Source organism: Pogoniulus pusillus, chromosome Z (genome assembly GCF_015220805.1).
Source record: "Pogoniulus pusillus isolate bPogPus1 chromosome Z, bPogPus1.pri, whole genome shotgun sequence".
Taxonomy (NCBI): domain Eukaryota; kingdom Metazoa; phylum Chordata; class Aves; order Piciformes; family Lybiidae; genus Pogoniulus; species Pogoniulus pusillus.
In genome coordinates, this window is record NC_087309.1 from 97076225 (window position 1) to 97148313 (window position 72089).

At 41.0% G+C, this 72089-nt stretch overlaps 1 protein-coding gene across 1 annotated transcript; it reads right to left on the reverse strand.

Annotated features, from left to right (window-relative positions):
- Nucleotides 1–11960: 11960 nt before the first annotated feature.
- ZNF475 (zinc finger protein 475) lies at nucleotides 11961–37575 on the reverse strand. The gene is made up of 5 exons (XM_064176710.1): nucleotides 37511–37575; nucleotides 37310–37391; nucleotides 26780–27688; nucleotides 15623–15803; nucleotides 11961–12351 (listed from the first exon to the last, which is right to left on the reverse strand). The coding sequence occupies exons 3-5, from the start codon at nucleotides 27473–27475 to the stop codon at nucleotides 12200–12202; spliced, it is 1029 nt and encodes a 342-aa protein (XP_064032780.1). The 5' UTR covers nucleotides 27476–27688; nucleotides 37310–37391; nucleotides 37511–37575; the 3' UTR covers nucleotides 11961–12199.
- Nucleotides 37576–72089: the final 34514 nt, after the last annotated feature.

The window sequence follows — 72089 nt, forward strand, 5'->3', positions numbered from 1 at the left end:
TTGTTAGGGCTTGCTGAGCATTTTTTGATGCTGCCCTTAAAGATGTGGGATGTTTTGAACTATATAACTATGATTCTTAATTTGCTGAACTATACCACTTTACATATAATATTTATCTGCAGTTATGGGATCATTCATTAATGTTGAGGTATTGAAGTTTGCAGTTGGTTTAATTATGGTCTTCAGGATTGCTTTTCTGAATGTCTGATTTTTTTTTTAACTGGAACTGGTAGCTTCAACTGGCTGGAATAAAACGTCAGTCAGGGACTTTATTTGTTTACCTCTGAAAGTAGATACTCATTTGTTTAATGTGATTCAGCTTTGCTTGTCAATTCATGGTCCAGCTTTCTGTATATTTTGTCCAAGAACAGGTTTAACAACTGCTACCAGTACATTTGTGGCAAACTGATTCTGGAGTACAGGAAAACATTTTTCAGGACTTTAAATGCATTGTGCCAGTGGATGCGATAAGATCAAGTTACAAATCACTAAAGCATGGAAACAAAGGAAGAAAAGTAGTTCTATTTCTCATTTCCTTTTCCTCTTCCACAAAATGTCAGAATTATAAATCTCAAGAAATATAAAAAATTAATGTAAGATCTCATTTTAACCCCGTTGAGCACAAACCATGAAGGCACTATCAGTATTTGTACCAGTGAACAAATCTTGCCATGAAACTCACCATTGGCACAAAGTAACACCAGGGCTGGTGAACTAAGTACAAAAGCTTGTGACACTAATCATAGGATCATAGGATGTTCGAGGCTGGAAGGGACTCAAAGAGATCATCAAGTCCAACCCCCCTGCCAGAGCAGGACAATACTATCTAAGACAGATCACAGAGGAGCACATCCAGACAGGCCTTGAAAGTCTCCAGAGAAAGAGACTCCACGACCTCTCTGAGGAGCCTGTTCCAGTGTTTTGTGACCCTTACATTAAAGAAGTTCCCCCTTGTGTTGAGGCAGAGCCTCTTGCTGCAACTTAAACACGTTGCTCCTTGTCCTATCACAGGAAGCAAGTGAGAAGTGCCTGTCTCCCCCATCCTGGCCAGCCATCTGTATAGGGTTAACACTCCTGGGGGAGTGACCCTGAACCTGACCCTAGGGGTCTTGGCCCCTCCTCAGGGGTGGGCCACACTCCAGGTGATGGTTAGCCCACTCCCCCCACTTCCTGCGGTATAAAAGAGGAGCACTTCCTGCTCCTCACTCTCTTTCTCCCTTTTTCTCCTTTACCTGCGTTCACTCATGACCACACACTGATACTGCATACCAGCACAACACGTGGCAGCCACGAGGCAGAGACACCATCACACTACTCGGGTTGTATCCATCCCTGTTTGTATTTTGCTGTTTTCCCTTCCTTATCCTTTGTAAACTCCCCTACCTCCAATCCCTTTTTCTAAGTTATTGTTAAACTTTTCCTTTTTAACTTCCAAATCGAGTGAGATTGATTTATTTGGGTGTCCCTACCTTTATCTCTCTCCCTGTCTTTTGGGGAAAGGAGGGGGAAGAGGGGAGGGCACTCTATAAATTCTATAAATTGTCATTGGGTCTACTAAATTTATAAGAGTCTCTGGGAACTTGCATTTGAACCCAAGACAATTTATTTGGCGTCTCAACGTGGGGCTAGGTAGAAAGAATTCTTTCAGAGAAGATTTGGAAGTTAAAAAATGGATATTCTGAGAGTCTTAATCATTAACGCTTTTGCATGGCTGTTGTGGGGCTGGCTGTTAAAGTTTATAAGTTACCATGTCTTCTGGATTGTCATTGATATGCTCTGGGAATATTCTAAGCATTTGCCTGCCCGAGTCTATGCCTATTTCCTGAATTCTGTTAGTAATATCACTGTGTTTAGAAATGTTTCTGGAACATGGAATCAATCTGAGTATATGCATTGGAGCACAGAAGCTCCAGATATTTTGGGGGAGAAATGGTACTGGATAGCTGTTATTTCACTGTGTGTAAATGTGGGTTTGGGAATTAATAAGGTAGCTGTGAACTGGGACACGTGGAAATATCGGGTGGGCGCCGCCATTAGGATGCTTAGGGGGAGGGGTGGCCCTCACTGCCCGAGCTGCAGCTGCGGGGGTTGGGCGACAGGTCAGGCCGTTCCGGCCGCCCCGAGCGCAGGCACCGCCCCTAGCGCGGCTCCGCCCCAAACTCCGCCTCCGGTCCCGCCCAGGGCAGCCCCCCGGACCCTGCCCCCTCAGCCCAGCCCACTCCATCTGGCCCCGATTACCACGCGGCCAGCAAGATCAAACCCAAATCCTCCCGCAGATACCGATTCAGGGCAAGGGACCTCTTCGGGAACCAGCACCCCCCAGCAACAGCAACCAGCTGGAAATGGACCTGATAATGGAGTTATCCTTATCAGCTCCACGCCCAGAAAGGAAATCAGGCACATAAGGCAGGAGTATGCAAGGGCAAACGGACAGTCCCTTTTAGCCTGGCTTTTGAAATGCTGGGATGCAGGAGCAGAAACCGTGGACCTAGATCAGAGGGAGGCAAAGCAGCTGGGATCCTTGTCGAGGGATGGAGGTGTGGATAAGGAGCTGGGAAGGCTCGATGGTACCCACTCACTTTGGGCCAGGCTTCTGATAGCTGTGAGGCACAGGTACCCGACTAAGGATGACATGATTTTCCATCCCCTTAGATGGACAGATATGGAACAGGGGATCTCATACCTGAGGCAAATGGCGGTTCAAGAGATAATTTATGGAGCCGACCAGAGGCCCTCGGACCCTGATGATGTCCGCATGAAGCCAGCCCTCTTAAAGAAACTGACTCAGTGTGCCCCTTCTACATATGCCCCCACATTGGGAGCACTGCTGCTGGGCAGAGACCCCAACAACCTTCCCACAATCAGGGAGTTTGTGAATGACCTAAGACAGTTTGAAGACAGTTTGTCGAGGAAAACCTTAATTGCCACTGTAGAGACCCTCACCCAAGAAATGAACGAGCTAAAAGCCTCTTTCTCTGAAATGCAGAAGGCAGAGGATGACTGCTCTTCACCTTCAAAATGGGTGCAAGTCTCAGCTGTAAGGAACACACGCTGCCGTGCTCCTCCTCCTCCCCGCAGGAGACCAGCCCAGAGCAGACAGGGTACACACAGGGGGTCACTCTGGAGAACACTGTGTGACCATGGGGAAAACATGGACAGATGGCATGGCCAGCCCACCTCAGCTCTATCGGCCAGGGTAAGGGAACTGCAGGGGACAAACACAGGGAATAACTCCTCCAGAAGAGGGGTTGCCCCAGTGTCCCGCAGGCAGCGCTCTCGCTCAAGGGGTGGTGAAGCCAGTAACTCAGGTCCATGTGCCTCATGCGGTCACACTGCTCAGCATTAGAGGTGCCCTGTCTCCAGCCAGGCGGAGGCCAGGGATAACAGAGTATATTGGGACGTGTTTGTGAAATGGCCTGGCACTTCTGAAGCCGAGAAGTACAGAGCATTGGTAGACACCGGTGCCCAATGCACTCTGATCTCCTCCAGCCACAGGGGGACAGAAACTGTTACAATTGCAGGAGTCACAGGGGGGTCTCAGGAGTTGACTGTGCTGCAGGCTGAGATAAGCCTCACCGGGAATGTGTGGGAGAAGCACTCCATAGTAACTGGCCCTGATGCACCTTGCATCCTGGGGATCGACTTTCTCCGGGAAGGGTACTTTAAAGATCCGAAGGGGAACAAGTGGGCTTTTGGCATAGCAGCTGTAGAGACTGCAGACAAAGAGCAGCTGTCCATCATGCCTGGCTTGTCAGATGACCCTTCCGTGGTTGGTACCCACAAGGTGGAAGATGTCAAGTTACCTCTTGCTTCTCGTGTAGTTCATCGCAGGCAATACCGCACCAACAGAGACTCCCTGCTACCCATACAGCAGCTGATTCGCCGCCTGGAGCAGCAGCTTGTCATCAGCAAGAGCCACTCGCCCTTCAACAGCCCGATATGGCCAGTGCGAAAGGAGACGGGGGAGTGGAGACTCACGGTGGATTTCCGAGGCCTGAACGAAGTGACTCCTCCAATCAGCGCAGCCGTGCCTGATATGTTGGAGCTGCAGTATGAACTGGAAACAAAGGAGGCCAAATGGTATGCCACAATTGACATTGCTAATGCCTTCTTCTCCATCCCCATTGCAGAAGAATGTAGGCCACAGTTTGCCTTCACCTGGAGAGGAGTCCAGTACCACTGGAACAGACTGCCTCAAGGGTGGAAGCACAGCCCTACAATCTGCCATGGCATCATCCAGACTGCACTGGAGAAGGGTGGAGCTCCGGAACATCTGCAGTACATCGATGACATCATTGTATGGGGTGAGACAGCAGAGGAGGTCTTCGAGAAGGGTGAGAAGATCATTAATATCCTGTTGGATGCTGGTTTTGCCATTAAGAGGAGCAAAGTGAAAGGGCCTGCCAGAGAGATCCAGTTCCTGGGAGTTCGATGGCAGGATGGCCGACGCCACATCCCTATGGATGTGGTGAATAAAGTGGCCACTATGGTGGAACCCACTAACCGGAAGGAGACACAATCCTTCCTGGGGTTTGTGGGCTTTTGGAAGATGCACATTCCCGGGTACAGTCAAATTGTGAAACCCCTCTTTGACGTAACAAGAAAGAGAAATAACTTCGGGTGGGGACCTGAGCAGCAGGTGGCATTTGACCAGATCAAACGAGAGGTGGTCCATGCCATGGCCTTGGGACCAGTTTGAACCGGCCCAGAGATTAAGAACATTCTCTATACAGCAGCCGGTGAGAATGGTCCTAGCTGGAGCCTATGGCAGAAAGCTCCTGATGAGACAAGAGGCCGCCCACTCGGGTTCTGGAGCAAGGCGTACAAAGGCTCAGAGAGCAACTATACCCCCACAGAGAAAGAAATCCTAGCTGCCTATGAGGGAGTCAGAGCTGCCTCTGAGGTGATTGGGACGGAGTCACCACTCCTTTTAGCTCCAAGGCTTCCAGTCCTGACTTGGATGTTTAAAGGGAAGGGTTCGACTCCGCACCATGCCACAGATGCCACTTGGAGTAAGTGGATGGCTCTGATAACTCAGAGGGCTAGGATGGGGACTCTCGAGCGTCCAGGCATTGTGGAGGTCATCACCAACTGGCCAGAGGGCACTGACTTTGGAAAACCAGCAGAAGAGAAGGCAGTGACCCGTGCCGAGGAAGCCCCCCCATACAGTGACCTCCCTGAGGAGGAAAAGGCATATGCTCTCTTCACAGATTGATCCTGCCGCCTGGTAGGCAGCAAGCGGAGATGGAAGGCTGCCGTCTGGAACCCACACGCAGGGTTGCAGAGGCAAGAGATGGAGAAGGTGAATCCAGCCAGTATGCTGAGGTGAAAGCCATCCAGCTGGCCCTGGACATTGCCGAACGAGAGCAGTGGCCAATGCTATACATCTACACCGACTCATGGATGGTAGCAAATGCCTTATGGGGGTGGCTGAAGGAGTGGAAGAGAAATGATTGGCAGAGAAAAGGGAAGCCTATTTGGGCTGCTGATCTCTGGCAAGACATTTCTGCACGCCTGGACAAACTACCAGTTAAGATCCAACACATCAGTGCTCACATCCCAAAGAGCAGAGCCACTGAAGAACAGCAGCATAACCACCAAGCTGACCAGGCTGCCCACATCTGCCAGATTGACCTGGACTGGAAGCACAAAGGTGAACTGTTCTTAGCTCGGTGGGCACATGACACTTCTGGTCACCAAGGAAGAGATGCCACATACCAATGGGCCCGAGACAGATCCGTGGACATATCCATGGAGGCCATAACTCAGGTTATCCATGAATGTGACATCTGTGCCACCATAAAGCAAGCTAAGCGCATGAAGCCTTTGTGGTACGGGGGACAGTGGTCAAAGTACAGGTATGGGGAGGCCTGGCAGATTGATTACATCACTCTGCCTCGGTCTCGTAGTGGCAAGCAGTATGTGTTAACCATGGTGGAGGGAAGCACGGGGTGGCTGGAAACCTACCCAGTACCTCATGCTACTGCCCGTAACACCATTCTGGGTCTGCAGAGCCACATCCTGTGGAGACACAGTACCCCAGAGAGAGTTGAGTCAGACAATGGGACCCATTTCAAGAACCACCTTGTAAGCAACTGGGCAAAAGAGCATGGGATAGAATGGGTTTACCACATCCCATACTACCCACAAGCTGCAGGAAAGATTGAGCGACACAATGGTCTGCTGAAAACCACCCTGAAGGCTATGGGAGGTGGAACTCTCAGAAACTGGGAGAAGCACCTTGCAGAAGCCACTTGGCTGGTGAACAGCAGGGGATCAGTTAACAGAGCTGGTCCTGCTCAGTCTGCCCTACTGCCCATAGTTGAGGGAGATGGAGTTCCTGTAGTCTGTGAAAGGAATCTACTGGGAAAGACTGTGTGGGTTGCTCCTGCCTCTGGTGGGGGAAAACCTATCAAAGGGGTGGTATCCGCAGAGGGTCCTGGTCACACATACTGGGTGATGATGGAAACTGGTGTTATCGAGTGTGTCCCTCAGAGAAACCTCTCTTTAGCTGAAAAGGTTTTGAAATCTCAGAGTTGATTCCATGTGTTCCAGATACTTTCAGGTTATCTTGTATTATAGTTGTATAATAGTTGTATCATAGTTGTGCAATACTTGTATCATAGTTGTGCAATACTTGTATTATAGTTCATAAGGGGTTACAAGTTGTTTTTTGTAGTTATACCCTCACCACTACACGGCGTCCAACAGAACCTACATCACAGCAGCAGCTATCCAGAGTCCCACAGCATCGCATCACATCACACCACGGCGTCCAACCAGAACCCTGCATCTGATTCGTCACTGATGCCCTGCAGTGAGAGACTGTTCCTGATTTCCCTCCAGAGGATGTCTACAGCCATCTCATCCACACCTGTTCCCCTGATGCCAGACACCAAGAGAGACTGTTCCTGATGTTTTTTCTTCACAGAGGGAAAAGACTTTCCTGAGTTCCAACAAGAACTGTTCCTGCTTCACTGACTTTTTCTTCCGTTCCTGCCCTGCTCACATCTCAGCAACCTGCACCGGACCAGAGGAGCACATCGCCTTGGGATACAGCCGGGGACCAAGAAGGACTTTAAGAACTCTTAACCCATGGACACCTTTTTTTTCCCATCTTTGGAGAAGAAGACTGTTCTTAGGAAGGTGGAAGTGGTCTAACCAAGGGGTGGAATGTATAGGGTTAACACTCCTGGGGGAGTGACCCTGAACCTGACCCTAGGGGTCTTGGCCCCTCCTCAGGGGTGGGCCACACTCCAGGTGATGGTTAGCCCACTCCCCCCACTTCCTGCGGTATAAAAGAGGAGCACTTCCTGCTCCTCACTCTCTTTCTCCCTTTTTCTCCTTTACCTGCGTTCACTCATGACCACACACTGATACTGCATACCAGCACAACACGTGGCAGCCACGAGGCAGAGACACCATCACACTACTCGGGTTGTATCCATCCCTGTTTGTATTTTGCTGTTTTCCCTTCCTTATCCTTTGTAAACTCCCCTACCTCCAATCCCTTTTTCTAAGTTATTGTTAAACTTTTCCTTTTTAACTTCCAAATCGAGTGAGATTGATTTATTTGGGTGTCCCTACCTTTATCTCTCTCCCTGTCTTTTGGGGAAAGGAGGGGGAAGAGGGGAGGGCGCTCTATAAATTCTATAAATTGTCATTGGGTCTACTAAATTTATAAGAGTCTCTGGGAACTTGCATTTGAACCCAAGACACCATCAGATACTTATAAATACTTATCAAAGCTCCTCTAAGTCTTCTTTTCTCTAGACTAAAAAGCCTCAGGTCCCTCAGCCTCTCCTCATAAGGCATGCTGTCTTGTCCTCTAATCATCCTAATATGTGGGTACAACACTGATACCTTGTCAGTGTTTGGAATGGCATGATATGCACTCCCTTATCAATGACCTTCGTATTTCTACATATTTCAAAAATCATTGTCTCCTCTGTGTTGTGGAGATGTTATAACCTCTGAGATCATTCTGAAGGCTGTTACCTTCTGCAGAGTTCCTGCAGGCTCTGGTCTCACCATCTGCCCTTTTACTCCAGTATTGTCTTACTGCTAAGTGATAACTCTCACCATTTCATATGTCCCAGGTTAAATTCAGAACTCAGCATCTTTCACCTAGAAATAGAGGCAGCTCTTAATTTGCCAAGCTCTCATTTGACTCCCTCAGAGGCTGATGTGGAAACCACACTTCAAGCTTATGGCTTGATGAGCTCTCATATGGTGGCATTTCTGGGCAAGACATGACAGCACATGAAATAGGGTTAAAATCAGTCCTCTGTGATTGTTTAAAAACACTCTGCTCAGCTCATCAGGCAGATTTTACTGGGTGATTTGTTTTGTTTTGTGGTGTTTTTGGATAATAATGCAGGATTTTACTTTTTTTTTTTTTTTTTTTTTTTTTTTTAATAAATAAACCAGACAAACAGAATTGACAATGAAACACAGAAAAACTTCTGGGTGAAACTTCTGACAGATCTAAAATTATCAGGACTCTGAGTCATCTGAATCCCAACAGAGGGCAGGGCTAGATTTTTAACAGCAAAGGCTCCAAAGGCTCCAGTGACTCTGCAATGGCTGATTAGTTTCTACTCTTGAATTACTCAGTAATCAGTCTTGACAATCCAGTGAGGCAGATGTAGCCAAGAAAATGCTTAGTGTCTGACATAAGGAAGAGTGGTCCAAAAAGAAGATGAGGACACACAAATGTGACATTGCAGGACATTCATAATCTTTCAGTTACCAAACTATTCATCAGAGGGCTGGCACTCTGCAATAGTCTCTAGAGTCTTGCAGTGTATGTTGCCTGCCAACAGCTTCTAGAGAAGCCAGTCTATCAATCACAAGGCAGTGCCCTGTTCTTCTTTCCTCAGACCACATGCCTTCTCCCAGCTAAGAGGAGCAGGAGTGGCACCTGTCCACTGCTGTCACTGACGCTTCTTACAGTGGAGGCACTAACAGGGACAGATCTGCAGACTTTAGGTAGCTTTGCACTGTAGAAACTGAACACTTGACTGCTGAAGGTGTCTTCAGACAATACAATTTTCCTTCTGAAGATGAAAGAGCTGCTGTGGTGTCATAGATTCATAGAACAGTTTAGCTTGGAAGGAACCTTAAAGGTCACCCAGTTCCAACCCCTGTGCCATAGGTAGGGACACCTTCCACTGGACCAGACTGCTCAAGGCCCCATCCAGCCTGGCCTTGAACACCTTGAGGGAGGGGCCATCCACAACCTTGATTGTTCTGGAAATCATTTTCACCAAAAAATGCTCGTACATCAACAAGTCTTGGTTAACTATCCACAAGGACTGGAGCCAGGAGCATTCCCCTGGTAAGAGAATACTGGTATTACTTCTTTCACTTTCACCACAAATCATAGAGATTGATAGCTTGGAAAAGCTACTAGCACCTATAGTTCATTGTAGAACACATGAGGACATCCCCTTCATCTGATTTGTGTGAATACAGTAAGAAAAGTCACAAAGGTCATGCAGTTCATAGCAGCCAACTCTAGACCTTAAGCCTGAAGTTGAAAATTCACATGAGATACAGTTTCTTTTGTGGTATCAAGGAGCCCATAATGCTGGTGTACAACTTGTATGGGATTCTGTCATGTGTTTTGAATAACCCCACTGAAATCTTAATAAAACATTTCAGAGTAAAGAAAATAATAGTGAAAAGTGGTCTCTCTGCTGTACCTTGTTAAAGTGAGTATTACTTTCTTCATGTGTTTAACCTATATTAAGGGAGATGAACATCTTCCTTACAAGGAGACATTGAGGGAGCTGGAGTTCTTTAGCTTGGAGAGGAGGAGACAGAGGGGTGACCTCACTAATGTTTATAAATATGTAAAGGATGAGTGCCAAGAGCATGAAGCCAAGTTCTGATCAGTGATGCCCAATGACAGGAGAAAGCGCAATGGGTGAAAGTTGAGGCACAGAAGTTCCATGTGAACATGAGGGAAAATGCCCCTAACATTCTGTGATTCTGTGATTCACTAATGTGCTTTGGGACTGATTCTCCAATGTGATATAATTTTTCAAACCATCACATTGAAACATCCTCCCCACTGATTTCTTGTGTAATGTCTACCTTTCTTGCCCATACTGATACTCTGTTATGGTTTCATTTGGCACAGAGGGCAGAGTGATATGTTATTACAACCATTTGACACAACATTCTTGTTTTGGCTTGACATAAAAATACATTTTCTTTCACCAAGTTCATGACAAAGATGTGCTTCTCTGACTTACAACATTTTTGACATGATCGGTTTATTGAGCCGAGGATAAATCACATGGTCAGTATCATTCTTAAGCAAGAAATGCACCAAGAAAAAGGCACTTTTTGGGGTGATTTCTAAAATCTCCACTTTCACCCCTGTCCAGATCCCTTTACTATTTCACTTGCAGCAGTCAAATGCTTCATGAGCTGCAATCAATTAACAATGTTGGAAGAGACCTCCAAGATCATCCAGTTCAACCTATCACCCAGCCCTATCCAATCAACTAGACCATGGCACTAAGTGCCTCATCCAGTCTTTTCTTGAACACCTCCAGGGACGGCAACTCCACCACCTCCCTGGGCAGCCCATTCCAATGGCAAATCACTATCTCTGGGAAGAACTTCCTCCTAACATCCAACCTATACCTCCCCTGGCACAACTTCAGACTGTGTCCCCTTGTTCTGTTGCTGGTTGCCTGGCAGAAGAGACTGACCCTGACCTGACTACATCCTCCCTTCAGGTAGTTGTAGACAGCAATGAGGTCACCCTTGAGCCTCCTCTTCTCCAGGCTAAACAACCCCAGCTCCCTCAGCCTCTCCTCATAAGGCTTGTGTTCAAGGCCCCACGTAAATATATTTTGTATATATGCTTGTAAGTTTAGCTTCCTGTAAAATAATAGCCTTATCTTCCTTTGAAGCTGTCTGAGCTGGTCTGGTAAATTTAACTTGTAGAGTGATTTCTCAAGTCCACCACAGCAACACATCAATGAGCTTTGTCTTCCTCACCCTCCCCAGAAGGAATACCCTTTCAGTAAACCATGACTTTGGGACTACAGAGTGTATTTCATCCTGGGTAGTTATAATTTCAATTGCATCTTAAAGTTGTATAGTGACTTCTGCAGCTAAGCTCCTACTGCCAGCAATTATAAAGAATATGTTGCAAAAGTAAATAAACCATGTGCACCTGACTGCTGAAATTCAAAGTGGGCTGCATCTGGTGTCAGGCCCATAGCAAGCCACCCAAACTGGCATCCCCATTAAGAGAGAAGCCCAGCTTCCCCTGGACTCACTTCTGAGAACTTTGCCTAGAATGCAAAAGGCTTTGTCTCTTAGTAGATTTACTCCCACTTCATGCAACACCGTGTGAAATGGAAAATGTATGCAGAAGGCCAAAATTCTTGCAAAGGTCCATGTAGTTAAATCTGAAAGGCTCTCAAGTGGGGCTGAAGAACATCCCACATCTGACCAACAGAAATGAAATCCATACAGTGATTCAGAAATTAACCTGGGAGGATTCTTCACCTGGGGTCTTGTGCACCCAGCAAAGCACAGAATCATGAGAAGGAGGATGACTGTTGATATTACTTTCAAATATTCTTATTAACATTTCTCTCTGATTATGGTTCCAAAGTGACACTATCTCAACAAAAGAAATGAGGAGGAATTTTTGCTACTTCTGGGCTAAAAGATCACCATATTTGACCTTACACTACAGTAACAACTACTGATTTTGCTCTAGTGGCTTTTCATAGTATCACAGTATCACAGTATCAACAAGGTTGGAAGAGACATCACAGATCATCAAGTCCAACCCTTTACCATAATTCTCAAGGCTAGACCATGGCACCAAGTGCCACGTCCAATCTTGCCTTGATCAGCCCCAGGGATGGCGACTCCACCACCTCCCTGGGCAGCCCATTCCAGTAGCCAATGACTCTCTCAGTGAAGAACTTTCTCCTCACCTCGAGCCTAAATTTCCCCTGACATAGCTTTTGTATCACATGATCTGACAACACACTGCAGATTGATGGCCATGGCTCTCCAGCTGGATTTTAATCCTCTTGTTGTTTGGCTGAAAGATATGGGAAAATGATTGTGCATATTCATGCACGCATAGACACATCGTGTGTGAGAGACAGAGAGAAAGAGAGAGCATGCATGTGTGCATATGTATGCTATATCCACTTCACTTTGCAGGTTTCGGTTTACACGACCGCTGGTGGACAATCAGTCTGTCTGGAAGAAAAGTACGCCCACAAACATTGCATGGAACTAGCTGGTTCTGGGCACTGGTCCAGGCAGCCTCATTTAAAGTATCGAGATCATAGAAACCTTTGGCTGGAAAATTAAAAAAAGAAAGTATCAGCTTTCATTCTGGAGACCCACATTCAACTCTTTATGGAAAATATTTTCAGGAAATACCTGTTGACTGAGCCTTTCAGTTTAACCAAACCATATTGCTTTTGCAAATGAAAAAGAAAGACAAGAAAGAAGAAAAAAAATATAAAAAAGACTGCTTTTTGTCCCAAGGGTTGAATTAAATTAACTTCTAGCTGAATCACTTTGTATTGTATGAAAGTGCAGAGAAAACATCATGCTGTGTGTTATGATATGCATTCTCAGCTAATTATTAACATCTTTGCATACATACTATTATCAGCAAATTTCACTTTTTGGCTTTATCTCAAGTTTTGTTTAATGAGCATGTGTTATCTGGCCATGGCAATGGGTGGGAGCTTACCACATTTGAGAATATGCTCTCTGTAATGCTTTGGACAAGGGGCCCAATTTTCTTCCTTTTGAGCACTATGCAAGCTTTGCCAATAAGTGAAGTAAAGCTTTAGGTAAATCAAAAACCTTACAGATGAGACCTGTGGTTCTTTTAAGCCACAGCTTCCAGTGAGGTCATTGCACTGATGCATCTATTGTCATCTAAACCCTAATTCCGTCTTACCCTTGGTTATTTTCCACTGTGGGAAGAATAACTGCTCTGAAAGCTTAGGAGCATTCTTCAAATACTCACATCAGATGTATTTTCAAGATTTTGAGTATAAAAGAAAAAATTCTTGTTTACTTTCATCTTGAAATGAACTTTCACATAGTAGTGTTTCAAACTGATTTCCAGAAAGGCCTGGTAGGTTGCCTAATACCCAGATTTAGATCTTGAGATTTGAAGTGCATGGCTCTCTTTGAAGACGTTTGTGCTTCACCCTTCTCAAAAGGCATGATGGTACAGAAAAAGACTTAAAAGCTGCGTTTATTTTTTAACTGTTAGCAGCAATTTCTAAGAGAAAAGGGTTTGTGAACTCAAAAATATTCTATGGTTTCTGTCATTGGCACACGATAGAGCTCTTCATTAAAGGCCCATACAGTTTTAATATGATTCATATCCAATGGTTCACATAACCGCAATAAGCCTTAGATCTTTTAATATGCCTGTTCCTAATGTTCTTTTTGTTAGAAGAGCAACCAAGTAGTGTTTCTTTTCTTGGCTGAGACAAATATCCCCTTTGCTTGCAGGAAATGAATGTGTATTTTCTGTACTTTGGAAAGTTTATGAAATAGAAAAAAGAGAGAGGGAAATTACTTTCTCCTTGCAGGCATGTGTTAGGCATTCCACAAACAAAGCACCGTGTAATCAGGGCAGTGGTTGTCTTCCTGTGACACTAAAGTTTTCAGAAAAAACAGATTTATGAAAGTTATAAAAAGTTTTATGTAAGCAGTTAATATTTCTGAGGGCTTTTTGAACACTGCCTGTTCCATTCAACAACAGGGGTAATCCTTCTTCCCTAAGCCGAAAGACTGAGACATGCAGTATGCGTATGTGGTCTTAAGGTCACTTACAGCATTTACCAGATGATTGAGAGTAAGTCTTACGGAAAAAAAGAACAACACAGATATTATTTTCTTCAGGCCAGGACCATGAGGTAACTTCAGAGGGAACAACAATTGTAACACAAGCTACAGAACTGGTTAGAATTGCATCAGCAGGCATTTAGGGACAGATGCTGGAAGCAGGTCAGTGTCCCCTGGGGAACCGTGGCCACAGAACACCTCGTAGGAGATGCATGGTGCCCGATATGACTCACAGCATAAATGAGACAATTTTCTGATTCATTATCTGGGAGCCTTCTTTCAGTGCTTCCACTCCTTAAAAACAAGAACAGTTTATTTCAAAATAACCTGATTTGTCCTTTTGCATCTTCCTCTTTCAGATGGAATTCTCATTTTCTCCATCTTTTTACCAAACAACATGTGATAATTAAGGAGCTTAAAAAACAGAAGAGAAAATAACCTGAAAATGTCTTTTGAACCTGCTTTTTACTTCAGATTCAACTCTTGCTGCTTGGCATCTGTCGACCAAGCCCTGATATGATGTTATTTGGGCTGTAATTATTATTTCGAACAGATGGTTAGTGTTCTCATTGATCCCACTCTCTTCTGTGTGTGTCTTCTGGGGACATATTTCAATGTACTGCTGTAAAGTGATCCAGTGTATGAGTTTTTCACAGTGAGTTGTACGAGAATTTGTCTACTTTTGCAGACATTAGGGGAAGCTGCAGGAAATTATGGGGAATAATAAAAATAGTGGGTGAATTAACTGCCTGTGAGCAAGTGGTCCAAGGCTGCTTCAAACTAGCTCAAAGTAGACCATCTGATGGGGCCAGGGAAAGCATCCAGATGAAATGGTGAGATTATTTTTGGTGGGAATTGGGAAGTCCTGGCAGCAACTTCCAGGCAAAGCACAGGTAAGATTTCATTTTGGTGTTACAGTGAGTGCATACCCTTTGGATACATTTGGGAGCCCAGCTCTCTTGGGTGCATCTATTTTCATTGATTTGAAGAGGTCTGATCTAGGAATCTTAAAATACAGATCCCACAGCAGAAACATACACAACTGGCAAAACCAAAGTGTTTATTTTATACTGCATATATTTTTTTCTCCGTTGTGTTTATGTTGTCACACCTCACAAAGAAAGACTCTAAGGATTGTAAATAAAAAGGGACCACTAACAATGTTAATTGTAAAAAATTACTGCATTTTTACCTATATATTTTAATAAAAACCTGGAAGAGCAGGATATGTTACAGGTAGGTTTAAAAAATACTGTATTTTCTATCAGTCATCACACATCTAGTATTTCACTTCTTTTTTTTACCACAGAACTCCTATTTTTGAGGCCACTCAGTACCTACCACTGTTAAGAGCTACAGTCATGCATTTCTGTAAGAAAACATCATAGGCATAGAACCTGTCTGAAGTAACTATCCTTATGTTATCAGAATAATATTTTATTTTAATGATTATATGTGTCAGGTCTGAACATTATTCTTGGCTGGTTTTGTCCATTTTAAAATATGCCTGTTGAAAGTGGTCAAAAGGTAGGGATGTCACTGTGAAGCAGGCTGCTAACCTTTTTTCTGGTTTGGTTCAGAACATACTGACATATGAAGAAGACTGTCTCTGGAGATATGTCCCACAGAGCAATGACTCTTCTTACTTCTCATGGATGCAGCATAAAAAAAACAGGAAGAGATACTAAACAGCTAAACCCAAACCATGCTCTTTTTTTCCCCTTTCCATTTTCTTATCTGGTCTGTAGCTCACCTTGTATGGAACTGACTTCAGGCTTTTTGGGCTCTGGCCTTCTCAAGTGTTTGGGTAGCATGTCATTCTCCTGGTGCCATTTCTTCAGGCATTGTGGCTCATGGATACTAATAGATTTTGTTCCATACTCACGACCACAAATGTAACAAATCACTGTTGGTGGCCGTCTTACCACTTTTGCCTGCAAGTAAAAATTGTGAAGAAGAATAAATGTAGTTTTCAGCATTAATTCTGAATCAGAACAACTCTGGATGAAAACAACAATGTAGATTAAGAAACCAATTCACATCTGTGAAATGAGTGTAAATGTTTCTAGTAGTTTACCTTTGTCTGCATTCAGTCTTGAACTTGTAAGAGATACTGCTTCATTAACTGGCCACATGCAGGCTTCCTCTGCAGATACTGGGCTGAAAATCCATATGTGTCATTAATTACTAGTGTAGTTACCCATGTAGATTTTAGTTCTGTTATTTTCACACCAGCAAGTCTGTGGAAACAACTCTTCTGCCTGATCAGATTACTGCTGGACCGGGTCCCTCTTAAATGTGGAAGCCCATTTTTAGCCACCAAGCAGAAAAACCACAGAAAGCAGCAACAAAAGCTTCCTCAGCTGAATGGCTGGAATCTAGCGCAATAGCAGAAAGACACCCATCTCCAGGAAAAACACAGTTAAAGCACTGTGTCCAGCCATAGCATCTCTAAGTTGGACAGTTGAGGGTAGCTGTCTCAAGCGTGTGATTGTGATCCCTAATCCTGTGTTACTTCTGCCACACATCAGTTAGCTGCTGGAATTCACAACCTTGAAGGATTAAAATTGATCCAGGATATTTCCAGACAGGGGGGTAAAATAGGAACTGTTTCTTGTTTACCCTGAAGGCCTCAGAACTTTCCCAGTGACTGCAGTGAGGAGAGAGCTGGACTCTAAGCAAGTCATTGTTTCTGCACTGCAGATGTGCTTTTGTTCACAGAGAAAAACAGCTCAATGGAAGAAAAAGATCCTTCACCCAAAACTTCACAAATACATATTCTAAACTCGAAAAATACATAATGACTGTGGTATTGCAAATTATGGACTTGAGTGTGTCCTTAAGCATGTCCTAGGCTAGGTGTGATGTTGGTACTAGCTCTGCTCCATGAGTAGCATAAGAACCTACTGCAGAAACAGCACTTTGAGGCATGCTGATGGGTCTCACAACTGCCAGCACTTCTTGCACTTCTGACTGTGGAATACCAGTAAGAGACGAGCTATTCCCTGCCCTCCTAAAGGCAGAAGGAAAACTGTGCCAGACCAAACATGGGAAGCCATTCTCGCTCAAACAAGGGAGGTGAGGGTTTCATTTCTTTCCTTGCTGCTGTATACAACAAAGCATAACCTGTTCCAGTATTTATGACTCTGTCAGCCCATCGGTGTATTCAAGAAATTCTGGGCAGCTCCTGTCACACTTATGCTGCAGTCTGAAAATGTCATTAGTGAGCAATCTGCATAAGCTTTCTTTCCTGTATCACACATGTAAACTCAATTACATGAAGAAACACTACACTACAAAGTGTATTTTTGCTGGGAAAAGTTGGATTTCGTCTGGAAAGTTCTCACAGTGAATTGAAATATAACTTACCCAAAGACAGTCTTTCCAAGGACATTTCAATCCTCTTAATTTTCAAATGGAATTTCCTTAGCCATCTTTGATAACAAGGTATTTTATATACTTCCTCTTCACAGATGAATATAGCAACCGCTGTTTTGAGAATGCCCTCTGATTTTTCATTATCAGTTTTAGTCTACTTCCTTACTTCAGCTTTTGAAGGCAGTGTATGTTTATTTACGGGCTCTGAAAAGCTTTAAATAGGCATGTGTAGCCCACACTCTTTAGGTCAGGGAACTTGTTCCAGCATGAATGCTTGCTATGAGTATGCTTATAGCATTTTAGAATGTGTCTCTAAACAAATGCTAGGTGTGAAAACACTTGAGAATACATTTTCCTCCCTAGTTTTCATTAAGCTAAGTTCCTGGCATGCGGTAAAATAGATAATTTGTTGGCTGAAATGTAGGAAAGAGTAGCTTGATACATAATGAGTTTGTAGGGACTCTTTATATAATACTAGAGGGGGGAAAAGCAATCCTAGAGCACATTCTGCACCATATGGGGATAGTATAACAAAATCCAATATAGAGCTTCAAGGACACGTTGTCGTGGAGGGCCTGTAGGCCCAAACAGAGGCTTCTTTATGCCCCTACATGCCTGGACATGTTTTTCTGCCAGGACCCCTGGCTGTAAACAGGTTGTGTTACAAACACACACCCAACTCGTGCATCCCTGGGGTCTGCCCATGTGATCCCCATATTTGAGAAAGTCCAGGCAAACAGCTCCTGCCTATTATGGTACGGTTTGGCTGACTGCCAACCTGATTGGCCACTCTGATGGCCACAGGGGCACATTAATCTTGGCCCACAGTCTATAAAGAGGGGTGCACAAGAGCACCACGTGTTCAAACTCAGCTCAGTTCAGATCTGTTCAGCTCAGCTCTCTGACCCACATTGCAGTGTCCTGCTGCCCTGACTCACCTGCAAGGCCCAGACACAAAGTCTGGCCCTCACTTGCAGCTCACTGAGGCACAGACCTCGTGCATTAATTTCAATACGCAGCTAACCTGACTGCGTACTTTATATGCAGAAGCTCATCCAAGCCTGCACCCGATAGCCTCCTAGGAGGCTTGCATATCTGCAAGCTATATTACTATCAGGACCTGATCCTGATCTTGATTTATCTACGGAGCTCAGTCTCCCAGCAGCCTGGCACACAGTATGCCTGCTGCTTTAGCCTGGTAAGAGAACCAGGAAGGCAGACTTCTAGACTGTCTGCCAACACACACATACACACACACATGGCCTAAACCCATGTGAAGGGACCGTGCCGGAGCCAGCATGGACAATTTCCTCCTGTTCCTGGAATCCTGCCAGCTGATGATCCCTGGACATAGTATGCAGAAGAAGAAACAGCAGCATCGAGGCAGAGACCATCCCACGCCAGGGAACAAAGGTTAGAGAAAGAAACCTGTTTACCCCAGAGACTGGGAAGATTTATCATTTCCCCCTCAAGCTGGGAAGATTCCAGCCCCACAGAGTCCACAGGCAGAGCCCCTGGAAATCCAGACACTGGGCACAGGCTGTGACACAGCCCCGGGAGGGTGATCAATAATTAATAGCCACACTTAGAAGAAAAGCTTTGATTCTTCTGTAATATAAGTTACCTCTACCTTAGAGCAGAAAGAGTTTCAGCCCCTGCTGGGCAAATAGTATAAGTTCCCAAGCGGCACTAAGCCAAAGGGAAATCTCTCTCTGTTTATAGTTAAATGTTTTACTAGTTATTAACCAGATCCCTGTATATATTCCATCCTAAATTGTTTTCATAACCTTGCACAGAACTAAATATTATTACACAGTGGTTGGGGGTGGCAAGAGTTCATAAATATTAGTTTTAATAAATTATATTTTTATATTAAATTTATATAGCCTCAAATTAATTTCTCACCTCCACCAAATAGGCGTAGGTATAGAGAACCCCTTCCGCAACACACGTACAGTCCTGATATAAGACAGGTGAAAAATATCTTTAAAAAATTAAACACTACCAATAAATTCAATAGAAACACAGAAATATCACTGATAAAATAAATTCTTATCTTAGAAATATTTCCTTAGTGAATGGAGATAGCCTTTAATCTGACTGCCTTGTTCTAATCCATTACACTTGTCCTAAAGTAATGGTGATGTCCTACTATTGAACAGCTGTCAGGGACTTGCAAGACAAAGTTTTGGATCTCCATCCAGTGTTATCTGGATACATTTCCACATTTCCACATTTCTGAGGTGGTCTCCATGGTAGTCTCATCTGAAAACCTAAAGACTGAATGAGCAGTACTGTCACCCCTCCAAATCCTGACAGAGCATTTATAGGTGAGTTTTGTGCTGTGACTGAGCAAACCCAAGCCTGCAGCTAAATAAAGAATTCTGTTTTCCAAAGTTGTCAGATGGAATTGATTCATAACTTGATCTTATTTGTTGGAGGAAAAAAAAAAAGTTTCAAAAATCTGTTCAAGGAGAAATATCTGCTGTGTAACTTCCTTAATTAAAAACTGGACAGAAACAATAGCAGAGACCAGAATTAATGAAAAGGAATCAGATCACTGTAAGAATGCAGTTATTTTTTCCAGAAATGTATTAAGTTTGAACCATCACCACAAATAAAACTATATACACAAATCTCTCTCTGCAAATACACACATGTTAAAAAGCTGAAAAAGAAAACCTGAAGGAGAATAGTCTTACAACTGGCAGTAACAGCTCTTCTGTTGCTCAGCTGTGGAATCTGAAGTATGATAAGCTTTATTTGGAATTTCTACAGATGATGATATTTGTCCTTAATTTCTTCTTCTCTTCAGAGAGTGCCTATCCCAAGCGTCCCATCTGGAGCCCTGCAGTTTGAAACTAAACTATTTTTGGAGTCACCACAATTTTCCAACCCAAACTACTCACAGGCCAGTGGCTAGGCTGTCTGCTCACTGCTTTGTTTTTCAGTTTTAAAAAGGGTTGTAGCGAAGGTCTGTTCCCAAGGATATGTGTTATTATAAAAATACCTACAAATACCTAACAGTTCAGTTAGGCTTTCCTTTGGTGTCTCACTATTTTCTTTTTTCTCCAAGACTGCTAAGTATGTCTGCATGACCATGAATGAAGTTATTTAGCTCAGAGGGACATGCAACTGCGTATTTTCAATAGACCTGACATTACTTGAGGTTAGCCCCAGGCTGCTGTTACGGTGTTATATGAGGTCAAACTCTCCCATACTGCACAAAACTTTTAACTTCTTAAATACAGCCAATAAGAATGACTTCCAAACTCCCCTCCAAAACTGTTTGTCATTCTGGACTACATGTACCCCACTTTTCTTATTCATTTAAATATCCATCTATTTTAATGGGAGAAGAGGAGAACTGCTCTAGGCCACAGCTCTTGTCATAGGCTTGAATCACTGCAGGAACTCCACAAATTCAGGAAAAGATTGGTACAAACACTTAGCAACAGCATTATGTTGTACAAAAGCAGCCCTTTTCACACATTCCTCTCTGGAATATGGGAGGCATTTTGCATGAGGGACAGTAACAAGCTGTGGTGTGGTTCTCAGGACCACCCAAAGGTGCATTTTGCAGCCTTCTGGGGTGCTTAGAGCCATTGCCCTGATGCAACAGCAGATTCACACCAGGACTGATTGAATGCCTGTGTATGAAATTTCCCTGAATAGGAAGGCAATTCTGCCAGGTGATGCAAGTAATTAAAGATCTGACTGCACTGGAAGCACTAGAATATCCTGGTTACTCCTGGCATTCTCTTTTCAAAGGAATGCACCAATATAAAGAACATGACATTTGTGTAAAAGCACAAAGGCAGAAAGTTCAGTCATTCCAAATAATACTCAGTAAGTTCCATTCCAATCATCCTTTCACTGTTCACCCTCATTTACTTTCTATATTTGCAAGTGTAATTGTCAGTGTTCTCCCAAGAAGATGTTCAAAGCTACTGCAACAGAGGCAAAGTTTACTATTGACTTCCCACTACCATTAGAATTACATATGATCTGAAGAAGTTTTCATTTTTGCAAGTTACTTGATGACTTTATGCTAGAACAAAATACAACATCAACATTTTGTTGTTACACAAGTTCTTAAAACTTATGCTGTGTTAAATTAAATGCATTTTAATACAGTAAGGGCAGATAATTGAAAATTTGCTTTTAGGTGGTTAGCTTTATAAGGAAACAGCAGATGGCAGCACCAGATGCTAGTGATATATATTTTTTTCATTTGAAAGGATTTTAGGATCACTTGTTATCTATTGTCCAAAAAACTGTAACACATATATCCACAGCAAGGCAGTAACAACTGACTTACATACAGCAGACATTTTGGACTATGAATGAATAAAAATCACATGCTTCCCTAGTTGAAGTCTGAGTTTCAGCAGCTCCAGACATCACTTCTATTGTTTAGAGCATCATGGCAGAATCCAAAACAAAATTTCTGAACTGATGTGACCCTTGAGAATCTCTTAAGCATAGGCTGTTGTTTGCTTTACACAGACAGACATGATTAACTCAGATGCATTCCTGCATTCTGAGAGTGAGAATGGTTAGTGGAAAAGATGGTTTATGGAGACTGTAGAGTCTCCACCCCCTGTAGGGCTGGAGAGACAGAATCACTATGGTTGGAAGAGACCTTTAAGATCATCATGCCCAACCATTATCTAAATTTACCAATATCACTACTACACCATATCCTTGAGCACTATATGTACATGACTTTTAAATACATGCAGGGTTGGTGACTTCACCGATTCCCTGGGCAGCCTGTTCCAGTGTTTGATAAGCCTTTCAGTATGGAAGTTTATTCTAATGTCTCTCCTGCCATAACTAGATGCCATTTCCACTTGTCCATTCAGTTGTGGTGTATGAGACCAACACCCCACCCAGCTATCCACAACCACTTTTTGGGTTGTTGTAGAGAGCAGAAAGGCCTCTCCTCAGCCTCTTTTTCTTCAGACTAAACAATTCCAGCTCCTTCAGCTGCTCCTCAGAAGGCTTATTCTCAAAACACTTCACCAGCTTCACCGCCATGTCTCTTATACCGTGGCACACAAAACTGAACACCATACTCAAGGTGTGGCCTCATCAGTGTCAAGTGCAGTGGGGCAATCACTAGTCCTGCTGGCCACACTATTCCTGATGCAGACCAGAGAGCTGTTGCCCTTCGTGGTCATCTGAAGACACTACTGGCTCATGTTCAGCTGGCTGTCATTCAATACCCCAGGTCCCTTTTTCCCATGCACCTTTCCAGCCACTTAGCCCCAGGACTGTAGCATTGCATGGTGTTGTTGTGGCCCAAGTGCAGGGCTCAGCACTTGGCCTTGTTGAAGTTCCTATGATTGGTCTCAGCACAACCTGTCCAGATCCCTCTGATAAGCCTTCCTACACTCCCACATAACTTGCTGTCATCTGCAAAATTACTGGGGGTGATCATTAGGTTTTTTCCCACTGGACTCTCCAGCCTATTCAGGTCATGCTGAGTGACAGCACAGCTTTGTTTTTAGAGCTGTCCTTTTGTACAGAGGTATGCATTAAAGGCAGAGATGGGAATGGAAGGAGTGAAAGAAATATCTGGTGATCCCAGGGGCTATTTGTGACTGGCAAACTGCTTCTAACAAGAGGAAAAAGGAAGCCTGTTTTCCATAGGTTTAAATTCTCTGTGTGAGGATCTCCATCTCTAGTTGGAAGTTTTGAAAACACACACACTGAAGGATGTTGAAAAGCACTAAGCTAACAGAAAGACTGCAGATTTGCTATGAACAGGGGCAAGGTCTGGGTCTCCTCTATAGTCTTCATTTTGTTCACCTCAACAGCTACTCAGCTGATTATTAATTCTGTTAAAAAATACCAGTAGTGGAATGAAATGGCAACCTGCTTTGGTCTTGCAGGAAAGCTTTGGAGCAGTCCATGTCTCACCTAACAGATGAACTCACTGTGACAGTGAGTTAAGTACCTCTTTCAAGTCCTAATTCAACAGAATCTCAGAGGAAAGATACAACTCAACACCCTCCACACAAAAAAAAAAATTAAAAAAAAAAAAAAATCCCGAAACCTAAGCCCAAACAACAAAGTCCCCTGATCCTTATATAAATGCAATACTCCTGTCAAATTAATCAATGCCATGAAAGATGTCCTGAATTAAACCCCTGGATTTTCCTCATTTTAAAAATAAAGATCTGACTAACTGTGTGGTACACCAAATAAGGGGTACCATAACTTTACAACTGAAGAAATCCTGCTGTGTACCTCTGTCCTGGAGCTGTCTCTCCCTTCACAGCTGCAGGATCAACTAAATCAAGATCATCATTGACATACGCTTACTCTGTTCAAGGGGAGGAGTGCCATTCACCATTCACAAGACAATCATGCAAACCAGTAAGGCAGCATGGGTTTGTGAAGGTCAAGTCCTGCTTAATAAGCCTCATGCCTTTCTATGACAAGTTGACCTGCTCGATGGATGAGGGACAGACTGTGAGCTTTGTTTATCTGGGCTTCAGTAAAAACTTGGACAGTGTTTCCCACAGCATCCTGATGAAAAAAGTTGGTTGCCCTAAGCCTGGACAGGTATACATTCTGCTGGATCAAACATGGTATGGGCAGGCACAGAGAGTGGTTGCAAATGGAATTACATTCAGCTAGCAGCCAGTCACCAGTGGTGCTCCCCAGGAGTGATGGTGCTCCCCAGGAGTGCTGGGGCCACTCCTATTTAATATCTTTGTCAATGATCTGGACAAGGAGATTGAGAGCAGTCTCAGTAAGTTTGCAAACACCAAGTTAAGTGGGAATGTTGATCTGCAGGGTAGGAAGGCTCACCAGAGAGACCTGGACAAGTTGGATGACATGGGCTTCAACAAGGCCAACTGCTGGATCCTGCACTTGGGCCACAACAACCCCATGCAATGCTACAGGCTTGGGGCTGGGTGGCTGAAAAGCTGCTTGGAAAAAGGGACCTGAAGTAGCTGAATCACCATCCCTGGATGTATTTAGAAGCTGTCTAGATACAGTGGTGTAGTAGTGGCCCTGGCAGAGTTAGACAATGGTTGGGCATAATGATCTTAAAAATATTTTCCAAACATAGCAATGTCATGTGATTCTGTGTGAAATTCAACAAGGGCAAGTGTAGAATACTACATCTGCAGAGGAACAACTCCATGTATCAGTACAGGTTGGGGGCTAACCTGCTGAAAAGTAGTTTTGGGGAAAAGGATCTAGGAGAATTGGTGGACAACAGGCTGACCAGGAGACAAAAATGTGCCCTCACAGACAACAGGACCACCAGTATCCTTTGGTGAATTATGAAGACTGTCACCAGGAGGTTGAGGGAGGTTCTCCTGCCTCTCTACTCTGCCCTAGTGAGGCTTCTTCTGGAGTACTGTGTCTGGTTCAGGACTTCTCAGCATAAGAGAGAGAAGGAACTACTGCACAGAGTCGAAAAGCTACAAGGATAATTAAGGGAACAGAACACTCTTCTGTGAGGAAAGGCTGAGAGACAGGAGGATGCTTAGCCTGGAGAAGGCTGAATGGAAACCTGACCAATGTTTACAGATATCTTAGGGCTGGATACCAAGAAGATGAAGCCAATCTATTTTCACTGGTGCCCAGTGATAGCAGAAGAGGCAACAGACACAAATCGGAACACAAGAAGTTCTAATTCAACATGAGGAAAAACTTCTTTACTGTGAGAGTAACACAGCACTGGAGCAGGTTACCCAAAGAGGTTGTGAAGTCTCCTCTGGATACATTCCCACATGGCCTGCCCTTGGTGAACCTGCTTTAGCAGGGGCGTTGGACTACGTGATGTATGGAGGTCCCTTCCAACCCCTACCATTATGTGATTCTGTAAAGCACCTCAGAGAAGTAAAATCCATCAATGCTCCCTGAAAGTTAACATTAATAATGAAGTCATTCAGAGTTAATTACAACCTGCAGGTGTATGCAGCCTCATTAGCTGTGCTGCACCTGATGAACTACTGCACCTGATGAACTGTTACTACTTGGAAGCAAATGAAGAAACCTGTTGTTCACACAGAAGGAGGAACAGATTTGAAGAGAATTCATTCTGGCTCTGCAGAACTCACAGAAGTAAAAAGTGGTAATAATGTTGTTATTCAACAAGTCAGCAGATGTGACTGAATCCACACAGGGAGCAGATGTGTTGTGCAAGAGGGCAGCATTTTTACAGAGTCACTCTCAATGCCAAACCACACTCAAGATGTGTTTTATGACATCTTAGCTATGGACATTTCCCCACCCTCTGACTCTTTTTTTAAACATACTGAACTATTTGTGATGGACAAAACTCTCCACTTCACACCCATGCTTTTCATTGAACATTTGCCTCGAGAACAATGCCAGTTCTTTGGTAAATGATACGGTGTAGTGTAATACAACAAGGACATTTCCTTTCTTACAGCTGTAGATGCAACTGTGCAGTACTTTTTACTTAGTAAGCTGTTTGAAATTTGCTAATTAAAGACCTGAGGAATGGACCTAATTTGCCAATATCCATCAATTAGTGGCCTTAAATAGCATGACAAAAAAATGCCACACACTGTCTTTATTCTCTTATTTGGTAGAGTATTGCTATCATCTCCATTTAATTCAGCAGCTGGAAAACTGAAATATGGCATACTTTGAATTATAAAATGTTTTTAAAATGCCCTGCATAGCACTGCATTCCTTTCATGACTGAGGAAGATGAATCTTGTTTTCAGAAGTAATGTAGGCAATCAGCAACCCAACCCCACTGGAAAAAAAATCCTTTTATTTTAGACACTGTGCCTAAATTTAGACATCTATCTTTTTACAAAACTCCTGGCCAAAAGACAGCTTGTACAGAAACAAATGCAGAAAAAAATATGCCATTTTCCAAAACTTTGTGTAGCTTTTGGTTAATGTGAATCAGCTTCTTTATTCTTGGATCTTGAATCAAATTCAGCGGAAAGAAATGTGCAGTCTTACTTATTTTGTTGTTGTTACACTCTGAGTTGCTGCCTTTGAACATGCAGTCCTCGGTAAACTCATGTTCCATGCCAAGGTTAAGAATAACAGTAAAAAATGAAAATCATTGGAGTGCTTACTGGATAAAAAACACTGCATTTCATGGTAACTAAATAAAAATACCTAATATTTGCTAAAATATAACACTCAAAGCTTTCCTAAGTTGCTCAACAGAGTCTCCTAGGGAGTTACTGCACAGAATAGTCCCTGTTGGGCACACAACCCTCATAGGACCAGAGAACCCAGAGGACCTAACAACACCCTTTCATCAGGAAAATCAAAAGAAATATGGGAAATATAGGAAATACAGGAGAATAAAAAGAAATAGGAATGGGTAGATCCCTTTACACATAGAGACTATTCTCCTTTCTTTTGCATACTACTCAGTAGAGAAACATTTGTTCAAAAACCCTTCTGAAGGAATGTGATTTTAAGTTTGATGGGAACCCAGTTTCCTCTGGAGTGTCTAACATCAAAATTCATTCACATCCTCTCATACAGCATGTACTTAGCAAATTACCTTGTCTAATGCAGTCCCACTCTTTCTTTGACAGGTCTTGGATGGATTTTCACCCGCTGAGCCATACCCAGAGCCTGGGCCTTTGTTGGATTTATGGAGGCTAGAACTTGGCAGTCCCACACTACTGCTACCTCCTCTACAAGATTTTTGGTGCACAATGAGACGGTCAGGAAGGAAGGTTCGGCCACAGTTTCCACAGGGCAGGAGCTGGGCTTGAGCACTATGATAAGCTGCCTCATTGTCAGCTGTAAGTCTACAGGAATCATTAGCAAGGACCTCTGGTTTCCTGGGCTCTGCTCTTCTGAGATGCTTTGGCAGCTGATTGTTTTCAGTACGCCACTTCTCTAAGCACTGAGGTTCATGTATAGAAAGAGACTGTGACCCAAATTCTCTGCCACAGATATAGCATATTCTCAAACAAGGTCTTCTTGGTGGGATGACAGGCCGATTCAGTGGTGCCCCAGACATGTTTGAAGAATTTGCCCTTTTTGATATTATTGCAGTGGCTGGCCGCCTCTTCTGGGGTTCAGCTTCTAGATGTGCTACTCTGGGAATAATTCTGAGAAGTTCTGACACGTTAGATGGTGGAACCTGCTCTGAAGGCAAGATGTGAGAAACACAGGCAGGGGCCTCTCCAGTACATGGCACAGGATCGCAGATTTTGTTCACCACCTTTTTCTTGACATTTACCTCCATGAGGAGTACAAGATTTCAAGAAACTTCTCTCTTCTACACATGAAGTGCTTGGGAAAATCTGTTATTCAGCACAGTGCTCCATCTTTGTAATCAGGTTTCATGGGATGGAATATAGTAGGGACTTCAAAGCTGAAAAACTGCACCTAATGGTGGTTTCAGTGGGGAAACAGGATCTCTGTGTGGTTCTGTCTTGCCCTTTGGTTTTACATTATCCTGAAATAAATTAAACCAGTACATATTACTATCTATCATATCTCTTGTAAAGTGTACCAAACAGTGGTTTATCACAAAGATCAATTTACTTCACTACTCTGTTATCTTTTTAAGTAGGAGACAAATAACATCAAATATATCCTACCCCTAATGGTCAATTAAAAAAATGTACATCTGGAATTCTAGTGTCAGAAGGTGTAAAGTCATGAAGATAGTTTTGGACAAACAGGAGCTAATGAAATATATGTGGTTATGAGTACAGCAAACACACTTTATTTCCAGTTACAGACAGAACTTGTATTTCTGACACAGTCTTTAATTTCTAAGTGTTGTGGGACACTTCTTTCTGCCTCCTCCCCCCCATCTCTAGGAAGTTTGAATGGGGAAAGATGGAAAGATGGCACAAAAAACTGCTCTCCCCCTTCCACCTTACAGGCTTGAAGGGGGAAACAGCAAAATGTGCCTTTTCCACATGTGTACTGACCCATGTGGAATCAGCTGGTGGTTGACTGGGTTCTTCACACTCAGTCTAAACGGCTAGTGGGCACTTTGTCTAGAAAGAGCATAAATAGAGTGAGAAAAAAAACATGGGATTCCAGCCTTGACAGAGTTCCCACCTTTACAGAATTCCCACTTGAAGAGTTCCCATTTTGGACAGTCCCCACCTTTAGACAGCTCCCACCTTTGCACAGCTCCTGTTTTGCACCATCCCAAGTTTTGGATGGGCTCCCATTTTTGCACCATCCTGTGTAGTCCTACTCTTGCACAGTTTCTACCCACAAGTCTGCAAGTTTGGCAAGTCCCTAGGTCCATTTGAGAGAGTTGCCAGCAACACCAGGACCGTGCTTCTTTCAGGCTGCACTGCAGCTGGTCTCAATGCTCACTACTCCAAGCTGGGGCAGAGGCTAGCAGTTTGGCTCTTTCCTGTGCCACTGAAGCAGCACCATCCCACAAATATTTGTGGAAGAAGTGCCTGAGACACTTCTGAGTTTGGTGGTTTTTTCCACCCACCTTCAACTTCTGCTGCATGGATCCATATGATTGGATATTGTTTGCATTTGAGAGAGGCTGCCATCAGAGAAATCCACCAGGGATCATCGCCAATTCCCTATCTCACCTCTGTGAGTAAAGTCTGCTGTTCCCTTAGATTCTCTGCTCAGCCTGATTTGTAACTGAGGAAAGCTGTGTTGTAGCTTAGCCTTTTTCATTTTCTGACTCTCCTAAATCTGTAAATTTGTCCATAAGCATCCTCTGAAGATTTTCCTGACCGAATTAGAGGCTGTAAATAAACCTTAACTAGTTCCATTTATGGCCCTTGACATTCTATGACTCTGTGATTCATATATTTTAATTAGTAGCAGTTATAATTCCTTTACATAAAGTTATAATTTCAATCAACTCAAAAGAAGTCTTTCTTATGTTAGAACAGAGGAGAGCATAATCACACAAACAAATTGCTAGGCCACTAGAACTAGTCTTCATCATTCTCTGGCAACACTGCCATAAACTTAAATAAAGGTAACTAAATAAAATTAATTGCTGCATAATTATATGCAGGATCTCCTCAGTTGTCAAGTATGCAATGACTGCTATTGGCAGCAGTGAATTTTGGACTTTTTTTATAACATTTTGAGGAAGATAATTAGATCCAAAGAAATGAGTGGGCATTTAAATATGTCAGAGGAAAATTACAGAAGCCTTTGAGTAGGCTGATAGTCTCATCACAGCAGACACCTTAAGTAGTTTGTTATTTTGTTAGAAAATTCACAGATAGTTCTAGAACATTTGCTTACATCAGAAAACAGTGGCTTTTTAATGTGGTGTATTCCATTTTGAGTATTCTTGCCTTGTTCTTTCAACTGTCTGCATCCACACTTAGTGAAGGTAACCGTCAGCCTCTGAGATGCAGATAGTATGGGAGAGGATTTACTGCTTGATGTAGGTGCACCTGATCCTGTGATGAAACAAGCTTTATACTTGGATGTTTTTAAGTGTGCATTACTCATAAGACATTTAAGCCATCCCGCTATGAAGTTGGATTTTGCAAATTTACAAACTGCTGAAGCTGACAGAAGTGGGGGCACATGCCAATATTTGTGTTGTGTTCACAGTTTGTGTATCATTTCTTGAGACAGGAGGATGTATCAAAACTAGGGTCCTACTCACCTATGACAAGATGAAGCATCCTAATGTAGAAAAAACATTGATTTCCTACATCTCAGTTATCTTGGGTTTAATCAAACAATAAACTATTATTTTTTGCACAACTAAGGGGAAAAAATTAGTGTCCAGGACTACTCAAGGAGACTCTAAGCCAGGGGCTGTGGAGAAAACTTAATGTTGAACTGGGAAAATGTGAGGGGTTTAATGTGTGGTTAATTTGCTAAAAAATTTTGTTGGAAATATAAGAAGTATTTTTCCCTTTATCTTTCAGCAAAAAAACAGATCCAATACTAAGATACTGCAAATTATGCAATATTTTTTGTCTAGCTTATGTTCCAGTACTTTGTCTTAACAGATCTCTGAAACTGAAACAAGATAGAGCTTAAGATGTTGGTTTAATTAAATTTGCTCTCCCTTAAAGAATAATCTGAAACCTTATAGAAAACATTTAATTTGGAAGGCCTGAAGCAAGGCTTTCTGACACTAAGCACAAGATGTCAGCTTGGTCCATTCTGACACCTGTTTTATATTTAAATATAATGAAAACCCAGTGAAAGGGAGAAAAAATACTTCCTTTACTGCAGACTTCAGGATCATTCTTAGAAAATCCTGTGACTAGACTAATTTAGTATTGAGGTGCTAGAATATAGCACCTTAGTCTTTCTGACTTTGTATATTATGTTCAGCAGATCACTTCATCTCTCTTTTTCTGTATCTTTTGTCCTTTTATATTGAGTTGTTTTCCTTTGTCTTTTTACATAGTCCAGAATCTCCAGGTATTATTGCAGTGCAAAAAGTTGTTGCTTGCTGCTTTTCATTTGAAGCTATGTGAGACATTTGTAATTTACAAAACAATAGAGTTAGGTGTTACAGTTGAAATAACTTTTCTTTCAGAATGTAAATTTAGTCTAAGTTACATGAAAGTCCTTTATTAAATGACCCACATAACAACAGCTGTGGTGTCACAAACAAGAAATTTTATGAACAGGCAGAATGGCACAACACCATGTATAACACTGAAGGCAAACAAAGGGAAAACTTCTCGAAGTGAAGTGGAGGTTTGCATAAATAATGGTTTACATAGCCAGGAACTCTTGAATCCAAGGTACTGAATTAACCAGAATCTTTCTGCAAGCCCAAATATTTTTTTTTTCTCTTTTGACAGTGACAGCCTGATCCACAGCTGGGTTACCACTAGGCTATTGCATTTGAACACCACCATTTTGGAGTCCTATGTTTCCCCTTTCATTTAGTCTATCTCAGCAGCTTGTCACACACTTCCTCAGGCAGAGCAACCCACACATACATTCTCATAACTCTGTTATGCAAGTCCTGATTTTGTAATGACAGATGACCTCTCCAAAGAGCTTCCTCAAGCAAGTACTTCTCACAAATCCTTTTCATTACTTTTTAAAAAATAGTGCTTGTTAAAATGAGGGAATCAGTTGTTCCCATCTTTAGAGAGAGTCAAACATGTCCAAGGGATATTTCTTTGAGATGTAGAAGCTTGAAAGTGCTGTGACCTTTGTTTTAACTGTGTTTATTTGGTGTAAGGATTTCTCTTGTCCCTTTCTGTGCTGGCAGATGTAATCAGTGACAGTAAGCCAGCCATACAGTTTAAATGGAGGTTACAAACTGATGCAATAGCACATGGAGAGGCTGTCATAGTAGGCAGCATTCATAAGCTATACTTAAACAGATTCTCCAGATTGTCACAACTGTTCCTGTGTTTTGTCCATTGAACAAGTATAGTTGTGTCCTGGCAGCAGGAAGCTTCATGCAGTGTGTTCTTCCACAAGGTAAACTCTGGGCTTTTTCAGCTGTGATGACTCCATGTGGAATTCTAGCTAAGTCAAAAGCAGTAGTGTTGAGGATTCATTGGAAACAGACAGTTTTATCCCCAAGCTAGTGCAAGAATGTTTTGTTCAATTCCATCAAGGAATCCAAGCTTATAAAATGACCTTATAATAGAGTTTGAGGAATTGTTTACATGAGAGAAAAAAAGAGAGATGAAAAACAGAGAGGGTCAGTCTTCAGAAAAGGGCTGCATACAGGAAATGGCAAACATCTATGTGAACTTTGCTTCCAAGCTCCAACACAGATATGAAAGAATATATGAAGAAGGCCATTTCAAGGAAGACATTTCCACTTGCATGCATAGGTCAAATCACACATTGGTGCTACAGAATGCAGCATTACTGAAGCATGGATAATAATGCTATCACTGCAATATCTGGTTAGGATAAGCTTGAAAAAAGGTGCAAGGGTTCCAGTTCCCTCCTGGGGACTGGAAGATAAGAGATGTGTTAAGCTATTTGCATTCTTGCAATTCTGTTCTACTTTGGATGAAGTGAAGCTCTCAGCCTGCTGCTGAGCTAGCTGTACCATTTCACTTGCTTTTAGTTACATTGAATTTATCCGTTAGTTGTGAGTGCCCCGTCATTGAAGTTCACAAGATTGTTTTTCAAGTATTGCAATCAGTGAAGCTGCAGAGAAGAATGTTTTCCCACAGCTCTATGCAATGACCAACCCTACTTTCCTGCTTTATTAAATGTCATATTGCAACATTTCAAAAAGAAAAATATTTAAAAAATGTTTCAACAAGAAATGTTAAATCCCAATTTGGATTAACTTCTCCATCTTCACCACAAAGCTTTAGAAATGAAGATTTGAACTGTTCATATGCCTTTTCACTTCACTCTGAATTCATAGTAAGTTTCCAAATAGTAACGATCAGCTTGGCAGGAATAAATGTAGACCAAATGGTGTAATCCCCACAAGGAAGCATAATTCTCTCATGAAGTATTTACAATAGCAAACTTGGAAATCTAACAATACATTATATTGTTAATAGTTTATTTATAGCATCTTTTATTAACAGATTAATTCTTAAGGTAACCTAATTTAGTCACCTAATATTCTTCATGTGGCAAGCAGTCAGACATTTGCTGTTGCTTTAAGAATTCTCTCAGGTAGCAGAAAGTATCGTTCTGACATAAATCAATAAATAGGACATAAGTAGGACTCTGCAAAGTTCAGAAGTTCTCTGAAATGTAGCTGAACTTTCTGATGTTCTCTTCCTGTGACCCTCCAATAACCCTCATCTCTCCTGCTTCCATGACCCTTTAATATTTCCCTGGCTCTCCATTCCCGTCATCCTCCTAAAGAGCTTGGCTGCTTCCCAACATGGATTCATCCAACAGGCCACCCTTCTTGGAAATTTTCCCAGTTTTTGAAAGAGCCTTGCAGTGGAGTAGCCACTTGCAAATTTTAATTTTACATACTGTTGAACTATCCAACTGAATCATGTGCACAACCTGCTTGAAATTGGCAGACTCCTGCAGTGACAAGTTGCAAAATAAGGTGATCATTTAAGGTCAGAAAATGCAGGCCTTATAAAAGGAAAGCAAGGTAAAGGCTTTGGAATTCATTCTACAAGTAGCTTTAGTCATACAGAGTGAAAGTTTTTTGCACTAAAGGAACATTGCTGCTGAGATCAAAACTTCTTTATTTAAAATGGGGTAGCACTTGCTTGAAGGCAGCTTAGATGCCTAATTGGCACTGTTGAAAATGCTTGTAAGCTTTTGCATCTTTCTTAGGTTGTAGAATGCTTTTCCACTGGGTATTTCACAACTACACATTCTGTAGGAGCCAGGCAAGAAAAATACTCTTTGATCTGAAACAAAAATTCCAGTGCTATGATTTTGTGTGTCTGTTAACATATATTACTTCAGACATGAGAATATACTACAGCTTTATAATTTACTATATTTTTCCACAGATTACTGTTATCCAGTATTCTGGAGGAGCTGTTAACTTTGAGTGCTAAGTATAATATCCCTCAAGAATTTAATTTTTAGTGGCTAGCTACAATATACTTGTTCACAGAGATTTGTTCCAGTACACATCACAGATTGGTTCTTTCACATTTTCCAATTTGTGGAAAAAAAAAAATCTCAGCTTCACTGGAGATTTTATAAAATAAGAAAGTGTCACAAATGTCCCTGGAAAATTCAAGTTTGTGAATATTAACAAAACAGTGTGAATCCAGCAACACAAACATATTTGTGTGCCTGGCAAGCAGATAACTAATCACGTGAAGCTGGTGACAGATTCTTTTTTCCACCTTTGCCCATGTGCTTAAGATACCACCCAGAATATTTATGAAAGACTAGGATCAGCTCAGTGCTTCTTAGTGGCACTGAAAAAATACGAAGTTTGTAATTTCAAAGATAATGACAAAAATACATCCTTGTGCTTGAATATAGTGAAATTCTGCCTTTGTATTCAGAAGTGGGAATGGCAAGGATGAAAAGGCTTTTGAGTAGGAACAAAGTCTCCTATGACTTGACATGAGATGACATGACAAAAGAGCAGTTCCAGCTTGATTGGTGGCAGCAGAGAAAGCGACCAGGATCTCTCAGTAGGTGAGTTTAAGAGCTGGGAAGACTTTAAAAATTTGGCACGTTTGAGATAAAGTTTGGAACAGTCAGTAAAGGCAAGATGACTCTGAAGTCAAAAGAGAGCTACCAGCTCCAAGATGGTGGAAGTTACACCTTTACCATGTCTTTAGTAGCAAAATAAGCAATAAACAACCCCTTCTTCTATTACAGATAGAGTAAACAATGGTGGTCTTGCTGTCCTTGGCCTTTGCCTGTCTGTGCAACTTCTTGCTTACTTATGACTAAAGCTAGTCTGCTAGTTCTTTGGTATTCTTGCAGTAAAACAACAGCTTCTACTATAACATGATTACTGTCTGATTTTTATTTTCTGATCCTTGGAGTATTGGATCCTTGGAGAGCCAATATGAAAGATTGTATCTGTGAGAACTGAACATTTGAGAGATACAGCACGAAGTTATCTGCTTACAGATAGAAACTGTGAATTGTGTTTATCACCATCCTCTAGAGACTAAACAAGTTGAGTGCTGTCAGCTTGTCCTCATATGGTATGTACTTCAGCCCCCAAAGCATGTCAGCAGCCCTTATTGATAAACTTACTCCATTTTACTAATATCTCTCCTGTGCTGGGAGAATCAAGACTGATCAGAAATTATAAGATATCACCTCACAAGTGCTGAGTAAAGGGACCTAATAATTTCCTTCAGACTACAGGCTGGGAACATTTTCTCTGCTGGCTATTTCTTTGTTGTTTGGACATTAACATCCCTCTACTAAAAACCTTACTTTCATTACTTTGGAGAGAGGGAAATTATGCTTAGCTATCAACATATATGTCTTAGTTTTGGGGTTAGGGTATTAATTGGCTGAGGTAGGAATTATAAAAATAGAATTATTTTTATTTTCCTGAAAACCCCACCCTGCTCCAGTAGTGCTGTTCTCTCTCATATATCTTTTCTGCTCTACAGAGTTCTTTGTTTTCTTGTTGTGCTTATTAATGTACTGCAGCTTACCGGTGTAAAGATAACCTTAGGGCTACTCACATACAATTATGTAACACATTCATCTTCTATTTTAAATGAATAATGTTACACCGCCTCCACACTTAATCTTGTAGAAAAATCAGCATAAATATATTGCAAATTTGGGTGACATTGTGGATATTATGTATCACATTCGTAATAACCATTAGTTACTGCCGTAGATCTCTGATAGTTAAGTCTGTGCAATCACAGAAAGCATATCAGATATCCAACAAATAAGGAGTAGACTCAGTGTACTTTCACCCTGCCCACAGCACAGGATTGTGAGAGCAAGCAGATATTGAAGCAGGTACGTTTACAAAACTCTACTTGAGCTATGTATACTTGCACAAATTTTGCAAGAGTATCAAGAAAGTAGGTTGATCTTTTAGGGAGAAAAAATGCATGGATGGATAAATGCCTAATGCTTTATCAATCTATTTGATAAAAATACATAGGCACCAGGCATGTCATCTTGTACAAATGGACACAAGCCAGTGGAAATCAGGATGGCAATGTAGAAGTCCCAACAGCCTGTAACTAATAGTGTAGAATGATTCAGAGCAGCAAAGACACTTTCCTCAATAATCCACATTAATGGAGCTACATTGTGCAAGATAAAATAATTAGAAGGGGTAAATGTTCTCAACTTCTACTTTGTAAATCAACCTCAATCGTTTTTTTTCAATAAAAAGAAAGTGCTTCTGCTGGTGAGTGACTCCATAACTTCCAAAAGCAAGTTTTGGCTACTTTTGTTATGAACAGGATATTCAGATAATCTGACTACCGTGACAATCCCTGTGCACAGTTAAATACATCTGAAATAACCTCAGGTAATGTACATTAAATACAAAGATGTATAAAACCCCACATATGTCTGAGCTCTTTGCAGTGCAACTGCAATTTCACCCGATCAGAGAACAGTGCACATCCTATTACAGATCACTGTCCTAGGGGATTAAGCAAACAAAAAAAAAAGGTAAATGTAAATTTAAAATTCCCCACATATGTCATAAAATCAACAGTGTTCATTTGTAACTTGAATCATCAGTTTACAAAGAGTATTTTAAGAAGAAATTTTATAATCAGCTTTAGGATAAATCAGTTGGCAATGACAACAAAAGTTTTCTGTTTCACTTGGTGCTTTCCAAGCAACAAATTTAATTAAAAAAAAAAAAAAGTCTAACTCTTACAGTAAACCTTCTCATCGCTGTGGAGTACCACATTTCTTCCAGGAAGACAGCTAAAGGAGGCAATTTCTGTCACACCAGATAATCAGAAACTACATGTCAGGTAGAGTTGCATTCTACAAAGCAACATTTCTAGGTTTTGGTACCCAAAGGATCGCCTTTGATTCCAGGTGTATCATCCCACCTCTTAAAACATACACATACACAAATTGGGTCTACTTCCTAAGAAAAGTAAAGGGAACAATTAGGAAATTAGAACATCTGACTTGCTAAATGCTGTTTACTCATGCCCTTTTTGTCAAGTGAACCTCTGCAGAAACAAATTACAAAGAATAAATGCATTCTCCTTGGAGTAAGCACTACTGCACACCCATTTATTACCACCTTGTTCCTCTGAGGGGAGAAAGTCACTCAAATATTTGCTCATCGACCTTTCTACTTATTTTCAACCAGGCCCTTGACATCTGCAGGAATCTTGCCATCTGGTACTCTGGTGTAAAGTGCTGGTGTCATGGGATGAAGACAGGACACAGGACTGTGTTACTTAGTCCTTAGCTTACTGAGGTTCAGGCCAGGTGTGTTAACAGTACCACTGTCCGAGTTTCACAGAGAAATCGGGTGAAAAACATAAAGACTGTCATCTAGACTCAGGGGATTCCAACTGCCTGTGCCTTTTGGCTATTCAGGGTTGTTGCCTGGACTTCAGAATTTAAGGAAAACCGCAGTGCATCCTCACTGAAGTACGCATCAGACTTCCTGCCCTGGAACACTCCATAGGCTTATTCGGATTTGATGCTCAAGGGGCTGTCCAAAGCATCGCATTACTAATGCCTTCCTAAACATTACCTTCGCTCCAAAGAGTAGCTCAAAACTTCCAAATTTTCACAAGATCTGCGCTGCTCTGATGTTACCTTTGGTTCAGTTTGCCCTTTATGGAAGAAAAGAGTTGAAGAGCAGTTAGGCGAACGTGCCTGGAACACATTTTCCCTCACGACCTGCATTTCGGTGTCCCCCCCACCCCCACTTTCCCCTTTCAGTTGGGCCTACCCGCGCCCTGCCGGCCAGAGCCCCCGGAAGTGTCGCTGGGCTGGCAGACCCCGGCAGCCGCCTCCACAGCCGCCGGCCCCAGCGCCTCAGGGCTGCCATGGCAACCTGGCCACGCATGCGCAGCCCCTACCGGCCGCCCGGGTGCCCATTGGCCGACGGGTGGAAGGAGGAGCCAGAACGGACAGCTCAAGCCTCGGCTGCGGCTGCTCGGAGACGCCAATGAATAGCTGCTGCAACTGGACGGGCTCCAATGGCCATGTGGTAAGCGTTTTGTGCTGGCAACACCGGCGTCGTGTTCACAGAGCTTCTTCCATTCTACCGTTGTGGGCTTAAGTTACTGAAACCGTAGCGTGCACGGCGGGCATTACACTTACAGTCTTGGCAGAAGCAATGATTTGTCTCCTGCCAAGCAACAGAGATTGGCTGAAAACAAACTCCAGGTGCCATTTTGCACTGATTTTTTTTTGTGTGTGGCAGGAATGCTGCTAAGGCAGGTGTGAAGCAAATGGGTTTCCACATCCACATTCTGACCATTTTACCAGGGCATTTATCCCAAGTCAATCTTACTAAATAGTGTTTAATTCCAAAGCCCAAGATACAAAAAGTAAAATGATGAAAGGCCTTCAGAGAAGTAAGATGAGGTTATTTTATCTGCTTGAGTTGCATTACAAAACATTGGTGTGCCAAGGACAGAAGTGATAGTGGAGTAGGCCTACTGACATTTGGCTTAACGAGTAGGGCAAGCAATTAACACATATGGCAAATAAATTAATAACTCCTGAATTACAAGTGAATGGCATAGAACCTTCACTAGCCTTTGGGATTAAATACAGTTTGTACTGCACACTATTTACTGTCAGCATGGAACAGAGCTCCCGCCTCCTAATATAATTTAGATGCAGACTGGCTCTACCAGGATTTTCAGGGTATTTTGATGATGCCAGGAAAAATACATGGGGAAAAAAAAAAGAAATGCTCACCCTCACCGTGGATTCTGTCACCCAAGACAGTTTGCTTCCAGTTGGACTCGATAATCTCTGGAGGACCCTCCCTCCCAACCTCCGAAGTTCTGTGATTCTGTGATTCTTTGACACATACAAATCTATGATGACTACATTTAACAGACAGGTAAATCAATACTAAATAATAGTACTGCAGTTGCAGAGTTTAAATTCAAGAAGTACTAAAATTAAAGTTATGCTTTGCTTTGTAGATCTAATGGAAAAGCTATAAAAAGAAAAAAAAATGCTTGCATTCTATAAACATTCTCACGTCCGTGTCTTCAGAAGATAGAATTATGTCTTTTTTCCTCATTGCAATATTTCAGATGGATTCCATGTTAGTGGTAAACAGATAAGACAGTTGTTTCCACATCAGCTGTATCAATGCAAATGGCTGGAAATGGAAAGGGAAATATTTAGAGTACAAGATTATTAGGGAAAAAAATCCCCAAATCGTATTTTTTTCCTTAAAAAAAAAAAAGTCAGATTGATAGCTATGAGCAACAAACTGACTAATACTTCAATTTAAAAGACTCCCTCAAATCCTTAACAAAGTTCTCATCAAGGTGACAGAATATATTTTATATCAGAAAAATAAATAAAATAGGCTAATAATTGAATAAGTTACTATGGATGTAAAACTTGGGGGACTTTCACACAAATATATTCATAATAACAATATATTAAAAATTGGTGACAATGTACCAGCTAAATTCCTGGTTGGCAGTTTATGTATGTATGTATGTAAGCCTGAACATGTGTAAGTGTCTAGATAACCTTAAAAACAGAAAAGTAGACAACCCTGGAAAATGTTAGCTGTGTTACACAGCAAACATTATGGCAGCTGACTGGTATAGCTCTCTGCTACTTTAAATTGCATGGTACCAAATTGCCCTTAATCTCTTTTGGTTTGTATCTTTTCAGTTCTCCATCATCAACCCTTGCCGACTAGATAAAAATACAAATAAAAACACACAGCAATTACTTTTACCAGAGGAAGAAAACCATCAGAGTTAAATTACTTCCTATTATGTGTCTTCTTTAAGCCAGTATAAAACATGTCAAGGACAAGATACTCTTTAGAATAGGGTTTATTCTAGGAAGTCATTTATTCTCATATATATGTGCAATTAAAGAGAATATATATGGAGAAGAATATAGTCTACTCTTCTATCCCCCCATCCCTCTCTTATTACTTAATAATAATGATGATGACCGTAATATTTTCCAAACAGGGCATTCTGGAAACAACAGGGAGGGTCATAAAGAAGCCATGAGAAAATACAAGAAATAATACAGAAATGTATCAGAAGGAAGGATCTGAGACAAACATCAACAAAAATATTTGTATCAGAGCAAGAGAGGAACAACTCTGATATAATTACTTTGCACATATTTTTGTAACCATCCTTCCAGCTAATAACTCTTTTGGTTCTATTGCCCTACATTGCTTTCTGCAAAACTCTGGGTGGGATTCTATCTGAAGATCAGCTTGGAAGCAGCAAAGGAACAATAAACAAACAAAGAGTAGGAAAAAATGCCTTAAAAAGCAGCTTGGATAAGGTGAAGGTGAGAGGTCATCAAGTCCTAAGGACTTCTTTATTTTTACTGATTATTATAGCTCATTTGTTCATGGAGAGAAAATAAATTAGGGAAGTCCAATTCATTATACATCAGTTTTACTTTGTAGCTTGCTTTTCTGAAAGTACAGAAACATTTGTTACATGACTTTCCCTTTATCACTGTTTCTTTTCTTCTGTGTGTTAAGCAGTAGTATTAGGTTCACTGAAGACTTTCTTGTGACAAAATATTTTGGTAACTGAGGATTTAAGAACCTGACTATTCAGCCCATGAAATCAATCTGTGTTTAACATGATTCAGTTGTTGCAAAGGCACTACTTAGGAGACCAATGTATTTATTTCTTGACATTGCCATAGGAGGTGACATTCTTTTGCTTTACTTTACAGATGAACATGCAGACACTCCAACAAAGCATATCTTCAGAGCATCTGAAAGGATATCAGTAACTGAATTACCCTCTGGGCTGAGGAACTTTTCTTTCCTCAGAAACAGAAAGGTTACACTGAGGCTGAAAGCACTATGTGCCGTGTTTTCATTACCATTTCTAATGGACAGCCAGAAGACAGAAAATATTATGTTGCAGCTAAAAACACAGTTCAAACACGTACAACCAGATTTCCCTTTGAAGCTGGAAGTCTTCCAGGCGAGATGGATATGGCTGCAGCTGAAGCAACAATAATTTTTCATGCAGTGAAATACTGCCACACATTCCAAGGCTGGATTACTTCAAGCAAATTACTGCATGACCACCTGAAAATACCCAGTGCTTGCTTTTTTTTTTCCCTCTCCTCCTACAAACTCTATTACCTCACAATTACACTGCTACAACACCTTTATAATATTTCTTAGTAACATTGGCAGACATTTGTAGAAGAAATCTGAAATCTTCTGAATTAGTGCCATTAAAAAGAGAAAGAAAAGTTCTGAGACTGAATTTTGAAACTCTGGAGTGCAAAGAGGGGATGGAAAGGATTCTCATGTTTGGACAGAAAAAGAACTAACCCAATACTTAGAAGAAGCAACAGAAGAATATATTGCAATATGGAGACTGTGAGATGCTGGACTTCCTTGAAACAATCTCGCATGAACTAGAATTTTAATTTAAAAATTTATTTTCTCTCAACCAAAAAGGGTATAAATTACTTATGGGAGTCATCTGTATGTAAATTTTTCCTGTGAGTGATCGTGCAGTGCTTTAGCCTTTAGTCAGACATCACCGCAAAGGCGGCAGTTTATATTGCCCTGGATACCACTATTCGTTTACACTTCCTCTTCAGGACTGTTGCTGCAGCACATGGTAACCACGTTTATTTGCCTGCCTTTGCAGAAGGCAGCCTGAGAGTCATCACTTCTTGCACACTGGAGCTCTCTGATGCGAGTCTCCTCTGACTGCCAAGAACATCAGATGAACTGAATTTGCAGAAATACAAACTTTGTGTCTCCATCTCAGGGCAGCCCAAAACTCCTCTATCTAAACTATACATTTCTTCCACCGCACTCAGAGTGGCTGACTCATTGCAGCCTCACACAGTCTGCCATTTCACTCTCACTTCTTATACTTTCCATCGGCAGCCATTGTTGTCAAAAGCTGTCCCAAAAGCTGGAATCATCTTGTCTCCAGTGCAGCCTGTTCTACCCTACTATTGTACTGCATAGCCTTTGGCAAGCTGGTGCCCCTAGGCTGGTAGCATTAATCTCGAGATGCTGACTGGTAGCCCAGCTTCACAGAATATACCTCAAAATGAGGGAACTTCCTTGAGAACAAATATTCACCCTCACAGTCATTCATGTTACTGCCACCTGGACAGAGGATGACCTTTCACACAATTTTTTTGCCAAGCATACACCCTTCACTTAATGAGCATCTTTTGCATCAAGAAAATAATAAGTAGTAAAGTTCTTCAATAAAGCAGAAAAAGTTTAACAAAACAACAACAAAGACTAAAGCTGTATAAAGTGGAACTAAATATAAAACAGATTTAAAATAACACAGAATAAACTATCAGAGGACAAACTATTAACTGATATATTGAGTTCTTCGTCCTCTTAAATCTCTAAATCAAGTTCACATGACTTTAGGAAAGACAACCTTTAGGCTAGCTGCAAAACTAAGTTGATTAAATACTATGGGCTATGTTAAATAGAAGGTCAAACTTAAAATCTGTTGATCCCTTCAGGCTCTAAAATCTATGAGTCAAGTAATTCTTCCTAAGTGATCCCCATAGGGATTTCAGGCTTGGTGATTTAACCCCCTAACTTTTCTATTTACAGTTTCATGTTAAAGATTTTTTCTTTTTTTTTCACCCACTAGCTTCTCACTTCCAATTTCTTCACAGTATCTCTACCAAAATGGGTCTCCAAGTAGAACAGTTACAGTGACTCCCTATCCTTTGCCTTTTTCCATTCATTAACTGCATTGGAAATAAAATAAGCCAGGGATCATGCCAGCAGAAAGCACTGACTTCCAGTTCTTCCTTAAAAATCCCTCTAAAGCAAGATCCAGAATTTCACTGCAGCCAAAAAAAAAAAAAAAAAAAAAAAAAAAAAAAAAAAAGACAAGAACTGCACTCAGACTAGTTTTTATCCCATACTTCTAAGCCAAGATGTCACTAAAACAACAGCTGTATATTATAAATGTGACATGGGATCTAAAATCTCTCTGCACTCAACCAAGCGGTGAAGAAAGTCAGGGATTCTCTACTCTTCACATGGGCCTAAAAGCAGTTGAAGGTTTTCAGTGTGCAATTTCTCAAGGCATTCATTGAGGCCTTTCCTGAGGATATAGATTTATATTCTGAAAACAACCAAGCAAAGTCTTGGTTTGAAAAGCAGAGAGTGAGTACTTTGCAAGATCAGCAGTCCCTTTGTATTAATAATAAGGGTAGGCATTTGTCACATCAGTCACTACCTCCCTTCTGCCTGCCTTCCCTTTTTCCATTTTGTAGTCTTTGTTTATCTCTTCTTTCCCATTCATACACTATATCCTCCTAATACATGGCTTTTCTGATCCTCTTGTCTTCTCCTGTGGCAAACCTGCCATTGCCAATGTCCTTTATTCTCCTTTTTCCTCCAGTTTACTTTCCCTCTTATTTCATTTCACAGAATCATAGAATCAACCAGGTTGGAAGAGACCTCCAACATCATCCAGTCCAACCTATCACCCAGCCCTAGCCAGTCAACTGGACTGTGGCACTAAGTGCCTCATCCAGTCTTCTCTTGAACACCTCCAGGGATGGTGACTCCACCATTTCTCTGGGCAGCCCATTCCAATGGCAAATCACCCTCTCTGTGAAGAACATCTTCCTAGCATCCAGCCTAGGCCTTCCCCAGCATAACTTGAGACTGTGTCCCCTTGTTCTGTTGCTGGTTGCCTGGGAGAAGAGATGAACCCCCACCTGGCTACAACCTCCTTTCAGGCGGTTGTAGACAGCAATGAGGTCACCCCTGAGCCTCCTCTTCCCCAGGCTAAACAACCCCAGCTCCCTCAGCCACTCCTGACAGGCCTTGTGTTCCAGGCCTCTCACCAGCTTCATTGCCCTTCTCTGGATGTGTTCCAGTATCTCAACATCTCTCTTGAATTGAGGAGCCCAGAACTGGACACAGTACTCAAGGTGTGGCCTGACAGGGGAAGAATAATCTCCCTTGTCCTACTGGCCTCATTGTTCCTGATCCAGGCCAGGATGCCATTGGCTCTCCTGGCCACCTGGGCACACTTTTTACCATGCTCTCCCTATTGTCTTCATTGTCCAGCTGTCCTGTTTGAGCATTTTTCTCTCCTTTCTTAAGCACTCACATCTGTTACAGTCCTATGTGAACATTCCACAACATCCGTCTTTGTCAATGATAGTTTTCTAGACAGCTGCTTTTTCCAGGCAGATATTTATTCATTATTCAGTATATGTGAGTAAAAGGTAAGGAGAAGAATCATATCAAACTCCCAATTCACCCATGTAAAAATCTCTTCTAGTTCTCCGTTATTTCTGCTACTTGCTCTCAGCCATCTGGATTTCTCTCAGCCTTTCTAGACACCACCATGGCCCACAATTTCTTTGGGGTTTTCCAACCTTCTCAGGATTTTTGTACTTCTGCTGCTGGAGAAAAGCAGAAAAGTTGAAAGTACAACATGGGAGCCATTTCCAGTTGGTATCACCTGCTTAAGCCATCCTTCCTGCCTGCTGAGAAGCAGGACTAACAGCTGCACCCCTCTTTCTTACAGCTTGGTCAGGAGAAGTGGGGAACATGATAGATCTGGCTGAGCATGAGCTGGGGACTTGTAAAGAGATTAGGTGGGGGCTGTACAACAATGTTTCTGATAAGGTAGGGGCCAAGATACTACAGGAGAAACTAGAGGGTCTGCAGGTGAATAAAAGTGACCACAAAAGGCTTCTGAAAATCAGTGAGATGTGTGAAATGAAGGGCCATGTTGATTTTCTGTGGGAGCAGAAGCCTTGTGGTACAAGGAGCCACATTAATTGCTGTAAGTGAACTTAAAGCTGTAATGATGGAAGGTAGTGAAGTTAATCTTTTACCTGTTTTTTCCCCTGAAGTTGATTCCCACATATGGATGCCTCTCAGTACCTGCATGATTGTTTTTCTTTCTTGCATCCTTCTCAGTTCTCTGTCTGCATATTAAACTAAGCAGATCACTCCACATTCCCTAAGCTCAGAGAATTTCCTCAGTTCTTCCAAGTCCTGTATGATGCAAGTATGCCAGACAAACATTAAGTCCTTGAATGTACTTATGCGGCCTCTTGTTTTCCCATTGTGTGGCTCTGAAGGGTTATGAAAATAAGAGGCCAAGCAAATTCATGCCAACAGTAATTCCAGCCCCACCCTACAGAATGGGCAGACATCAAATGGCTGAAGGAACAGCCAGATTTCATGATTACATTCAAATAAATGCTGATGGATGAAAAGACAGTTCTGTTTCCCTCAGTTTTTTTTTCTCTCTTCATGTTCCTTCCCTGCAGGGGGCTATCAGCACCTTTCCTAACTTGGATGCAGCATGACTTGAGGAGACATAGCACTGTAGGAACAAAAAGTTCCTTTAAAATCTTGAAAATACCCACGTAACAAAGCAGTGCTAGTAAGCAGGATTTCAGTGAACACCACAATGTTTAATGATTTTGGGTGTTAAGAAAAGGCACGGATGAGGTGGGAAGAACCAACTATTTTTCCAAATATTTGAAGTTCAATGTTTGCCAAAAGCTGCAGGAGAAAGACACAAACAGTAACATAAAAAAAAAAAAAAAAAAAAAAAAAAAAACAAACCAACAACAAAAAAAAACAAACCAAAACCAACAGCAAAAAAAAAAAAACCACCACCATTTACAACAGTATTTTACTTCATTCTGCAGGAAGTTTGGGTATTTTGTTTGTTTGCTCTGCTTTTTTTTTCCTAGATTGGGCTGCAAGTACCTGTAGTGTTATCTAGACACTCCAGGCAGCAATTTAAGGCTGTATTTTGTTTAATTGTTTACAAGCTGTATGGACACAGTGTTTCTGGGGCTTTTTATCTCCTGGTATCTTTCCCCATCCTTAATTCTGTGTCAGACTTCCACATGCTGCTTCTGACTGCATATGAACAGTATTTTTAGGTATTATCGGAATTAACAACAACTTCCATGAAGCATTAAAAAAGTGAAATTTTGTTACCTGCTTTGGAAAGGAAAAGGGAGATACTGCCTATAAATGAGACCTATTTTAAAAATTACTTCTCTTCAGGAAAAATGCAAAATCAGGTTCGGTCCTATGGTTCTTCTGAAAACTGAGAACACAAGTTATTTGCTCAGCTATTTTACTTTAGTTTTGCTGTGCACTGAGAATTGAATGTTTTCAATACTGATTAAACAGGGCATGTGAGAATCACACATTCACAGAATGTCAGGGGCTGAAGGGGACCTTGAAAGATCATCCAGTCCAACACTCCTGCAGAGAAGGATCACCTATATCAGATCACACAGGAATGCATCCAAGCAGGTCTGGAATATCTCCAGAGACAGAAACTCCACAACCACCCTGGGCAGCCTGTCCCAGTGTTCTGTCATGCTCACAGGATAAAAAATTCCTCCTCATGTTTACATGGAACTTCCTATGCCTCAGTTTCCACCCACTGCCCCTTGTCCTGGCGTTGAGCATCACCAAGAAGAGCCTGGCTCCATCCTTCTGGCACTCATCCTTTACATATTTATGAACATTAATAAGGTCACCCCTCAGTCTCCTCTACTCCAAGCTAAAGAGCCCCAGCTTCCTCAGTTTCTCCTTATTAGAGAGATGTTCCATGTCTTTAATCACCTTTGTAGCTTTGCAAAGTGAAGCTGTTTTTGAACATGGAATGATGAGATAATTTAGAAGAGTTTACATTGTTTGGAAATCCTACTGAAAATTTTGCAAATCACATCTCTGTGGTTGTTTTTTTGGGGGAAAATTTTTGTTTGTTTGTTTTGTTGTTTTTTTGTGGGTTTGTTTTGTTGTTTTTTTTTTTATGGCAAATAGTGAATATGTTTAATTATTTTTATTATTATTGGATTACTAAGGAAACTTGCAGTATATCTCAGACCTCATTGTAACTCATTACCATTACTTCATCTTGAGGTTGCTTGCATTACAAAGAAGAAAAATATTACCAAACACCTTGTAATAGGTAGCTGCCAACTGTAAAAGGACTATGACTCATTTGTGTTTTCAGCTTCAGTACACTTTTTTTAGAGGTGAGAATGGGGCTCATATTCGTATTGGCTTGGCACAAGTTATATTGTAAGTCTAATGCAATGATGAAAAGTTTTGAGTCTATTAATAAAACAGAAGTTCTTTGCTAAAGACTGATTAAGTTTGACTCTTTTGGATATACACTCAAGCTAGATTAATTTTTATCTTCTTTTCTTATCTGTTTTTTTCATTATCATGTCCCATCTTTTTCTCTGCTACTTCCCTTTGAGCATGGATTGAGTGGCAGATTCCTGCAGCTTTACTTTCAAGATGGCCACTCAAGGATAAAAAAGGGACAGAGAGAGAGCATTAGAATTGTATCCAGGTTTCATGGACAATATGGTGCTATTAGACTTCCATATTCCTCTTCTAGCATCAAGACCACAAGCATCAAGAAACCACATGGCACGAGCATAAAATACTTCTGCATTATTTCTCACTTGAGTGTTTGTGAATACTGGATCTATACTGCTGATTAACTGTGCCACAGAAGACTACACAGTGCAGGTGGCTGTGCAAGAACCTATCAAGGCTCATTGACTTATTATCTTAGGGCAGAATTCAGGAGTGGTATGGCATTTTTTACATATAGTGTAGGCTTGGACTGAGATTATCTCAGCGGAGAGACAGATCTGTTGTTGCCCCACCATACACACTGAAACAGTACTGTGGAACACTCTGGAGGGGTATTCAGGGACATTTCCTTGCCAGGATGAGGTCGACAGATTTTATGCACTTGTGTTCATGCTGTATCAAGTATGACCTGATTCCTACCATGCTGCAGAGCAGACTGGATTCCTAGAAAGCTTGTTAGCTCTGTTGCAATGTGGTGCAGTTCGTTCAGGTTGGACACTTTGTCTGAATAACTGGAGCGTCAGATGGGTACAGTACAGAGATACTCCTAGATCTGGCCAGTCTAATGAGAACAAGTTCTATGACTGCTCCCAGCACTTGCATCATACTTGTTTTTCTGGTATTAGGAAAACATTGGTTTCTTTTCGTCAGATAATGGAGAATTCACCATAATTATTTTTGGCTAGCTTGCTGCTGCTAAGAGCTATTTCAAAGTGGTGTAATAGAGAATAGGCTCATGCAAGTGTATTGTTTCTTTGTTCTGGAGAAAATGGTGTTACTGAAGGTCAGACTAAGAGATCGGAAGCCCTAGTAAAAATCTTTTCAGCCTGACACAAGGACAAAGGCTTGAGCCAGTATTGCCTTCTTGTCACATCAGTGTTCTACCACTGGGGCAGGCAAGTTCAAAGGAAGAACCTCTGTCTATTCACACTGAGCTACTCTGCTTGAAATGCATCAATAAGTACTGGGACTGAAGGATTTTCCAACCTGGAGGTGAACATGACCGTTTTCTGCAACAAAGCAGCATCAGGCCAAGGGGCTGTTCCCTCTTAATACTTCCTAGTCCACTGAGCAGGGAGCTCTTTTTTGCTGCAGTTTTCAAATTGCAGCTTCTGTGACTGCAGGGAGGCATCAGATCTGCATTCTCCATATCACTGACTCCACACACTTCACTAATGATTTAAAGGAATGCCATCAGCATCCACTGTCTCAAAGGTACATGAAATGCCTGCATGTTTATTAAGCCTGTGGAAAGAAAGACAGATAGAAAGGAGCATAAAGTCAATAAATGCAGTTTGACCTGAGGTATTTATGTTACATATTATATGAGGCTTTACATTATATGGAACAATAAACAGAATTTACTTTTGTCTGTTCTGTGAACAAAGGCAAAACCCTATCTGTTTCAAAGTCTAGTCACGGCACTCTAGCAAGCTACTCCGGAGCAGTTATATTTCAAAAGAACATTAGAAAACCTGTGAAACCTTCTACACTGGCATAACGTGAGAGGACCCATGAGAAGACCCTACAGAAATCAAATTGCCAGACTAGTGAGCAGGAATTTGCTGGCATTGCTGACTGGGATAGGAGAGGGGGGGAAGAACAGCAAACACTTCTACCCCAAAAGAGAAAACTGTATTGTGACTCAGACAGAGAAGATTTTATTTTTCCAAGAACTGTTCATCCTAGTGAAACAAAGACACTCAGGTCATGTTGCTAAGGTCATTGAAATGTTTGTTTATCTGATTCTTAAAGAGGAATTAGAAAGTTAAAAGTTGTCAGCTATATCCTTCATGGGGCAAACTGCTGCAGCTCCACTGTAGCCTTGTGGAGTCACTTAATGGCACCATAGGTTTCATGCTATTTTTTAACAGTCCTTTTCTTCTGTGAGTTTTGCATTACACTCAATTTTCTGAATTTTTCCACAGCTGATTTATGAAAGTTAATCTGCTTCAGAGCTGGTCTTTCCTGTGTGTAATCCTACAGATGCATGGTTGCAAACACAATAGTGAAATACACACAAAAAAGTTCACCATGTGTTGCAATGACCATGTTCTAATAGTGTCTACAGAAACATTGGGCCTTAACTTCTATCACTTGCTACCTCCTACCTCCTCTCATTTCCAGCCAGCTCTGGTTAAATGTGTGGGTTTTTTTCCTTTCACATATATCCCAAGATAAAGCAACTGACAAAAGCCTAAAGGAAAAAAGTTCACGTAAGGTATAGCCTCCCTACAGAGACAGCTACACAAGAAACATCTTCATTGTTTTTACAAAGGTCACTTTCTTACTGGAGGCAAGAATTTGGAAATAACCTCTTACTCTAGTGTGTGCTAATTTTTTGTTATCTTAGTGTGATTACTTCCCTCTGTACTTCAAAAACAATGGTATTTTTCTCTACCAAAGCATCAGTGTTGAGCTCTCCTTATGTGCCTTCTGAGTGGAAAAGCACTCCCTGCTGGAGTGTACAAATGTAGGCTGAGATTCACTGAATAAAAATTCATCCAAACAGGCAGTGTTTTAAACTCCCTATTGCTTCAGCGTTTTATATGCCTACAGTGAGACAATGGGCCAGATTCAGCAGAGTCCTAGGATCAGAATTTATCTAGGTTTCAATAAGAGCAGAGATCCTCACAGATTTAGACTGCTGACGTTTTAAGAAAAACAAGAATTCTGTGCTTGAACCTTTTTGTCTGTGATCACACCCCTGAACTTGACAGGTTAAGATTTCTCTCTGCTATGACCAGGGCACAGATGGGCCTGTTAATGAGCTGAAACTTGCCAGCAGTAGCAGTATCACAGAATCACAGAGTGATAGCATTTGGAAAGGACCTCTGGAGATCATCTAATCCAACTGCCCTGCAAGAGCAGGTTCACTTCCAGCATGTTGCACAGGATGGTGATTAGGGGTATCTTCTATGTACCTATCTCACTAAATCCATGAAATGTAGAGTCACAGAATCACAGAAGGTCAGGGGCTGGAAGAGACCTTGAAAGATCATCCAGTCCAATCCTCCTGCAGAGAAGGATCACCTATACCAGATCACACAGGGGCGCATCCACGCAGGTCTGGAATATCTCCAGAGACGGAGACTCCACAGCCACCATGAGCAGCCTATTCCAGTGTTCTGTCACCCTCACAGGTTAAAAAATCCTTCTCATGTTTACATGGAACTTTCTATGCCTCAACTTCCACCCATTGCCCCTTGTCCTGTGATTACTGAGTGGAGCCTGGCTCCATGCTCCTGGCACCTGCCCTTTACATTAGGTCACCTCTCAGTCTCCTCTTCTCCAAGTTAAAGAGCCCCAGCTCCCTCAGACTCTCCTCATAAGAGAGACGTTCCATTCCTTAATCATCTTTGTGGCTCTCTACTGGACTCTCAAGGAGTTCTATGTCCTTCTTGAAATGTGGGGCACAGAAGTGGACACAGTACTCCAGATGCAGCCTCACCAGAGGGGAAGAGACCCTCTCTTGACCTAGGAGCCACACCCTTTTTAACACCCTAGAATGACATTGGCCCTCCTGGCCACAAGAGCACATTACTGGTGCATGGTCACTTTGATGCATCACAGGTCCTTTGAAAATGCAATCCTCCCATGCATTGTGGGTGAACCTGACATACAGAACATATCTATGGAGAGTTTTATTTACAAATATATTCCATATTACTAGCAGACCAAAATATACAGGGTAAGACTGAATACATTCAGTACCTTTGACTTGTTTATCCTAGAGTCCAGCGTGATGGCTTTTGGCAGTACTCCACAGTGAAAACTTTTGTGTAGTTTATCACTTCCACATCTTCACATCAGGAAAAGGATTCAGTTCCCTCCAGCCATATGAAGACAGTTGGTCAGAAGTCACTGTCACTTTATGCCTGACATCACTGTTGCTTAATAAAACATATTCCTGTTTTGAAAAACATTTGATTATTCAAAGTACAAGCAGAGATCCTCATAGTTCCTTCAAGTAGGCTGTGAGATACAGCTGGAGGGAAAAGTACGCTAGGAGGTTTAATAACAAATGTCTTTAGAAACAGTAACTAATCACTTGGGAAATCACATATTTCAGCCCATTACTCTATGCAGGATTTTCTGCTACAGAGCAATTACTAAATCAAAGTGTGAATTATTGAAAGGGAGGTTTTTTTTATAACTAAACATTCTCCTCCACAAAATTGCATATATGACCTATACAAAGTATAAACTTTATCAGATGGCAATGTCTGCAGACAGCCTCTAGAAATCCTGAAAGATCCAATAAATTATTCTCTAAATTTATTTGAAGGCCATGTTCATTAAGCAGTCAATTTTTGTTGTTCCCCTGAGAGACTGCTTAAGGCAATTTTTCCTTTCCTCCTGGTATTGACTTATAATAAAAGAAAAACATTTTCCCCATTAAATGTATTTTCCAAAATTACATCAGTATCCATCTACTTCACACAATTTCTGACAAAGGCCTTGTCCAGCTGAGTAAACACAAAGATTCTGCACATATTTTATTGAAGCATTTTTAACTATTTTATTGTGAAATATTAAGGGAACACCTTTTGCCAAACCCCAGCACTGCTCAGATGAATAATTGTTTATATGTTTAAAGTGCAGCATAGGTGCTTTTACTTCTGCAGCCAGAGTTTAGAAAAACTGAACTTGTAACCTCACATTAAAATAGGGCTTTCGTTTGCCATACAGGTTAGTGAACTGATACAGCAGCCCCAAGGCAACATGTCTCTGAAACAACGAATATTGATTGGACAAAAAGATAAACTGCTCATGCTGATACACCTGTTGTAAAGAAAAAGGTGGGCAGGGTAACATGTCTCATCTTGTTCTCTTTTTCAGCAGATTAAATGCAGATCGTTACCCAAGTCAGTGAGCAGATTTCCTGAGAGCGCATCTATTCCAAATCAAATAACGACGCAAGCAGACAGCCCTGTGCCCTCTAAGAGAAAACTGGTTTAGTCTCCAGACATTGAGGGCATGCACTTTGAATACGCTTAGAATGAAGCTTTAAACATAGACTTTAGGGGTTTGGATTTTCAATTAAAACATAAAATCCAAGGAAACAAGCCTCTCACAAGCCATTCTTCTTTCTTTTGCGCTCTAAGTAGATTTTGTTTAAGCTGCATTGGACTCCATTTAATGTTAAGGAGAGGAAACCATGCCCTGAAGACAAGATGAATGGTGGGGTGGGCATGGGAAGAGTGCTGCTGTTATGGATTGATTTCAGCAGCTAAAGTTCCTTTGTTGGTTTGGGGGGGGGGGAAGTTGTGGGGTTTTTTTTGTTGGTTCTTTTTATTTTTTCCCAAGGACATAAAGACAACTGAAAATAAGTTGACAATACAGAGGAAAGACCTCATTTGACTTGTTCCGTAGTCCTGAAATCCTCTTCAAAAGAAATCCAGCTTTCACTTACATTGTCATTTATCTCAGCAGAGTCAAATTTTCTTGTGTTGCTATTCACTAGAGAGAACTGAAGAGAAAGGAACCCTTACCTTTCCTGTACTGATTTTTGAGCACACTGATCAGTAGTCATTGCTGCTAGAGTACGGCTACAGCATTACCAGAAAAACTCCATGAAGTCCATTTTCTCATAGCTGCAATGTAAATCTAATTACTCATTACATGAGGTAACAATTAAGCTTGTGTGTTTCTTTATGTCAGGGTTTCACTTTTCGCCAATGATATGTTTTAGACCACCAAAGTCTGGTAGCTGGCTGACTCACAAGCGTGTGGCTCAGGAGTTCTGAGTCTTGCTTCCGGGTGGTCTTCCTGTGTAATTTCTACAGTCAAAGGACATTCCTCATGTAATGATAACTGAGACTTCTGCATGCCACCATTAGCACAATAATACATTGTGGTGGAATAGCCTTGGCTAACAGCCAAACTCACACCCAGCTGCTCACCACCCTCCTCAGGCAGGACTGAGAGAGAAAATGGATTGAGAAAGCTCATGGGCTTAGATAAAAGCAGAGAGATTGCTTACCATTTGCTGCCATGAGTAAAAGAGACTTGAAATTGGTGAAAATCACTTTATTTTATTGCCAATTTAAATGGTGAGAAACAAAGATAAACAATAAACCCACCTTTCCACCTTCCTTTTCCAGGCCTATAGGCACTCCCTCACTTCTGACTCCTCTATCCCACTCCCAGTGGAATACAGGAGTCGCAGTCAGCGCAGAGCAGTTGCCTTTCTACTGCTCCACCCTCCTCACACTGTTGCTCTGCTTCAGCATGGGTCCTCATAGGTTCCAGTTTTTCAGAATAAATTTGCTTCAGCATGGGTTTTCCACAGACTGCTGAAAGCATCTATTCTGTCATGGAGCACCTCTTCCTCCTTCTTAGACGTTAGTGTTCCCCTGTGTTGTTTCTTACTCTCGGTGTTCTCTCCTCTCTCTCTCTGGTATTTTCTGTTCGTTCTTGAATACACTTTTCCAGGGTGGCTGAGTGGCTCAGCTATGTCCTATGGAGGGTCCATTAGAGCTGGTTAGAAAGGCTATGGCTGGCATGGACCAGTTCCTAATCTGTTCTCCCAGAGATCACCCATGCAGCCACACCCTTGCAAAAACCTTGCATGGACACTCAGTACGAATGTGCACTCTCATATTTTCTAGTTACACAAAGAGTCATTTGACATAATGTCCATTTGCTATTCTACTGGGACATCACGTAATAAAAAGTGACAACTATTTGTGATTGGAATGTGCTTCAAAGATTATAATTACTAGTTTTGAAGACCTGTCAAGGTAGTCTTCATGTTCTTTATTTCCAGAAAATTTCTCTGGATTTCTCACCTTCCAGAAAAAAAAAATACACAAAGTCAGAGACTGAACAAAGTGTAAAGGTTAATTAGAAAGGAAATATAAATTATTGAAAACAAGCAGTTTATCTACAACAATTTAATGGTAACAAAGATTGGCATTCAGATATGTGTGGATATGCATGTCTGTGTGATTCTGCACATGAGGAAGAGAGAGATGAGGAAAGAAAAAAGAGGAGAGGCTAAGAATGAGAAGGAGGAAGGGTAACTTGGGAACTTGCATGCTCCTGACACACCAAGGAAATGCAAACAGCCACAGATGCCATACAAGCCAAACAAGGCTCAAGCAGTGATTACCTGCCTGTAAACCTCATCAATATGTACAATAAAAGATCTCTTGATTTATCTGCTGGAGAGGAATGAATATAGAGGTAAAACAAAAAAGATTAAGGAAGTTATACTCCAATTTATAGTGTCAGACCTTGGCTGAAAAAAAAGCAATTTGTTGTGGACAGTGGTGTTCAAAGCATATCAGATTGTCTTTTACAACACACACCACAGAAAAAAATCAGCATCTGTTTGAAATTATACCTATAATAAGTATTTTAAAGACAGGAATTCTGAAGGCAACAATGGAAAACAGGGACTTTAAAACAAGTTCTGAACTCCTGGGACTAGTAATCCTTCCTGTAATAGCCCGTTAACATTTAATGGCCTGAACTTTACACAAACAATGAGCAACAAAGAGGAGTGTATCATGTGGGAAAGAAAGCAAAAGAAAAAAATCTGTTGTTGAGAACCTTCTGAAAGTCAACAATTACATACATGGTGCACACACATTGTGGCTGCACTGAACCCCAAACTATATTGAAGTAAAAAGGGAAATACTTCCACATTTGATTGCTTTTCTGAAGCACGTTAATGTTTTCACAAGAAGAGGTTGCCAATCCTCATTTATTTGATTCTAGGAGATCTGTGTTTTCCATACTTCCTTTTTTTTTTTCCCCCCAGAATTTTGTTCTTTTCCTGTAAAACTGAGCAGCCAGCTAAAGCAACTGATACTTTAGTTCATATGTTGGAAGTAGTTCGTACTGATTCTAAGTCTGTAATGGGAGGGCCACTAGCTGCAGCACCCTTCAACAAATTGTGGGAATTACAGAATAAACCAGGTTGGAAAAGACCTCTAGGATCATTGAGTCCAGCCTATCAACTAATCCTTCCAATTAAGTACACCATGCCACTAAGTGCCTTATCCAGCCTCCTTTTAAACACTTCTTAAACACCTCCAGAGATGGTCACTCCACCACCTCCCTGGGCAGCCCATTCCAGTGGGCAATCACTCTTTCAGTGAAGATTTTCTTCCTAATGTCCAGCCTAAACCTGCCCTGGTGCAGTTTGAGACTGTGTCCTCTTGTTCTGTCGCTGGGTGCCTGGGAGAAGAGACCAACCCCTGCTTGGCTACAGCCTCCTTCCAGGTAGTCGTAGACAGCAGTAAGAGCTCTCCTGAGCCTCCTCTTCTCCAGGCTGAACACTCCAGCTTTCTCAGCCACTCCTGGTAGGGCTGTGCTCCAGCCCCCTCACCAGCCATGGTGCCCTTCTCTGGACACATTCAGGCACCTCAACATCTTTCTTAAATTGAAGGGCCCATAACTGCACATAGTACTCAAGATGTGGCCTAACCAGTTCTGAGTACAGGGGCAGAATGACTTCCCTGGTCTTACTGGCCACACTGTTCCTGATACAGACCAGGATGCTGCTGGCCTTCTTGGCCACCTGGGCACACTGATGGCTCATGTCCAGTTAGCTGTTGACCAGTATTCCCAGGTCCCTCTCTGCCTGGCTGCTCTCCAGACACTCAGTCCCCAGCCTGTAGCGCTGCATGGGGTTGTTGTGGCCAAAGTGCAGAACATGACACTTGGCCTTGTTAAAACTCATGGCAATGGACCATGCCCATTTATCCAGCCTGTATGGGTCCCTCTGCAGAGCCCTCCTGCCCTCTAGCAGATCGACACTAGATCCCAACTTGGTGTCATCTGCAGATTTACTGATGGTGGACTCAATCCCCTCAGCACTGATCCCTGGGGCACACCACTAGTGACTGGCTGCCAACTGGATGTGGCACCATTCACCACCATCTCTGGGCCCATCCATCCATCCAGTTCCTAACCCAGCACAGAGTGTCCCTGTCCAAGCCATGGGCTTCCAGCTTGGCGAGGAGTTTGTTATGGCAGACAGTGTCAAATGCCTTGCTGAAGTCCAGGCAGACGATATCCACAGCCTTCCCCACATCCACCAGCTGGGTCACCTGGTCATGAAAAGAGATCAGTTTGGTCAAGCAGGACCTGCCTGTCTTAAATCTGTGCTGGCTGGGTCTGCTTTGTGATTGCACTCAAGATGATCTGCTCCAAGGGGAAGGAGATTGTCAGGAGGATAGTACAAAACAATGTAAAAATCATGTCCCTTTAGCTGGGATAAAGTGAATTTGATAAGATGGATTAATAATGATGTATATTTGGATTAGTTTATTTTAAAGAGTAAGCAGATCAAAAAGAACTGATGGAAAAAAGAACTGAATACACAATACCTTATTTTCCAAAAGAGATGAGTGGATCAGAGAAAATTTCTGTTTGGGATAATCACAAACAAGCCAGGAGCATAGAATCATCTCAGTTAGAAATCAGAGACCATCAGATTGCCAGGAGCTCCACAAAAATCTAAGTACCATCTACAGGTATAATTAAAGCTTTATATAGAGTTGTGTCTGGTTTTGACAATATATAAATTCTTGAATTTAATTTGAGATGGAAACATTTCAGGGTGCAACTGATTGACAATTAAAACCATTATTCTGCTAAGTTATTAATTTGAACTTTGTTGCAGAGGTGAAGAATTGTATGATTTATAAATCTGACTTGCACTCATTAATATTATCACTTGGGTTTCATGCCAAGGCTAACATCCTTTTTATTTTTTTTAATGAAGTCTTCTGGATATGTAATGGCTGCAAGTTATTTAAACCATAATTCTACCTTCATCTCATGTAACATACTGTACCTCAGGCAACACAGCACTTCCTGCCTTTGTGATGGACAACAGGGCTAGTTAGAAGTGACTGAAAAGAAAGCTGTCACCCACTGAGTTATTGTCACCACACAGTATCATATTTTCAGCAGTATACTTTCAAAAAGTGGAAGAGAGTTAACCATATCTGGTTTAACTTCTCCTGAACTATGTTTACAATATGGCTTCTCATCTGTTCTCTTGTATTGTTCTAGCTAATCTCCAGCTCCCCATTTAAAATTGCTTTATATTTATAGTTTCCTAAATACATTAAAAATCTTTTAAAAAGAAAACTATTTGCCACTTCCCAGTCTCCAGCTGCTCTTCTGATCTTAGTCAAATAAATTCTATCACTTAGAAATGAGCCTGGAGCACAAAATGCCATGAAAAACATGTTTTAAAAGCATAATTAAAAATCCCTGGATAGCAATTTGGCACATGGTAGCATTTGAAAAATTAAATTAGTTGATGTATTTCCCCTGCACCCCTGCACACACATACCCTTGAAGCTAAGAAGAGAGAAGCAAATGAATGCCACCTCGTAAGAGAATAAATGGCACAGTAGAAACAAAGTGCAAAATAGATATGAAATCATGTGAAGTCTTTGGGTGATGAATTTGAGTCGATTACAACAGGAAACATTATTGTCTTGATAGAAATTAAAACTGTACCCCGAGTCTCAGCAGAAAAAATTGTGTACAGTCCTGAAGATTTACTAAAGGAAAGACAAAATGATGCTTGCCTTTCTAACAGTTTCCATGCATTACCCCTCCTAAAAAGACATGAAGTTTTTCATGCACTTGTATCTGTCCTGTGTGAAGTGCACAGATATAAAAATAACAAATATATCCACTTCTGGAATATCACTTCATTTTAAATTTAAACTACAGGACTCTCACCTTGAACTTAAAAACACTGATGTGCCTTACATACTCGTTCCATCTATTTGACACATGATGCAAACTCTTTCATAATCTGGTTGCAGATCTACCAACTACAAGACAGCATTTTGTATCTCATGACTACTGCATGTTACCTTGTATATTAACGGTCAATTTATTTCTTCAACCATATGGCCAAACAAAAGTTCTAGTCTCTTTAGTCTTACCATGTTACATAAAAGCAAATTTCCAGGATGTGGACATTTCTACTGAAACTTACCAGAATGTCTGCTAAATCTGTCAGACAGATTATTTTGGGAGCTCTGTGAAGTTATTTTAGACAATATCTTTAGTCTAAACATTCAGTTCAAGTCTCATCTCATCGTAAGTTAAAGACTTCTCTTATGCCTGGGAGGTCCTGTAACCACCAACATTCCTGCTGGACAATTTGGGATCTGAATGGAATTATCTTCAAATGGAGTAGATTAATAAATAACATAGCTAAAGCAAACATTAAGTTTCAAGATTTTCCCAGTATTCTGCCTTGCAGGACAACATGTGTGACAGTTTGGGTGTCACCCACCCCCCCTACTCTCATAAAATCACCCAGACTAGACTCAGCCATCCTGGAAGTTAAGGAAATGAATCTGTATTTACAGCTTAGCACAATACACAACCAGGTATTCACAATATATACAGCTGTATACAGAAACACACAAGTTTAAAAGTAATACAGAAACACAGCACCCCTCCCAGAAATCAGAATCACCAGGAGGGGCTCCCAACCACCCTTCCACCTGCTTTCCACCCCTCCACCTTATCCCAGAGTTTGCCTTATATGCAAGGTGAGTTTGGAGGGTCGGCATGGAGGGTTTGAAAGTAGAGGGATTAGTTACACAGAAAGCAGGCCAGGGAGGAAAAGTACAGGAACCCAGAGACACACAGCGTCTGTGTTATCTGTGTTTATGTTCTTGTTCGTATACATCTCAGCAAGCCTATGAGTGAAGTAGCTATCACCACTGTTTCCTTTTCACAGCCCATAATTAATTATTCTCACCAAAATATTCCAGCTAGTCTCAAACTAGCACAACATGTATTGGCATGTTTGTGAGAGTCTATGGATTTGTGAGATCTCAAACTCTCCTTAAGCAATCATAATCTTCACATAATTGTTCTCACAGATTGAGTAACTGGAGATTTAGTAAAGTAGAAATGCCACACACGAGGAATTAGATTTTGCATTATAAAACACAGGGCCTTGCACACAAAGTAAATTCAGTACCATGTCTCAGTTGCACCCCCCCAGGCTTACTGCTGATGTAATCCTCAAGAAGGTGTTCTTGCAAGACACCTGGCTAGGTGGCTTCCCCTCACACTTCCCTTCCCACTCCCCTTCCCACTCCAAGTGTGAGCCTTTCAAGTCTGTTCTCATTTGACAGAGACAGAGGACAGCAAGTCGGAGAACAACTTTTAAAATGAAATGTAGTAACTCTGTCTACATTTCATGCATAGATATATGAACACTTGCATGGATGCATAATCCACACACTCTGTATATGTCTATATACAAATATATACAAATAAAATATCCACATTATAGTATCTGTTTGCAGTGCAGGTGAAAACAAACACTTGAAACATAGAAGTGTTTGCATACCAGTGAGAAGCTTTGGTCTGTACAGGGATCCAGGATGATTTCCTTGAGATTTGTGAATGTGGGAAAGCAGATCCCACCCTCTCATTGTTTACAGGGTGTCAGACTCATTGCTGCTTCTCATTTCAATGTCTTTTCCATCTTGTGATAGTAAAGCTGCATTCAAAATTTCTTATTCTTCTAGACAATAAATGTAAGCCACAGGGTTCCTAATTCAAAATTCTGTACAATGTATGCCACTTTTATTTGTATGCTGCCTCTGCTATGACTCAGCCCAGGGCATATGCCACTAGGTTGTACCAGGAGCGATCTATCTTGGGAATACATTCCTGATCCGGAGAAGTCAGTAGCTCTCCTTAGCACAGCTGCTTTCAGCTCAATAGATTGAATAGATGCTCATGGGTTCTGTTGTCCATTATTTTCTCAATTAAATTCAGAACTCCTGCATTGTGCCTTCTACATTACCCAGCAGCAGGGAGTCTACAAGGTAATTATATTCTGAGGGGGAAAAATTCCTTTGTATTTTTTAATATAAACTTGGAAGTGATCATATGTCTGACTACTAAAAAAGTTTCTCCCTATTCCCCTTTTCTGGACCAGTCACAATTTTGACTATTGTCCTGTTGCCTTCATCAGTTTTCTCCTTCAGGGAATGAAAGATCCTATTCTAAGGAGCAAGCTCACCAAATTAGAACATAGAAAACTCTGACTTAATATGAAGAAAAATAATTTACCATGAGGGTTGTGAAACACTTGAATGGGCCTAGAAGGCAAGGCAGATCTTCATCCCTGGAGATATTCAGAACTTGTCTGGCCATTGCTCTGAACAAACTTCTAAAAGCAGGCCTCACATGTTTCATGAAGGTTGCCTTCTGAGACACCCTCTGTCTATAATGATCTACTATCTCATAGTAGCTTTTTTTGGTGTTTTTTTTGTTGTTGGGTGGTTTTTTTTTTTTAGTATTTCAGGCAGGATGTTACCAAAAGCCTTTTTAAAAATTCAAGTAATGCCTGGATCTCCCTAAGTATGTGTCACAGACAAATACCACAACAGCGCAAGGAGCAAACAGAGCTCTCCAGGTCTGACTCAGGTCTGTCTCTTTACCTGTTCCCAGTACACTGGTAAAAGAGTCGTTTGTACTACCTGAAACACTATGGTCACCATTGGTATATTGCAGTGTAAAATGACAAAAATCCACTGGAGGAATGCGTAACATTCTCAAGAGACCTGTTTTGGATATCTTAAACCTGCAAAATTACCAGAGGAAACCAGGAGAGGGCAATGAGCACACAGAACATTTCAGACAGCAAGAAAGGCCCAAGTTCCTCAATGGTATGGGATTTTCCTCTTCTTAGTCAAGGGGTAAATATTTGTGCTATCATTGGCTCTGAAGAACTGGCATTTCTGAGGTTATGTATCATTGCGTTGCACATGGTAGGTCTAAGGGTCTCTCAAAACAAAGCCAAGGTTTCCACATCAGTCTTGCTATAATAAAAAACAACTCAGAACTGCTGCCGAGAGTTTCCTCTTGGGCTAAATGGAAGAATGTGTTTAACTGGACAAATTCCCAGAATTAATGCCACAGAAATTTGCATTTAAAAAAAAAAAAACACAACTAACAATCAGCATTCAGAAGTGGAAAAAATATTGCAAAGATCTGTTCTAAGAAACCACTTTCACAACAGTTTTCCCATGAATGTACTCTGAGTTGCTTCTTTCCCAATGTGTTATTATTTTTAAGAAGTCTATTTAGTGCATTTTGCTTTCTTTCAGAATGTTTAACTTTCAGTGAACTCTGAAAAATCTATCTGTTCATTAACAAAATAAGGACAGCATTTGTTTGGTTTTCCCAGAAAGAAAGCTTCCTGGTATATGTGTTGCTGTTAGGTCCACTGCAGACATAAACAACAACGAATTGTCCTGCTGGATCAAGGCATGTAATTTTCTTCCATTCTTTAACAGGAAACTCCCTTTAAAAAGACAGGGTAACTTCTAACTTCAAAGATGCTGTAAGAAAAATAGAAAAAAAAAAGTTTCTTTGGCTGAAAGAAGAGTAACCTCTTCCAAAAGCAAATGAATAAGGTACATCATTATTCTCAGGTGTAAACAAGTGCAAGAGTATAAACTGGAGGTTTTTTATAGCTGAAGTGGAAATATGTTCCATTAAAAAAAAAAAAAACCCAAACCCCAATAAAAACAGTCAGAAACTTGAGTCCTGATTTTTTATTTTTCAACCTTAGTGGCATGTGTTGGATTCTGTTTTGGTCCTAAAGGTATTGGTTTAACATTTGGTAACATAATATTTAAAGTCCTGAGGAATTCAGACTACTTTCAGTATCCACGGGAGCAAACAAACACATATTGCCTGCATACCTGGTAGTCTAGTGGTTTACCAAAGTGAGAAACTGCCCACCACATTTTATGGTTTAACCTCAGTGCTTAGTTTATTATGGGTTCAAATGAGTTGCGTTTGTGTTTCTCAAGGATATCACTATCTCACACTTAACACACATAGTTTGTTCACTGCTTGGAACATCTTTCTAAAATAATACATTTCAAATATCTACATAGTTTGTGAACACATAATTTAATATGAGTAACAACATGACCATTTTCTGTCACAGAAATATAATTAATTAAATCTTATTTAGTGGAACAAACATTTATTGAGAGCATTACTTTTACAATCAGGGTGCTGGGACAGTAAGCAAAATTAAAATGAGGACAAATTAATCTCTATGCTAGTTTAAAACTCAAAGAGGTAAGCAATGCTCTCTGGATGCTGTATAGCCACCAATAATCCAAAAGACAGGAATGAATACTACAGTTGTCTCATTTTGTTTGCAGGCCTGTTAGAAGAAGTACATCTCTGGAAGGATTTGATTACATAGAGCACAGAGGTGCACCAGACACTCTGGAGTGCACAGGACCTGCTGGGTCCTCACAAATGAGGCAGGTCTATCTGGTCATACTGACCACAACAAAAATTTGTTCTCTTTAGTATCTTTAACCTCAAACAAAGGAATTACAGAATCACACAATCACAAAATGTTAGGGATTGGAAGGGACGTCAAAGAATGATCTAGCCCAGCTGCCTGCCAGAGCAGGATCACCTACAAATAGGTGACACAGGCACATGTCCAGGCAGGTTTTGAATGTCTTCAGAGAAGGAGGTTTAAGAGCCCCCCTGGGCAGCCTGTTCCAGTGTTCTGTCACCCTCAAAGTGAAAAAGCTTTTCTTTATATTCGTGTGGACCATCATAAGCTTCAGCTTGTATCTGTTGCCCCTTGTCCTATTACTAGATATCACCGAGAGGAGCCTCACTTCATCCTCCTGGCATTTGCCCTTCACATATTCATAAACATTAGTGAGGTTACTCCTCAGTCTCCTCCTCTCCAAGCTAAAGAGCCCAGGCTCCCTCATCCTTTATTCATAAGGAAGGTTTTTCACTCTCTGAATCACTTTTGTGGCTCTGCAATAAACTCTTTCAATCAATTCCATATCCTTTTTGAACTGAGGTGGGGGGGGAGGCAGAACTGGACGCAAGATTCTACCTGGCCAGCTTCTTCAGGTACAGGTTTACCTCATATATATTAAGCCTGGACAAAACCTGCAGACTCATGACATAGGACTAAGTGGTGCCATGTATTTCCCTGTAGCAGGCTTGTTTTGAGCAATCCCTCCACCCAGTATACCTTTTCCCAAGAACAAGGATCTTTAATGTAGTTTGATAAGGTATGGCTACCATGTGTTCTGAACAAATGTTGAGTGATGAAGGAAATTTAATTTTTTTGAGCAATGCAGTATTTATTCTGATCCCATGCAACACAAGAAAAGGCTTAGAAATGTCTCTTAATTACTGTGTTTCATGACTTCTTCAGAAAAAGGCTTCAGACTGTTTTTAGGTGCTTGGAGATCAAAAACTCATAAAAAGTGAGTCTCTTCCCCACAGCTGATACCCAGTCATGATATATTCAGTCCTGTAGTAATCCATCTTTTGGCATGAAGAATGCAAAGTTAGATAGTTTTTTATCACATCAGATGCTGCATCCAAAACTGTGCTTGCTTTTTTTACACCGACATGTTTCTTTTTCACAAGTAGAAAAACAATGAAGAACAGTGGATCAAAAACCCAGACAGTGGTAGGGTTAATTTCAAAAGCTGCTTTAAAGATGAGGCAGCTCTGCAGCATGACTGTGGCACTTCGTCATGAAGCAAGTAGCCAGAACAGGAAAGTGAGGGACTTTACAATGGTGAATAAGAACTCCAGTCACCAGTTTCCATGCTTAAAACACATTCCTCTTTGTACTAGCAGGTGCTTTCTTACTATATGTGCACCACTCCAGTGGAGGCATTCCCTTCAAATTATAAATATGGCACAGTGTTCATGGTATCACAGAAATGTCAGAGGTTGGAAGGGACCTTTAGAGATTATCAAGTCCAAACCCCTTGGCTAAAACAAGATCACCTAGAACAGGCCAACAAGGCAGCTTTTGAAAGTCTCCAGAGGAGACATATAATAGCCCAGTGGCCTGGGCTAGAACCTATTTGTTTTGTTTTGTTTAGAAGTGAAGGGTAAAAACAACTGCATCAGCTAACTTTGGGATGTGGTATGCTCTCTGTCATTTGACATTTTTAATCCAAGATTGTCCCTCTAAAAAAGATATCTTAGCTCAGTGGCTAATTATGACTTTTATGCAGAAATTACTGGGTGAAATCCCACTGCTTGTGTTATGCAGAAGATCAGACTATGTAGGTCTTTTTTGGCTTTAAAAGTTTGTCAATCTAACACATGTAATCTTGCTTGCAGATTTTCCCAGAGGCTTCTATTAAAAGAATATTTCATTTTCTTCCTGTTCAATACTGCTCATTAACACTACCTCAACAGATGTGAAACGCTCTTCCACAGTACTGTGCAAAGAAGAGTGATGGGGAAGATTTCTATAAGGCACATTTGAATATTCCATGGTGTCATGCAAACTAATGTTTATTCTTTGCAAATACAAATATGAACTTGTAAAGAAAGTACAGTAATGATGGAAAGGCAGGTCGTTGTTTGAGAAAAGCAGTATCATACTCTTCTTAATTAACTCAGGCATTTTAAATTATGCACTGCTCCTATTTCATACCACTGCCAAATTTCAACTCTATTTAACCACAGTTCTACAACAGGAGAGTTATGCTGAAAACCATTCCAGTTTTAAGGTAAACTGAGAGGCAAAGACAGAGGTTCAATGAAAAATGTGGGAAAATAGAGTATCTGGAAGAATTTTCATTCTTAAAAACAAACAAACAAACAAACAAAAAAAACCAAAGCAAAACAAACAACCAAAACAAACAAACAAAAAACCACATCAGGACACATACAGAAATGTTAAACACCCTACTTTGTCTGCAAATCCCCACTTTGGTGTAACTCAGATGATTTTCCTGACAGTTGTTAGAGTTGAGTCCATAAAACTTTAAAGGGGAATCCAGACACACTGTATTTCTTGCATGTCTGATGGAGGTAACACCTGCTTCTGGAATGAGACATTCAGTAAGCTTCAATCTCCTCAAGCAGCATTTTTGCATCTTAAACTTGCCAATGCTCACCAATGCAGATTCTCTTTTTCTGCAGGGTCTCCTCTGCTGATATAGTTTCTAGAGAAGCCCTACAGGAGTTCCTATAGCATCTGCTCTTTATTACTTAAGAGGGCCATGACAGTGAGTCAAACAATGCTACTATGTCAAGATTTTCTTATGCCTTATAGATTTATCCTGTCTCTTTGGCAAAACTCTGGCTTCCTCAATAAAACTTGACTTCAATTGAGTAGTCAGAGCAACCTTCCACTAGGGTTCCCCATAGTAAAGCGTAGCCCAAGGCCAGAAATACTAAAGCTCCTAAAGCTTAAGACTAGATGAGTTTGTCTGTGATGATCTATATATTTGCATACATCCAAGAGTTTGATTTTGTTTAAGCTATGCAGAGAAAAGATACTTGTACCTAGGTATAGTATTATGGAGATAAATACATAAGTTCTGCTGAACAAGAACAGGTACAGAAACAGCATCATAACACTAGACTAAAAGAAGAACTACTGTGGGTTTAGCTGTCAATTTACTAGGTAAGGAGTTTAATTGTTCCTGGTTTTCTCCATTTCATGTCCTCATACCCTGCTCCCATTCCACTACACAGGTAACTTATATAAACCCAGCCACAGCTTCTCCCATGTGCCCCTAAAGCTACAGAGAAATCAGAGCCAAATTTATTTGTCATCTGCTCTTTCGCTCCCTTTCTTCCATCTGCTCCATCCCATTGGCTATGCTCTTGAAGACCCTATTGGCAGCATCACCTTGTCCCCTGACCTGACGTAGTCATATAGTGGAGACATATATCACAGAGGACAACACAAGTCAGTTGGAAGGATGAGGAAGAGGACCTAAACATGCTTAGGCAAGGGAAGCAGACATTTCTGTCACTACAGTATTCAAGTGGAATTAGCACAACTGAGTATATACATTCTGAATTATGTACCTGTTTTCATGTCAGTTTCTGTTTGACTACATGACATTAAATGCTGAGATAATTTTGAATGCTTTGAAATTACATACACACAGTTTAAGCCAATTACTGGGTTAGACATAACTCAGATAGAATAAACCAAATTAAATCAACCTGGCAGACCATGACAGCTTCCAAGTTGTGTTTGTTCACTGTGAGAAAATAGTTATCTGCCACCAACCTTTATTTCAGCTCATTAAAGACAAACGAGCACTTTCTAAGTATACCTCTTTTTCTTCTACTCCTAGTTGGTAAAGGCAGTACTGCAGTTGTTGTCCTGATATATCTTAAGTGTCTTTTTATAGACATTCTTTTCAATCTAGCTGCATGACTTAATGTTTTCCTTCAAATAATTTCTCCAATCGTCTGAGAAATAAGAAGACCTAAAGTAAAATCTGGTAATTACCCATGGATGAAAACAGGAATTAGACTAAGAATGTATTTCAAAAGGATCTATTACACAGCAGAATAGTAAAAGAGTTAATAATATTGGTACTTAGGACAAAATATGACATTTAGACCAGAGGGAAAATCACCATAGGTATTTTATTTGAGTCAGAATTGCTGTTAACTTTTTTAAGTAATACAGCTTCATGAGAGCTTTCACATGTTCTAAATGTCACATCTGTTCAATACAGCATTCTATATTCAATGCTGCTCTTCATATTGCAGCAGTGGCCAAAAGTAATAGATTCAGTGCCCTGCTGTGAGCATCACTGAGCCTATACATAAGAAGCTGTGGTCCCTGCCCTGGAGAGTTTACAGTCTGGCTCGAGACAGGACACAGCAATTTGGAACAAAAAAGGGGGAAAAAAGGCCCAGAGAGTATTAGGGAGGGAAGATAATGAGACCAAGATCATGTACTTGGCCAGGATCAGAATATGAGCAACAAACAGTTTCTCAATAGGTTTAGTGTTCTCTTCATCTTATAAGGAAAGTAAATAAATAAAATCAGTTCTTCCCAAGGCTTATTCAATTAGACAACACTTTTTTTCCTCTATTCCTAGAACAGTTAGTTATGCCTGGAGAAAGAAATGACCAATTTAGGCAAACTGGCGTATCTCCGCTGTTGTATCTAGGATGATTTCCTCCAGGAACAGAAATGCATCTACTTTCATAGTATCATAGAATTGTTTGGGTTGGAAGACACCCTCAATGATCATAGAATCATAGAATAATTAAGGTCAGACATTACCTTTAAAATGAAGTCCAACTGTAACCCACCTACCCATGACCACTAAACTATATCCTGACATGCCACATCTACATGCCTCTTGAACACCTCCAAGGATGGAGACTTCACATCCTCCCTGGGCAGCCTGTTCCAATTCCTCATCACTCTTTCAGTAAAGAAGTTTTTCCTAATACCTAATCTAAAGTTACTCTGACAGAGCTTACACCCATTTCATCTTGTCCTGTCGCTGGCTACCTGGGAGATGAGATCAACACCAGCCTCACTACAGGCTCCTTTCAGGTATTTGTAGAAAGCAGCAAGATGTTCCCTTAGTCTTCTCTTCTCCAGATTAAACAACATCAGTTCCCTCAGCCATTCCTCATACGACACATCCTCCAAAACCCTCACCAGCCTTGCTGCCCTTCTCTGGACATGCTTCAGGACCCCAATGTCTTTCTTACACTGTGGTGCTCAGAACTGAACACTGTACTCAAGCTGAGGCCTTGCCCAACCTTTTAATGTTGCTTGGGGTTGCTGTTGTTGTGATCAAAATGGAGGACCCAGCACTTGGTCTTGTTAAACTTCATATAGTTCTAAACCACAGCCATGGGCATGAATATCTTTCACTAGACCAGGCTGCTCAAAGCCTCATCCAACCTGAACTTAAACAATTGCAGGGAGAGGGCTTCCACAACTTCTCTGGAAAATGTGTTCCAGTGTCTAAACACCTTCTTTGCAAAAATGTCCCTGTATATCTAATGCAACTGAAACTTGCTTTAAAACTGCTGTCTTTTGTCTAGTCACTACAGACCCTCCATCTTTCCAATATGCCCACTTTATGTACTGAAAAGCTGCAATAAGGTGTCCCCAAAGCCTTCTGCTTTCCAGACTGAATCACTCCCAGCTCTCTTAGTCTTTTCTCATAGGAGAGGTATTCCAGCCCTCTGGTCATTTTTGGGTCTGTCCTCTGGATCTGTTCCAACAAGTCTATGTCTTTCCTGTACTGATACACCCAGAGCTGGACACAGTAGTCCAGGTGTGGTCTCACTAGCCAGGAGCAGAGGGGCAGAATGACCTCCTTTGCCTTGCTGGACGCTCTTCTTTTTATGCAACTCAGGATATGATTAGCTTTATGGACTGCAAGCACACATTTTTCAGTAAAAACAAAGTCTCAGACAATTAAAATCCTAGTCATAGGAATATGAGAGTTGGTCTGCCAGTTCTTTGTTACCTTCATCATTATCCCACCATTTATGCACTCACATTTGCGTTACAAAGGACATTACTGATTACTATTTTAATTGAGCCTTTGTATGCACCTTAACAGTATAACAGAGAACTAGTTTCCAGTATCATTTATGAAAATTCACCTTAGGATTTGAGAGCAGGCTCTTCTCTGGTATTTCTACAAAGAAAATTATCAATCTCTTTGACAGACATGCAAATTCAGGACATGAAGATGAAGATGCTATACAGTACATAAAAACAACTCAGACTGAGTTACATAGGAAGAATTATATCCACTGGTAAACTAAGCAATCTACATATAATGAAAAAGGCACAATCAGTCTGGAACTCCTTTGTACTATTTTTACAAAGTAAGCTTTGTTTTAGAGATATCACTGCCACACTGTCTTATGGGACGTATACTGAAATCATCTTCCAAAATGTCTTCTGCTTATATATTATGTTGGACAATGTTCCACTCAGTGGAAGTTTTACAAAGACTTCTGCCCTGGTGAAAGGGAAAGTGATGGATTTTAAATGTTATCCATTTCTCTCCCCTCACATGTAATGAGTATATTATATATATAAAGCCATGCTAATATACAATCTCAGAACAGTATAGTCAATGTCTGAAAAGCTATTTTTTTCTCAAGTCTTCTTATACAACAAAAGAAAGTACTCTTCACACGTGCACCATACAAACTTAGTTTTAGTTTTAGTTTTATTAACCCTCTTGAACCAAACAGGTGTTCATGCACAGATAGTGATTTCTGAGTGTCTTGGATTTTTGTTCCTTTGTATGTGTTGTCAGATAACTAAACACACCTGGCTGTGTTGCTAACAGTAGGTTTTGCATACATATGCAACAAATACTTCAAAGAAAACAGGAAAGCTTTCACTACATAGGCTGATGTATAAGTGAATCACAGAATATCAGAGGCTGGAAGAGATCTCCAGAGACCACTGAGTCCAACCCCCCTGCCAAAGCAGGATTACCTAGGGTAGCATGCACATGAAATAACTCTAGTAGATCTTCAAATCTCTGAATGGATTTGCAGTACTTGCCTATTTATCTCACTCTTTTAGAAATCACACTTGTTTATAGAAACCTCACTTGTTATAGAAACCTCTGTGAGATCAACAGAAATCAAACAGAAAACAAATAGAAAAATTATAAAACAATATTCAGAGATGAAACACATTATGAATTCAAGAAGGGCAGAGCTTTGTGTTAAATGAAAATCATGCTTTTTAAAATCTAGGTTCGAGTAAGAAACATTCAAATAAGAAATGACGTAACTGCATGCTCTGAAACCATTCATATTTAACTTAAAAAGGGCTTCTGTCATAACACCCCATAAAAAAAAAAAAAAAAAAAAAAAAAAAAAAAAAAAAGCAGCTGATGTCCTGTAGCTGTCAGATCTTGCAGAGGCAGACAAGTATGCTTAATCTCCTTCATCAGCCATAGATATGTGCAGTTCAGTAACTCTACACACCGTGTACAAAGCAAAGTACTACAAACTAGTTTTGTAATGTGCACAGATAAGCTCATAATAATTCTGAATTGAGGCGACTGCCTACCAACAAAAATCTAACCATTTTCTTTCTTCAAGAAATGGAAGCAACAGAAATCACAGCGCTCCTTTATAAATTCGGACACAGAAAAAAGTATGAAAGCTACTATTTTTCCCCCCAAATTAACTTATGGTTGCAGGAATCTGCTTGATTAAAGACTTTAAAATCAGACCCACGAATGGGGACTAAATTTAACTAAAATATTCACTTTCATGAAAATGTTTTTTTACAGTCTCCTCCGAAGACTACTGATGTCAGAAAAAGTCTATAACCCTGGTCTCTAATTAAGTTGTTTTGTTAGAAAAAAAAAATTCTCATTGCAGGCCTGAGTCTGAAAATACTTATGTGTTCTTAGTTTCCAGTGAAATTAACATATGCTAACAAATATCTTATCATCTTAATTCCAGCTGTTAAGGGCAATCACTATAATTGGAAATCTCTGAATCCAATGCACTGACAAGTAAGTCTCTAGACAAAGACACCTAGACCTGCTGTAAAATGTGCATCAGAAAACTCCACAGTGCTCTAATGTGTGACAAAATTCACCAGTTATGAATATCTGAATGCAAAAAACTCTAAACATTATAAAAAATATTATAAGTAAGACATGCAAAACAAGATAAAGTTGAATAATCTAGTTGTAGCTCAGTGTTTATGCAAATCAGAAAAATCAAGTCTACTCGAGCATAACTCAGGTGAGCAAATTTTTCTCAGATACAGAAGGCTGCATTTGATCACTGTTCTTCACGCTTTTCCTCATAGCAACTCCTAAATACCCAACATCCCAAAGATATAAATAACTATCAGCTTCAGAGAAATACACTTAACACATACGAAGTTTGTCTAGCTTCACATTAGGATTTTATATAATGATTTATATTTCTTGCTTCATGCATGAGAATCTACCAAAGCATTCCAGTTTAACACTAAACAAGAACACAAATTAGCCATCCTCTTTTCTTTTTTTTTAATGACATTAACAAATAATGTGATCAGTGTAAACTGTCTTTAATTCAAAATAACTTCCCCTTTTGTACATTCACATACTAAGATTAGAAAGAAAATATATTTCCTGGGACATGTACTAAGCCATGCCAATTTCGAATAGCTTTGCTTCGTTTGTGGTTCCTCTGTTGCTGGTTTGGTTTTGTTTTTTTAGTAACAGGTTGATCTTCTCCCATATTTGAGATCTGTTATTTAACAGTAGTGTACACACAAGGTCTCCAAATGCTACACATGCCATTGGTGACATTTTTTCCTTTTGTACCCTCTGAACAAGGACTGCAACAACACGCCAGTTAAACATATATAAAAAAGCAACTCTTAATCTCATGTTTTGAGAAATACTTCTTTATACCTGCATTGATTAGCAACTCTTTCTAGTGAGGGAAAAATAATTTCTCAGTTGCTATAGACTGCATTTATTTATGTAGGTGGCAGAAATCAGAATCCCCAGTGTAACAAGGATCTAAGCATGCCTGTCATTCTGGCCAAAAAAAAAAAAAAAAAGAGGTAGGCCAATGCTTAACTACATTAACTGCAATCCAGTATCAGAGCTGGACATTACAGAGAATCTACATTATCCTCATGAGAAGGCTCAGTATCACAATACTCAGCAGTTTTTAGGGCATTTGTAAAGCCATCAGAACACCTGCCACACTTACAAGACTTTTATGGTATTTCAGACTTTCACCTCCATTCCTCTCATCACAGATTCTGGTGGGCTTTTTTTTGGTGGTCCTGAGAGATTGAAGATATAAAAGATAGGTATAATTAGGCAACCTATGAAGAGAGAACAGTAGTTGAATGGACATAGGCACCTATTGAAAGGGTAAGATGTGACTCTCTAGCGATACCAACAGTGATTTTTATGGCTTAGGAAACCTAAATTAATTAACAGATAAAATTGATGCTGTGGAAAAAAACAGGAAACTATGTGAACAGCTAAGGAACAGGCAGGGTTAGCCTCGCCTATGCTTTCTCCAGTTTAATGATAAATACTTAATCAGGGAAACCCCCCTACTATATGGCTAAAATTCCACTGTGTGAAAAACATTG

Bases quoted from the DNA above. Each gene is read 5' to 3' on its own strand.
- ZNF475 (XM_064176710.1), bottom strand. From the start codon at position 27,475: ATGGAGGTAAATGTCAAGAAAAAGGTGGTGAACAAAATCTGCGATCCT. The intron at 15,804-26,779 runs GTAATTTGCTAA...TTTTACTTGCAG, and splicing joins GTGGGACTGCATTAGACAAG to GCAAAAGTGGTAAGACGGCC. The intron at 12,352-15,622 runs GTGAGCTACAGA...TTAATTTTCCAG, and splicing joins TGAAGTCAGTTCCATACAAG to CCAAAGGTTTCTATGATCTC.